Source organism: Pongo abelii, chromosome 8 (assembly GCF_028885655.2).
Source record: "Pongo abelii isolate AG06213 chromosome 8, NHGRI_mPonAbe1-v2.0_pri, whole genome shotgun sequence".
Lineage (NCBI taxonomy): Eukaryota > Metazoa > Chordata > Mammalia > Primates > Hominidae > Pongo > Pongo abelii.
This window is the reverse complement of record NC_071993.2, coordinates 38,023,769-38,095,857: the sequence shown is the minus strand read 5'-3', so window position 1 is coordinate 38,095,857 and position 72,089 is coordinate 38,023,769. Positions and strand designations below refer to the sequence as shown.

Sequence of the window (72,089 nt, the reverse complement as noted above, 5' to 3'; positions counted from 1 at the left end):
TGTGCTGGCTCGGGCTGGTGGCTGCGGCAGGGCAGATGCCACCGTTGCCTTCGCCCGGCTCCTGAAGGCGCTGTCTCATTTTTAAAAGGAAACAACCAGGTGCAAAGTTCTCCTACACGCCTCTCTCCACTGTGATGCTTCAAGACTCCCCCCACTGCCATGTGCCGCTGGGCTTTTGAAGTCCGCAATGTAGGGGTGCGTGATGTTTCCACAGAGGTGGTCAGTTGTCACCACTACCTGTGTTCAGAACATTTTCACTATCCCCAAAGAACCCAATACTCATGAGCAGTCACGCCGCATTCCTCTCTCTCCCCTGCCAGACAACCACTAATTTACCTTCCCTGTCTACCACAGTGCTCGGTCTGGACAGTTCTGGTAAATAGAGTCACATAGTAGGTGGCATTTTGTGACTGGCTTCTTTCACTTAGCATGTTTCCAAGGTTCATCAGTGTCGCAGCATGCACCAGTACCTAATTTACTTTTACGGTTGAATAATACTCCATGGTATGAATATACATACGGTAACATTTGTTTCTTCATTTGACGGACATTTGAGTTGTTTTCACTTTTGGCTATTATAAATAATGTTGCTATAAATATTCACATTCAAGTTTTTGTGGGCCCATCTTTTCGATTCTCTTGGGAGAATACAACTGGGAGTGGAATTGCTGAGTGGTATACCAGCTCTATGCTTCCCGTGTTGAGGAACTGCCAAACTGTTTTCCAAAATGGCTGCCCCGTTTGCAATCCCACTAAACTGCACCATTTTGAAGGGTCTCTGGTTTCCTTACAGAACCACTCAATCATAGTGTCAATACAGCCTTCAGTAAAAGTAAATCATACAACTGAGGGTCCTCTTCCTTTCACCCCATTGACTAAAGCGAAGTTATTCTAGCACAGCCTTTGTAAACCTAAGCCAAGTGTTCTCTAATTTTGCTTACAGTTTTCAAATCTAAACTTTCACTATTTCAATCTTCAGCATCACAACCTTGGCGCCACACTGACCTGCTTGGAGGTAGGGGCTGTTTTTGTTCCCAAATCCTTGTTACCCCAAAAGTGAAACATTTCTTCCTGAATCATTGTTGAGCATTCAACATTGAAGCTCTGGCCCCCTGCCCTGTCCCAGGTAGCTTGTGTATTGCCATCCATAAATATAGACACAAAGTAACTTATGGACCTTGCTTCAAATTCAAAGTGAAGAAAACAAAAGAGAAATGACGAAATCAATAATAACATTATCAGTCTCCTTTCCTTAAATTTAGTATGCTCTGTAGGTAATTACTTAATGTCAACTAAAGAGGAAGACTTACCTAACACTTTTAGGACATTTCTGCTCCTATTTTAAGAGGCTAATAATTTGGACACTTTTCATAGTCTTTGTAATCAGTTCTGTTTTTGTAACTGAAGTTCATGACATCATACGACATCCAGAATAACAGAGCTAATAATTCTTTGGCCTGCTTTCTCACACACATAGTCCTTATAACTTATTTGGTTTTCAATGACTCAAGTAATAGGATCCTGCCATTTCCTATTGGTAGCAATTTTGCAGTTTAGTGGTCCTAAGATTAGTTTTTCATGCCTAATACCTGCTGCATGAGCTACCGTAAGGCTTAGAAGTGAGTTTCACATTCTTAGAGCTGTTTTCTTTACTTTCCCTTTTTTTCTTTTTGAGTCAGAATTTTGCACTGTCGCCCAGGCTGCAAGTGCACTGGTGCAATCTGGGCTCACTGCAACCTCCACCTCCCAGGTTCAAGTGATTATCATGTCTCAGCCTCCTGAGTAGCTCGGATTACAGGCATGTGCCACCACCCCTGGCTAATTTTTGTATTTTTAGTAGAGACGGGGTTTCACCATGTTGGCCAGGATGGTCTCGATTTCTTGACCTTGTGATCTGCCCACCTCAGCCTCCCAAAGTGCTGGGATTACAGGCGTGAGCCAACGTGCCCGGTGTAGAGCTGTTTTCTTAGAGGTGCTTTAAGGGATTAGAAATGGAAGAAAATTTCCAAGCATAAGTTTGTAAAATACCCAAGGTAATAAAAAACTCAGAATTGTCCAAGTTGTATACCCTTCATGTATATTTTGCTCTTTTAGTCTTACTTTATTTGTCCCTATCTGTAGACTAGGTGCTATCCAGGAATTTATACACTTTGAGATGAAAGTGACTTTTTTTTTTTTTTTTTTTATGAGAGGGAGTCTTGCTCTGTCGCCCTGGCTGGAGTGCAGTGGCATGATCTTGGCTCACTGCAACCTCCACCTCCCAGGTTCAAACTGATTCCCCTGCCTCAGCCTCCCGAGTAGCTGGGACTACAGGCACACGCCACCTCGCCCTGCTAATTTTTTATATTTTTAGTAGAGACGAGGTTTCACCATGTTAGCCAGGATGGTCTCAATCTCCTGACCTCATGCTCTGCCTGCCTCGGCTTCCCAGAGTGCTGGGATTACAGGCATGAGCCACCACACCTGACGCAAAAGTGGCATTTTTTAAATTAAAAAATTATGTAAATGTTAACCTTTGAGGCCCTGCCACCTCTTTGTGGCGCTTCGGATTTGCACATTGAAATCCCCTGCAGTCAAACAGCATCAGATTCCACAGATCTCATAGGTCTGGTTTCCCTGTTTCCCAGGTCCTCATTGAGCTGTTTTATTGCCAAAGCTGTGATAATGAAAAATAAAAAAACAAAAGTAAAAATATTTGGTTAGAAAATATTATTTGGAAAGAACAAATAATATTACATTTTTGCCCCACAAATTGATGATGCGTTACATGAGACCACTGAAGTATTTTAGGAAACTGTAGTTTAGACTAGAGAAAGGTAATTTGAAAACTGTGCTTTGCTTATTTCTTTTTGTAACATTATATGAGAATAAATGTTGATGTTTTATTCCTAATGCATTATGGTGAGTACATTCAATACTGTAGGGTCTAAATTATAAGAAAATACAAATAGACTAACAAATCCATGAAATAATCATAATAATGCAGCAATGTTGCATTCACTAAGTAACCATTTATGAGATCAAGATTTTACTCTTTCATTATAGATATGGGAATGCAGCACTGTTAGTGGAGATGTATTCCTGTAAGAAATACAAGACATAGAATAAAATATATTTGTAGAAATTCTGATATATTTGATTTTAATTATAGTCACCGATAGTTTTAATCAAGATAAAACAGATGGCAGGAGATTATTTAGCTTTGTCAACACAAATATAAAACAAAAACTAATTCTCATAATTTTCCTATTTGCTCCGTTATATTCGAACATTGGACAATATTTGATATTCTGTGTCATACTCATTTTTTAAATTTTATTTAAAACCTTTAAAACTATTATTAAATTGGTTTATAAAATATCTCAACACCATAGCAATTTATTAAATGTATCTCATGTTTCAAAATCCTTCCTTTAGAAATACATCAAAATTATTTAAAATCTAACTTAATAATATGTTTCCCAAAATATGCCAACACAAAGTATTGAATGGTTGACTCTGTAATGAACCTAATAATGAATGATTAAGTTACAAAAATTTTATCCCTAACTAGTGTCTTCAAAAGGGGCAATTTCAGTAAAAATTGTAAGTTCAAAAAAAAATCTTTAAAAATACAATGAAGACATGAAACTTGAAACTTCTAAGTTAAAAAATTGTCGAGACAACTTTTTCAGACAAGAATATGTAATAGTTTTTATTTTTATTTTTATTCTCTCACAATCATAGAGAATCAGGCCAATGATAAAGTTAGAAATTATTCAAGAATGTCAGATCTGCTTGAAATTTTTATAAGATAGATATAAACAAATAAAATATTTGTTTTTGTAAAGGGAGTTACAAAGGTTTTCTTTAGACCAGGAACCATTTTCCTTTTTTTATTTTTTTGAGATGGAGTTTTGCTCTTGTTGCCCAGGCTGGAGTGCAGTGGCACAATCTAGGCTCATTGCAACTTCCACCTTCTGGTTTCAAGCTATTCTCCTGCCTCAGCCTCCTGAGTAGCTGGGATTACAGGTGCCTGCCACCACGCCCGGCTAATTTTTGTATTTTTAGTAGAGACGGGGTTTCACCACGTTGACCAGGCTGGTCTTGAACTCCTAACCTCGTGATCCGCTCACCTTGGCCTCCCAAAGTGCTGGGATTACAGGCGTGAGCCACTGCACCCAGCCATTTTCTACATATGTTCCAAATAATAAGTGATATTAAATGCTTAATCACTATTTCTTCAATAACAAGCCAGCACTAGTATCAAGTGTTGGACATAAAAACATTAAAATTATTTCAATTATTCATCTCGAAATAAAATTTAAAGAACTACCTTTTTTGTTGTGGTGATTCTTCGTCAGGTATGCATGGATGATGAGGCATAAATGACCAACGTAAAACATTCCAGACTAAAGACGGGGTCCTTGTCACATGGTCATGAAATATTAGGCTCACAGACACTTCGAAGGTTGAGAGAAATGGAATTTATTAAGCAAAAAGGATAAAGGGGAACCAGGGACCCTCAGCAGAGTGAGAGTCATGCTAGCATCAGCTTCCTGCCTCACAGATTGAATTCCAGGTTCCACCCAGGAAGGGAAGGAGCCAGGCTCCCCACTACAAACACAGCGAACTTCCCGAGGTTCCACCCCAGTGCACACTTCTCCCAGTGTGCAGGCCATTTGGAGGTTCTCTGATGACCCCTTTATACTCAGCTGCCTCATTCCTCCCTCTAAAGAAGCACATCTAACTGCCATTAGAATAAGGATACTGCTTCCAGCTGCCAGGGGCAGTTTTGGGAAAACAGCACTCAGAGTCCCCTCAGAGGCCTATCTAAGGGTCCCTGGCAGAAGTGGCCATTGTCCAAGGCTCCAGCTGCATGACCATTCAAAGTCTGATGGCTGAAGGTGAGAAGAGACACAGCAGGTTATTAGAAAACATGTATCAAAACAAAATGAGCCAGGCGCAGTGGCTCACACCTGTAATCCCAGCACTTTGGGAGGCTGCAACAGGCGGATCATGAGGTCAAGAGATTGAGACCATCCTGGCCAACATGGTGAAAACAAAAAAAAACAAAACAAAACAAGGGGAGGGGTAAGGACAGCTCAAAAGTCCCAAGGCTTTTTGCCAGTTTGCACAGGGAGAGGGAGGCCAAAAGCTCAACTGGTAAAAACTTGACCCTTTGGCCAGCATGTTGGGCTTCTGGGTTCCCTTCTCCTGAGCCCAATCCTAAGCCAACCAGTTTAAGGTTTGGGAAATTAACTTTTCTCAGTTTGGAGGATGCATCTGAGGAATATGTCCCATAGTATGGAGACACAATTACCTACCTGTGAAGAGGACAGAGGAGGAGAAAGGAAAAGAGGTTTTTTTCAAAAGAGTCCCAGGGGTTTACGATACATTCAAAAGGGGTACAGACTGAAGATTAATGGCTACCCATCTAGAAAGAGGGGAGCAGGCACACCTGGTTCCCTTCTCCTTCTTGCAGATATACCCAGGGTACATGAAGGAGAGAAGGAAGAGTGTCCTCTTTCCCTCTTCAATCCTTGCATCCCTGAGTCCCTGCAACCTTGGTGCCGCTCATACGTGCCAAAGCAGCTTGCACCCATGAAGCAGGGAGGGCCTAGAGAATAAGAATTATCCACTCTCATGCATGTCTCTATCCCACCTACTCTCAGTAGCCCTGGAGTTCCCTAGACTGCATTTATGCCATGGATACTACTCACCCATAAAAAGGAACAAAATAATGGCATTCATAGCAACATAGATGAAACTGGAGACGATTATCCTAAGTGAAGTAACTGAGGAATAGAAAACCAAACATCATATGCTCTCACTCATAAGTGGGAGCTAAGCTATGAGGATGCAAAGGCATAAGAATGATACAATGGATTTTGGGGACTTGGGAGAAAGGGTAGGAGGTGGGTGAGGGATAAAAGACTACATATTGGGTAGTGTACACTGCTCGGGTGATGGGTGCACAAAAATCTCAGAAATCACCACTAAAGAACATATCCATGTAACCAAACACCACCTGTTCCCCAAAAATCTATTTAAATAAAAAATGAAAATAAAAACAGAAAAAAATTTAAAAGTCCCAAATAGGAAAAAAAAGGTCTTATGAATCTATAAGACATACTTCTGTCAGCGTGCCTAATAGGTTTACATATTTATGTGTTGTGTACACAATGTTTCTCTAATATAAATAGATAACTCTGATTCATTGGCTTAAAGAAAAATAAAAGTACATAAATCAACCATTATATCAATAAAAAAGACTAGTCAAATGTTTTTTCAAGATCATGTGACTTAAGTAAAATCTTTTATAAATAAGGTGGCTTTCAAATTATTGGCAAAATAATATTAGAAATGTAAGAATTATTAGTTTTTTTTTTTTGAGACGGAGTTTCACTCTTATTGCCCAGGCTGGAGTGCAATGGTGCAATCTCGACTCACCACAACCTCCGCTTCCTGGGTTCAAGTGATTCTCCTGCCTCAGCCTCCCAAGTAGCTGGGATTAAAGGCATATGCCACCATGCCCAGCTAATTTTGTATTTTTATTAGAGACGGGGTTTCTCCATGTTGGTCAGGCTGGTCTCAAACTCCCGACCTCAGGTGATCTGCACATCTTCGCCTCCCAAAGTGCTGGGATTACAGGTGTGAACCACTGTGCCCAGCCTGTTTGCATGTGTTGATCTAGTGATTTCATGCTTATTCCTGCAGAATACTATAAGGTTTGTCATAAGGGTTATAAAACTATAAAACCCAGCCCAAGACAGAATGATCTTTGCTTGTGTAATTTTTGATAAATAAGACATGGAATATGTTGGTTTAATGAAAACAACTAAATTCTGAGTTATTAGTAAAAATATCCTTATATTTCAACCTTAAGAAAATTACTAAAATAAGCACCTGAAATTCACAGCTGTAAAAACGGTTAACAGGGAATTTACCTTAAATAACAACTATCACAGTTTTCATAAATAATCTAGGTAAAATATTAAATAATTTTGTAAATGTAATGGAATAAATACTTGTAAACAGACTTGTCATATGATTGGGAATCTAAGGTTATTAATAGATATTAAGTAGCTGAGTAATTTCCAACTTAAATAATACAGGAAAATATTTTTTAAATGTTATTAAAAGGTAAATAGTTTTGTCTAATTCGAAGCTTCTATAAAAGTTATATATAAAATGAAGTAAAAGGAACCAAGGAATAAGAGATGTAAAGAAAGATATAAACAGGTATTTTTGATAAAGAAGGTGAAAAAAAACAATTTTATGTAAGAAGGAATTTTGTGTGGTAAATTTTTTGTCCTAAAATAAAATGACGGGCTTGTCCAAGAAAGAGAAATATTTAGGCAAAACACAAAGTCTAAGCATGTTTGAATCAACTATGTAAATTGTAATAAGATTAGTTAATAGGAATTTTTTTTTTTTTTAGAAAACAGAGTTGTATGATTTAGTTGGGTATGATTAAGAAGAAAATTATAATAGTCTTTCTAGAGGTGGGTCTTTAATATTAACAAAATTAAACAAATACAAATAATTGGTTAAAACAAGATTTTATTTAAAATATGTAAAAGATTTTATTTAATATATTTATTTATTTATTTTTGAGTCAGAGTCTCACTCTGTCACCCTGGAGTGCAATGGCGTGATCTCAGCTCACTGCAACCTTTGCCTCCTGGGTTCTAGCGATTCCATCTATACTTCCGAGCTACTGTCCATAAATCATGGGCTTCCATAACCCCCTTGGCTCAAGTTTAATAATTCAATAAAACTACTCACAGAACTTAGCAGAGAAACTTTACCTGTGTTTACCAGGTTATTATATAGGATACAACTCAGGAAAACCAAATGGAAAAAAATGTATAGGACAAAGTAAAGTGGGGGAAAAGATGTGGCGGGTAGTAAATATTGGTAAACAGCCATGATGAAGAACTCTCCATCCTTTGTGTTCTGCAGGAACAGCTTACTGCAAATAAATACCCTTGTTATTATGACTTAGATGATGCTTCCTTTTTTAGATATCACGGATGCACAAACTCTCTAAATTCTCATTTTTCCCTCATAAACAAATAATTTTGTCTTCGGTGTTCAGAACAAAATACTTGTTAAACAAACTTTAAGTTTCTCTCCTTTCCTCAGGCTCCCGGACTCTGCTCCACTTTCAGTCTGAGCCAATATACAATCTGCCTTTATGCCCCTCCAAAGAATAGGCTGACTTTAGGGTGAAACATTCTCTAAGCTTGAATCTGATTTTGCCATTCTCCATTCTCCTCTCTTCCTACCACCTTCCTTCTAATCTTGTTTGCTCCTCCATATGAAACACAGCCCTTTTCTGCCTCTTTTGAGATGCTTGCAGATCTAATGCTTGGTGCTTTCCCCAGTCCAATACTCCTTTAGAATAAACTTAAAGTGTAATAATAATAAAATTAAATTAAAAAAAGAATAAAGTCACTTCTTACCTACATCTGAATTTATTTGACAGTATCTAGAAACAGCCTCAGGACAATAACAATTACACCCTCACAGAGAACATCACAACCTTCCTCCCATCTCAACTCTTACCATGTCTGCCTGTTCATTCCCAGCTTTCCATGGCTCTGTAGCTTCTCAGTATAAAGGCTCCTTCTATAGCTGCTGTGAAGAGGCTGCAGGCGCAGGGGAGGCTCCCTGGGAAGAAGTGACTGTGCTGTTCATGACCTCCTTTGACAGGTCAAGATTGGCCTTAGCCTGCAGTCAATGGACTCACGTCTCCAATTTCCAGTCAAGGTTATTCATTTAGTTTTAAATTTTAAAAAACTCAGTGTTTGGCCAGGCACAGTGGCTCATACCTGTAATCCCAGTACTTTGGGAGGCTGAGGCGGGCAGATCACCTGAGGTCAGGAATTTGAGGCCAGTTTGACCAACATGGAGAAACCCCGTCTCTACTAAAAATAGAAAATTAGCCCGGTGTAGTGGCACATGCTTGTAATCCCAGCTACCCGGGAGGCTGAGGCAGGAGAATCACTTGAACCCGGGAGGCGGAGATTGCGGTGAGCCAAGATTGTGCCATTGCATTCTTGCCTGGGCAACAACAGCAAAACTCTATCTCAAAAAAAAAAAAAAAAAAAAAACCTCAGTATTTGAAGAATCCAGAAAAATTTATCAAAATCAGTGCTTATGTTTACGGGAGTAAAGGAAATTGTAAGGTTCTTAAATTTTATACTTCAAGAAAAGCCAAAATATCTGTTTCAGACAATAAACATGTCATTTAGGTGTAATTTTCATGATGACAAATAACTTAATCATATATTAACACTTCCAGGAATATCAAGTTTTATCCCATAGAATTTAACATTAAACTCAGACATCCAGATAACAGGATACAGAATAGATTTATCCACTATCACAAATACTCCACCATACAGAAAAGGGGAACTGATTTTTTTTTTGTAAATCACTAATTTATCTGCCATAATTTCTTGTGGATATGAGTTCATTTCTCTGCAGCTATAAGGGAAAATAATTGTTCCTTCTCACCCAGTAATATTCCTAAAGCTAAGCCCTGAGATTCTGCTTGAAATCACCCACAAAAAGTACAGACCTCAGATACTTATTAGACATTCTCAGGAGAAGAACAAGTAAACATAATTTTTAACAAATTAAATATACCACTAGATTTCTTTCTGATAGTCAATTTTTATGTTTGTTTGAGAATGTTTTCCTATCTTTCAAGCTCTATCAATAAAATGCATTGTATACTTAATAAAAATGCAAGTTGAAATAAAACAAATCTTTTCAAAATGACACACCCAGGGAGTGGGAGTACTAGCTGGAATGATAACACACCTGACTGTTGTGTCAAGTCAGAACATCTTATCATGTGGATGCTCCCACCCCTATTCTGCTCACTGAAGTACTCAATGACCACCCTCTCAAGAGCCTCTTCACTGTGCCCCCAGGTGTGCCTGGAGTGTGTTTTTCTTTGCAGGTCCTTGCACCATCTTGCTAGAATGGATTTTCATTTTCTTTGGGGATAGTTTTCCTCCCTTCCCAAAACTGAAAAAATCCAGATGGTAGGAATTATTTCTCTCTTTCCCCTAAATATCACCATTCAATTGGCTGACCAGCAATGTGTCTCCAAGAAATGGAAACTGGGGTTGGAGAAAGAAAATCTTAATGCCACAAGGATTTAGCTTTTTAGATAAAGGGTAAAGCAGATTTATAATCACCTACCAGTAATAATTTAAAGATTCAAGTTAATTGTCTACAAATAAAATATCACAGGCTCTGATGTGTAAGTTCTGGATTTAACATGACAGTGAATACACTGCATGGGACAGGTACTATACATATCTGGACATCATAAAGAATATTGAATGCCTGCATTTAAACTACTGAATTAGTATGTACCTCACTTGGCCTCAGTAATCCACCTGCACCAAATTCATATCAAAAGTCACTAAATCTCTCATCTACATTATATATATTCTGTAGATACACATTCACAAAATGTACATACTATACATACAGTTTGAACCAACAAGAAGTCCCATGGTTTTTAACAATGTACCACAGATGGACATTATCATGGCTAAAATCTATATAATATAGATGAGATTATAAATCTGAAGTTTTAACACTAACGAAAGAAAACCCAGAGCATCTTGGTAAGTCTTGTTTTTATTTTCTTTCTGAGAGTGAGTAGAATGGCAGCTGTATGTTGTTATGTTACTCCCATATATTTCTATTAACTTTATTGTTTGCAAAAAAAGTTTTGCATGTATTGTATTTGTAGAAAGATAAAATAATGATTTAAGATTTTTGTTAAATATGGAGATTAGTTATTTATGATAAAAAGAAATGTGCTTTTGTTTCTTTGTTCCCAATTAATGTACATTAATTTTAAAATGCATTAAAGCAATAGCAAAGAAAATAAAGAGATGCCATAGAAGTCTTCTTCTCTTCATGTTTGCATGCACAGATACACTGCTTCTTAAGGATATGTAAGGAGAGATGTGGATTTTAATTTTAGAATCAGATTTTTCAATTGTATCTAAAATATAAGCAGCAAAAATTTTATTAATCTTAAACTCAAGCAAATTCCAGTCACAGAAGCAGAACTAATTAAAACATGTTTTAATTTAATATACTTCCTAGGTTTCTCCCAGCAATCCTGTTATTGTTTCCTGATCCACTTGAAGAAATGAAGATACGTGGAAAAACAGTCATTGCCCAAGATTGCCTTCCATTTTATAAATGCTCCATTTGTGCTGAAACAATCTGAATAGACACGGTACTTTTTTGTGCATCTGGTTGGAAGACAGAAACTCTCAAAACTTTTCTATTCAGCTGTTGGATCCACAACTTGCTGTTGAGCTGTAAATCCACATCAGGAAGCCAAGGTACAAACTGAGAGCTGGCTTCTCCCTGGTAATCTACACAGATGTTTATTGAGCCTGAGATGCTATTTTCACACCACCTTCTGCCGACTGCTGCTTTGGCAAAATAAAGATTGGCCACCAATCTACCAATGCCAGCTCACTTTAAGATCTGGTATGTCAGCATTCTCCATCATACTCTGAGACATAGTTTGTGGGAGACATGACCCTGCAAATTAGGAGCTTAAAGTGTTTGAGGGACACCACATAAATCTAGTGAGAAGTCAATTAGCAATATATGAGAGCATGTAATTTCATGTCAAGGCGGGTGCTGTGAACTTGATTACATTAGTATATAAGTTAAAGCAGCTAGGAGAGGCAGACTAGAAAATATAGTTGTTGAGCTGAGTCTTGAGAGAAAGGCAACTGCACCTTCCACTTTCCGCGTGCAGGATTCTCAACGGCACATCTTCCCCAAGCTTTCCCATTGCTCATTTTCCTCCAGTGGAAAAGAAGGGGGTCGGGCGCGGTGGCTCACGCCTGTAATCCCAGCACTTTGGGAGGCCGAGGCAGGCGGATCACGAGTTCAGGAGATCAAGACCATCCTGGCTAATATGGTGAAACCCCGTCTCTACTAAAAACACAAAAACAATTTTTGCCTTTGCCGGGTGTGGTGGCGGGCGCCTGTAATCCCAGCTCCTCGGGAGGCTGAGGCGGGAGAATGGCGAGAACCCGGGAGGCAGAGCTTGCAGTGAGCCCAGGTCGCGTCACGTCACTCCAGCCTGGGAGACAGAGCGAGACTCTGTCTCAAAAACAAAAACAAAAGCAAAAACAAAAACAAAACAAACAAAAAGGGAAAGGGCAAAGTCCACATGCTGAAGCAAGAGGGACTGCTGGACTTAGAAAGGTGGAGAAATAGGTGGGCCCAGGATAATATTGGTGAGAATGCTGCTTCTTGTTGATTTAGTTACAGAGCTCTTGAGCTCATCATGAATAGAATTAGGGTTGATGCAGAGCGGCTATAAGCATAGACTTGGGAGCCAGGCTGATTGGGAATATAAGTCCCAGCTTCACCTTTTATGAGCTCTATGACTCTGGACACTCCACCTCTTACTATTCAGTTTTCTCATCTGGGAAAAACAGATAACAGTAAGTACTTAAATCCTAGGATTCAGAAGAGTTCAAGGATTAACTCAGGTTAAGATCAGTGAAACAAGGGAGAAGCAACTGTTCAGACAAGAAATAAAAGGAAATTGACAAGACAAGGATTTCCATTTGAATCTAATAATCATTTAGGGTATCTGTTACAATTTTAGATTCCCAGGCCTCAGCCCCAGGAATTGAGATTCATTAGTTCTGGGGCCCAAAAGGCTGTTTTATAAAAAGAAACTTACAAAAAGTCACCAAAATAACTCAGTTTCTGTATGCCCTTAACAATTCCCCACTAATGTGAACATCTTGTATTGACATGGTGCATTTGTTAAAACTAAAAAGTCAATGTTGGCACATTACTACTAACTCCAGACTTCATCAGGTTTTCCACTCATGTTCTTTACCTGTCCCAGGATCAAATCCAGGATACCATACTGCATTTAGAGAAGCTGCATTTTTCACAAGCTCTTTCAGCTGATAAGAGGGAGGTGGGTGGGGATCACATCTTGAAAAACACTGGGACCTTTAGAGGAATGAACCAAAATTGCTGCATCCCCAAGTTGAGGAGGTGAAATGCAATTTTGAAGAGGTGAATTGGTGGAGGAGATGAATATAGAAGGCTGATTTTAGAGGTAGAGATGGAATCCTCTCCATTAGATGAGAAGGTGTTACCTTCAGAACAAGGCATCAATGCCAGAGAAAATAGGTTTTGGAAGGGAAAGGTACAACCTCATCTTCAGGCTAGATTGAGAATACATGAGTAGGGTTGTGAGTAGGTCAGAATCAGCAAGTGCAGCAAATTGGGAACAGGTATTTCAGAGAACACACACAGAGGGCTCACATAAAGGGACTTACAAGGGGTCAGTTAGCTTGCAAGCTACATACAACATGTATGTTCCAGAACCTGGTGCTGATGCTTTGGCAGTGGGTCACAATGACAAACATCAAGCATATTGGAAAGTAGCAGAAAAGGTAAGAGTGAGGCTGGGATAATCGATTTTGTTTAAGGAGGGTTCTAAGAGTCTTGGGTGAAACAGGGGCTGGAAGAAGAGGTGGATAAAACACTTGAAGCTCTGCTTGTGAGTCAGTTGTCACACTGAGGAGACACAGGAGTCACCAGCTTGAGGTGACAGATAAAGGTTTGTAGAATTGAGAAGGTGAAGATGAAGCAATATTTTTTTTAAGAAGCAAGCAGCCTATTTTGGGAATCCATGGAGGTCTTTTGAAGAAGATACCACTCATATTTTACTAAAGACCTTAGGTTCTGGGACTATCACTGAGTTTTCCTAATCACAGTCCAATTGTTCAGCTTCCTTACAGCAGTTATAAGAGTCACCTAACCTGTTCCTTTTTAAACAATGTTAACCATTTTCCAATGGACTCAAGATTCTTATAATGTCTATACCACTTTTCTTTCCCAGTTAGTTGTTCTTTCTGTGCCCTGGAAATCCTAAACCACAAGCAGATATTCCTTAAATTTCACATTAAGTACATGTTCCATCACTGGCCAAATGCATTTTTTGTGTTAATTCTTTTTTTATATACACATATTTTCCATTATACTTTAAGTTCTAGGGTACATGTTCACAATGTGCAGGTTTGTTACATATGTATATATGTGCCATGTTGGTGTGCTGCACCCATTAACTCATTATTTACATTAGGTATACCACCTAGTGCTATCCCTCCCCACTCCACCCACCCCACAACAGGCCCCAGAGTGTAATGTTCCCTTTCCTGTGTCCAAGTGTTCTCATTGTTCAATTCCCACCTATGAGAACATGCGGTGTTTGGTTTTTTATCCTTGCAATAGTTTGCTGAGAATGATGGTTTCCAGCTTCATCCATGTCCCTATAAAGGACATGAACTCATCATTTTTTATGGCTGCATAGTATTCCATGGTGTATATGTGCCACATTTTCTTAATCCAGTCTATCACTGTTGGACATTTGGGTTGGTTCCAAGTCTTTACTATTGTGAATAGTCCTGCAATAAACATACGTGTGCATGTGTCTTTATAGCAGCATGATTTATAATCCTTTGGGTATATACCTAGTAATGGGATGGCTGGGTCAAATGGTATTTCTAGCTCTTGATCCCCGAGGAATCGCCACAGTGTCTTCACAATGGTTGAACTAGTTTACAGTCCCACCAACAGTGTAAAAGTGTTCCTATTTCTCCACATCCTCTCCAGCACCTGTTGTTTCCTGACTTTTTAATGATTACCATTCTAATTGGTGTGAGATGATATCTCATTGTGGTTTTGATTTGCATTTCTCTGGTGGCCAGTGATGATGAGCATTTTTTCATGTGTCTGCTGGCTGCATAAATGTCTTCTTTTGAGAAGTGTCTGTTCATGTCCTTTGCCCAATTTTTGATGGGGTTGTTTGTTTTTTTCTCGTAAATTTGTTTGAGTTCATTGTAGATTCTGGATATGAGCCCTTTGTCAGATGAGTAGGTTGCAAAAATTTTCTCCCATTCTGTAGGTTGCCTGTTCACTCTGATGGTAGTTTCTTTTGCTGTGCAGAAGCTCTTTAGTTTAATTAGATCCCATTTGTCAATTTTGGCTTTTGTTGCCATTGCTTTTGGTGTTTTAGACATGAAGTCCTTGCCCATGCCTATGTCCTGAATGGTATTGCCTAGGTTTTCTTCTAGGGTTTTTATGGTTTTAGGTCTAACATTTAAGTCTTTAATCCATCTTGAATTAATTATTGTATACGATGTAAAGAAGGGATCCAGTTTCAGCTTTCTACATATGGCTAGCCAGTTTTCCCAGCCCCATTTATTAAATAGGGAATCCTTTCCCCATTGCTTGTTTTTCTCAGGTTTGTCAAAGATCAGATGGTTGTAGATGTGTGGTATTATTTCTGAGGGCTCTGTTCTGTTCCATTGGTCTATATCTCTGTTTTGGTACCAGTACCATGCTGTTTTGGTTACTGTAGCCTTGTAGTATAGTTTGAAGTCAGGTAGCATGATGCCTCTAGCTTTGTTCCTTTGGCTTAGGATTGTCTTGGCAATGAAGGCTCTTTTTTGGTTCCATAGGAACTTTAAAGTAGTTTTTTCCAATTCTGTGAAGAAAGTCATTGGTAGCTTGATGGTGATGGTGCTGAATCTATAAATTACCTTGGGCAGTATGGCCATTTTCATGATATTGATTCTTCCTATCTATGAGCATGGAATGTTCTTCCATTTGTTTGTGTCCTCTTTTATTTCATTGAGCAGTGGTTTGTAGTTCTCCTTGAAGAGGTCCTTCACATCCCTTGTAAGTTGGATTCCTAGGTATTTTAATCTCTTTGAAGCAATGGTGAATGGGAGTTCACTCATGATTTGGCTCTCCATTTGTCTGTTATTGGTGTATAAGAATGCTTGTGATTTTTGCACATTGATTTTGTGTCTTGAGACTTTGCTGAAGTTGCTTATCAGCTTAAGGAGATTTTCGGCTGAGATGATTGGGTTTTCTAGATATACAATCATGTCATCTGCAAACAGGGACAATTTGACTTCCTCTTTTCCTAATTGAATACCCTTTATTTCTTTCTCCCACCTGATTGCTCTGGCCAGAACTTCCAACACTATGTTGAATATCAGTGGTGAGAGAGGGCATCCCTGTCTTGTACCAGTTTTCAAAAGGAATGCTTCCGGTTTTTGCCATTCAGTATGATGTTGGCTATGGGTTTGTCATAAGTAGCTCTTATTATTTTGAGATATGTCCCATCAATACCTAATTTATTGAGAGTTTTTAGCATGAAGTGTTGTTGAATTTTGTCAAAGACCTTTTCTGCATCTATTGAGATAATCATGTGGTTTTTGTCTTTGGTCCTGTTTATACGCTAGATTACGTTTATTGATTTTCGTATGTTGAACAAGCCTTGCATCCCAGGGATGAAGCCCACTTAATCATGGTGGATAAGCTTTTTGATGTGCTGCTGGATTCGGTTTGCCGGTATTTTATTGAGGATTTTTGCATCGATGTTCATCAAGGATATTGGTCTAAAATTCTCTTTTTTGGTTGTGTCTCTGCCAGGCTTTGGTATCAGGATGATGCTGGCCTCATAAAATGAGTTAGGGAGGATTCCCTCTTTTTCTATTGATTGGAATAGTTTCAGAAGGAATCGTACCAGCTCCTCCTTGTACCTCTGGTAGAATTTGGCTGTGAATCTGTCTGGTCCTGGACTTTTTTTGGTTGGTAGGCTATTAATTATTGCCTCAATTTCGGAGCCTGCTTTTGGTCTATTCAGAGATTCAACTTCTTCCTGGTTTAGTCTTGGGAGGTTGTATGTGTCGAATTTATCCATTTCTCTTAGATTTTCAAGTTTATTTGCATAGAGATGTTTATAGTATTCTCTGATGGTAGTTTGTATTTCTGTGGGATCAGTGGTGATATCCTCTTTATCATTTTTTATTGCATCTATTTGATTCTTCTCTCTTTTCTTCTTTATTAGTCTTGCTAGCAGTCTATCAATTTTATTGATCTTTTCAAAAAACCAGCTCCTGGATTCATTGATTTTTTGAAGGGTTTTTTGTGTCTCTATCTCCTTCAGTTCTGCTCTGATCTTGTTATTTCTTGCCTTCTGCTGGCTTTTGAATGTGTTTGCTCTTGCTTCTCTAGTTCTTTTAATTATAATGTTAGGATGTCAATTTTAGATCTTTCCTGCTTTCTCTTGTGGGCATTTAGTGCTATAAATTTCCCTGTACACACTGCTTTAAATGTGTCCCAGAGATTCTAGTATGTTGTGTTTTTGTTCTTGTTGGTTTCAAAGAACATCTTCATTTCTGCCTTCATTTCGTTATGTACCTGGTAGTCATTCAGGAGCAGGTTGTTCAGTTTCCATGTAGTTGAGCAGTTTTGAGTGAGTTTCTTAAACCTGAGTTCTAGTTTGATTGCACTATGGTCTGAGAGACAGTTTGTTATAATTTCTGTTATTTTACATTTGCTGAGGAGTGCTTTACTTCCAACTATGTGGTCAATTTTGGAATAGGTGTGGTGTGGTGCTGAAAATAATGTATATTCTGTTGATTTGTGGTGGAGAGTTCTGTAGATGTCTATTAGGTCCACTTGGTGCAGAGCTGAATTCAATTCCTGGATATCGTTGTTAACTTTCTGTCTCATTGATCTGTCTAATGTTAACAGTGGGGTGTTAAAGTGTCCCATTATTATTGTGTGGGAGTCTAAGTCTCTTTGTAGGTCTCTAAGGACTTGCTTTATGAATCTGGCTGCTCCTGTATTGGGTGCATATATATTTAGGATAGTTATCTCATCTTGTTGAGTTGATCCCTTTACCATTATGTAATGGCCTTCTTTGTCTCTTTTGATCTTTGTTGATTTAAAGCCTGTTTTATCTGAGACTAGGATTGCAACCCCTTCCTTTTTTTTGTTTTCCATTTGCTTGGTAGATCTTCCTCCATCCCTTTATTTTGCACCTATGTGTGTCTCTGCATGTGAGATGGGTCTCCTGGATACAGCACACTAATGGGTCTTGACTCTTTATCCAATTTGCCAGTGTGTCTTTTAATTGGAGCATTTAGCCCATTTACATTTAAGGTTAATATTGTTATGTGTGAATTTGATTCTGTCATTATGATGTTAGCTGGTTATTTTATTCGTTAGTTGATGCAGTTTCTTCCTAGCCTTGATGGTCTTTACAATTTGGCATGTTTTTGCAGTGGCTGGTACCAGTTGTTCCTTTCCAGGTTTAGTGCTTCCTTCAGGAGCTCTTTTAGGGCAGGCCTGGTGGTGACAGAATCTCTCAGCATTTGCTTGTGTGTAAAGGATTTTATTTCTCCTTCACTTATGAAGCTTAGTTTGGCTGGATATGAAATTCTGGGTTGAAAATTCTTTTCTTTAAGAATGTTGAATATTGGCCCCCACTCTCTTCTGGCTTGTAGAGTTTCTGCTGAGAGATCTGCTGTTGGTCTGATGGGCTTCCCTTTCTGAGTAACCTGACCTTTCTCTCTGGCTGCCCTTTACATTTTTTCCTTCATTTCAACTTTGGTGAGTGTGAAAATTATGTGTCTTGGAGTTGCTCTTCTTGAGGAGTATCTTTGTTGCATTCTCTGTATTTCCTGAATTTGAATATGGCCTGCCTTGCTAGGTTGGGGAAGTTCTCATGGATAATATCCTGCAGAGTGTTTTCCAGCTTGGTTCCATTCTCCCCGTCACTTTCAGGTACACCAATCAGACGTAGATTTGGTCTTTTCACATAGTCCCATATTTCTTGGAGGCTTTATTCATTTCTTTTTACTCTTTTTTCTCTAAACTTCTTTTCTCGCTTCATATCATTCATTTGATCTTCACTCACTGATACCCTTTCTTCCAGGTGATCGAATCGGCTACTGAAGCTTGTGCATTCGTCATGTAGTTCTCATCCCATGGTTTTCAGCTCCAGCAGGTCCTTTAAGGACTTCTCTTCATTGTTTATTCTAGTTAGCCATTTGTTTAATCTTTTTTCAAGGTTTTTAACTTCTTTGCAATGGGTTCAAACTTCCTCCTTTAGCTTGGAGAAGTTTGATCATCTGAAGCCTTCTTCTCTCAACTCGTCAAAGTCATTCTCCATCCAGCTTTGTTCTGTTGCTGGTGAGGAGCTGCGTTCCTTTGGAGGAGGAGAAGCACTCTGATTTTAAGAATTTTTAGTTTTTCTGTTCTGTTTTTTCCCCATCTTTGTGGTTTTATCTACCTTTGGTCTTTGACGATAGTCACATACAGATGAGATTTTGGTGTGGATGTCCTTTCTGTTTGTTAGTTTTCCTTTTAACAGTCAGGACCCTCAGCTGCAGGTCTGTTGGGGTTTGCTTGATGTCCACTCCAGACCCTGTTTGCCTGGGTATCAGCAGCAGAGGCTGCAGAACACCGAATATTGCTGAACAGCAAATGTTGCTGTCTGATTGTTCCTCTGGAAGGTTTTTCTCAGAGGGGTACCTGGCTGTGTGAGGTGTTAGTCTGCCCCTACTGAGTGGTGCCTCCCAGAAAGGCTAGTTGGTTGTCAGGGATCCACTTAAGGAGGCAGTCTGTCCATTCTCAGATCTCAAACTCCGTGCTGGGAGAACCACTACTCTCTTCAAAGCTGTCAGACAGGGACATTTAAGTCTGCAGAGGTTTCTGCTGCCTTTTGTTCAGCTATGCCCTGCCCCTAGCAGTGGAGTCTACAGGGGCAGGCAGGCCTCCTTGAGCTGCAGTGGGTTCCACCCAGTTCAAGCTTCCCAGTCACTTTGTTTACCTACTCAAGCCTCAGCGATGGTGGGCCCCCCTCCCCCAGCCTCGCTGCTGCCTTGCAGTTCGATCTCAGACTGCTGTGCTAGCAATGAGTGAGGCTGTGTGGGTGTGGGACCCTCCGAGCCAGGCGTGGGATATAATCTCCTTGAGTGCTCTTTGCTAAGACCATTGGAAAAGCACAGTATTAGGGTGGGATTGACCCGATTTTCCAGGTGCCATCAGTCACAGCTTTGCTTGGCTATGAAAGGGAATCCCCTGAAGGCTTGTGCTTCCCAGGTGAGGCGATGTCTCGCCCTGCTTCGGCTCACGCTGGGTGCACTGCACCCACTGTCCTGTACCCACTGTCTGACAAGCCCCAGTTAGATGAACCTGGTACCTCAGTTGGAAATGCAGAAATCACCCCTCTTCTGCATTGCTCATGCTGGGAGCTGTAGACTGAATCTATTCCTATTCGGCCATCTTGGAACCACTCCCTCACCAAATGCATTTAAGAGTTCAATAGACGCAAGGTGCAGTGGCTCACACCTGTAATTCCAGCACTTTGGGAGGCTGAGGTGGGTGGATCACAAGGTCAGGATTTCGAGACCATCCTGGCCAATATGGTGAAACCCCATCTCTACTAAAAATACAAAAATTAGCTGGGCATGGTGGCAGGCACTTATAGTCCCAGCTACTCGGGAGGCTGAGGCAGGAGAATTGCTTGAACCTGTGAGGTGAAGGTTGCAGTGAGCTGCGATTTCACCACTGCACTCCAGCCTTGGTGACACAGCTAGACTCCATCTTAAAAAAAAAGAGTTCAGTAGAAATTGCCTTAGAAACCTGTGTCCTAGGGGGCAGGCTTCAATGAAAGGCTCCTAGATCTTTTGCATTACTTGCTGGCAGAATGTTGGGCCCAACTGGGCAAATAAATGTCTGGCCATTAGACTTAAGGTCATCTAATCCTTAACTTGATAGATTCTGTGTGTTCTCTGCAAATTTGCTTAGAAACTGGCACTTACATGGGAGATTTCTCTGCCAGCTGTCAAAGATATAGTTCCATATTCAAGGATGCTGTGTGAGGAAAAAATGAAGCCACAGAAATCTTAAATGTGGTTAGGGAAAGGGCTGGGTGATAAAAGATTCTAGCTAACCAGCACACTGCAGCAAAATTAGTTTCCAGAAACACTGCATAACCTGAATACAGAATCAAGAGTAATTTGGTTTTGGGTTAAGATTGGCTTTGGCATGTTTTTTTTAAACCAAGGAATAGTGTATTTGGAAATGTGGGAAAATGACACACAAAAAAACTGAACCTTGAGTTGTAGTAAAATCAGGATTTAGTGTTGTTTGATTTCAGTAACGTATGGGCATCTAGGTTACATAAAAAGAAAATGTGAATAAAAGACCAGGAAAATTTCTCTACAAACATTGAGCCCTAAGATTAGATAGTTCATCTCAGATTAAACTATATAAAACTGCCAATAGGCAACTGCTTTTGTGCTACAAAAATGGCCGTTTCACTTCGTTCAAATGCATATTTCAGATCTTTGTCTTTTCCTTGTATTGAAGATGTTAAAGTGTTAGTTCACGCTCTACCAGAGTAAAATTTCACTGGTGTCTGTATTACAGATGTTAAAATAACCCAAAAAGTCAAAGTAAATTTGAGCTTTGGTACTCAGATAATCCTTTTCATAGTCATATGTTAAAGAACTAATCTTTCCCAGGTATCAAACTCTAAGAAAACTGCCAGTTACCACCTACTATCAACTTAGTTTCCATGCCCCATAACATGTGCTGGAGAACCTGCCCACTTTCAGTGACATTTATATTCTTATTCTAAGCTGACCCAATTTTTCATTTATCTAAATGACTGTATTCCCTTCTAGAATTCAAGCCAAAGGAGAGAACAATGTTAGTGTTCCTTATTCTATTGATTTTCTCACTATGCCACTAAGTATTGTGGCCAGAGGGTTATTTTAAGTGTAATAAATTATCTTAAAATTGAGGGCCAGACATGGTGGCTCCTGCCTGTAATCCTAGCACTTTGGGAGGCCAAGGCGGGTGGATTGCCTGAGGTCAGGAGTTTGAGACCAGCCTGGGCAACACGGTGAAACCCGGTCTCTACTAAAATACAAAAAATCAGCCGAGCGTGGCAGCGTGCACCTGTAGTCCCAACCTGGGCAACAGAGCTAGACTCCATTTCAAAAAAAAAAAAAAAAGAGAAAACAAGTATTACATCTTAAATACAGACATGGATTAAACCAATTTGTATATGTTCAAGGCAACTTACAAAAATGCTTTAAGCCATATCAGTACTGATTTAAACCATTTAAGTTAGGCAGAGATGCAACACTATGTGAATAGAAGTGTTATAAACACACTCACCACATTTTAATTAAATAGTTTACTAGGTTTTATTTTAATATAAACATGAGAAACGAAAACCACATCAATTGTAGCATTTATCTTTTGAAAATAAAACTGTAATCAATACTTCAATCTCTAAGCTCTGCATTCCATAAATGATACTTTTTCAGGAGGTAGGGTTCCTAAGGTTTATGGAAGTTCTTTTTAAATAGCAGGACATGAAATATGATACCTGCACTCAGGTTAACATGTAGGATAATAAAATGTATTACATCACCTACTACTATTAGGGTCCAATTCCTCCTAATTTGTTACATGTGAATTAACACAGATCCTCCTCTTTATCACATCTAGGGAAAATAATTTGAGGTGATCATTGCAGATAAAAGCCTTGCAAAGAGCTACTTTACAAGAGAAAAGGGCACTTTATAAAAACACAAGAATTCCAAAAGTCTTAGTGTAATTTTAAGCTTTGATCCTTGTAGAAGTAACAATGCTAGAAATATTCACAAAACATAATTAAAAAGCTTGTTGTATTTCTTTTATGTTTATTTAGTTTTGCCATTTTTTAAGGTGACAGGGTCTCATTAAGTTGTCAAGGCTGGAGTGCAATGGCTATTTACAGGCACAATCACAATGCACTGCAGCCTCCAAGGCTAGGCCTCAAGTGATCCTCCCATTTAAGCCTCATGAGTAGCTGGGACTACAAGCATGCCTAGCTCCTGAATATTAAGATTTTAATTTTTTGTTTCATTCCTTCTTGAAGATAGCAGATATTGACTGAAACAAAAAGTTGAAAGCTTAACTTTCAAATTCTGCAAAATAAAGCCAGAGGTGGTGGTACACACCTACAGTCCCAGTTACTTGGTAGGCTGACATGGGAAGATTGCTTGAGGCCAGGATTTTCAGGCTGTGGTGCGTTACGATTGTGTCTCTGATTAATCATTACACTGTAGCTTGGGCAATATAGTGAGGCACCATCTATTAAAAATAAAAAGAAGAAATACAATTACACTTTCAAATGATATTTTGTAAAGATTTACAGCATGTATACATATGCTGCAGTCCTCTGGAAGGCCCAGGCACACTACATTAAAGCTAAAAACTGCCCTGAAACTTTCAGGGCACTTCATATTTTATTATTTTTATATAACCACTGGATCACCATGCTGCTTGGCACTATGAAAACATCTTTGAACACATTTACTTAACAATAAGAAACTGTATCAGCAAATGAGAACCAATATAGTTCACAAGAAATATACCATAGACCTTCATAAAAGTAGATAATCAATAACCAATACTTTCTCTTTTTATAACACTAAACATGCTAAACTGCTAATAAGAAGGGCTTACAAAGGATATGAATGGCAAATGTTATCTGGCAGCTTTTGCTTGATGATCGCCAGTAACTAGTAGCTTCCATGGTAAATGTAGGAAGGAAGAGCCCTTCCATACCTGACAATGTTGGGTCTGCTCCTAGTGGCTTTAGGAGTTCTTAGACTCCCATGTTTTAACAGTGATACTGCACTGATTCCAAATGCATATGCAGCAATATTGGGGAAAAGAGAAAACATAAAAGAAACAGAAAAGTTATCTTTAAAATCTAAAAAGTTAAACTATTGTTTTAAAAGCCTTAGATAGTTCACAGCTATCAGCCCACATACTAAGCAAATATCTGTGTGTGGGCAGAAGGAGTCTTCACTTTGGAATGGTTTTTATAACTCTGTTTACATTAAACGGGACAGAAGAATGTAAGAGTGTGTTGTTGCCCTGACAAGGTCCCATTCTTTGCTATGAAGTGCCATCTTAGTTGTCCTTGAGTTAACTTGAATTGAGGTGTTTCTTCTTTTGAAAATACCAACTTTTCTAGTTCTTTAGCAGGAGAGGTAATATTTTCCTCTCTTTTTTGATGAGAGGTTCAGATCTCATCAAAATGAGGGGTTACACTACCCCTCATTTCTTCCTTCAGAAGAGGATGGCCTTAGCACGCTGAAAATGAATTAAATCATCAGCACTCAAAGACCTGTTCTTGGCAGCACTACAGAAAATTTTGTCTTGTTCCATCCTTGAAAAAGCCTAAGAATGTCAAATAGAAAAGAGGTACAATTTTAAAAAGGGTTCCAACCTTTTAACAATCAGTCACCACTGATAACAAGCCACACATGCAAACTCCTTCAGATAGCTCAGTTACAGCTACTTTTTTTTTTTTTTTTTTTTTGAGAAGGACTCTTGCTCTGTCACCCAGGCTGAAGTGCAATGGCACAATCTTGGCTCACCGCAACCTCCGCCTCCCAGGTTCAAGCATTTCTCTGCCTCCGCCTCCCGAGTAGCTGGGATTATAGGTGCCAGCTAATTTTCATATTTTTAGTAGCAACAGGGTTTCACCACCTTGGCCAGGCTGGTCTTGAACTCCTCACATCGTGGTCCACCCGCCTCGGCCTCCCAAAGTGCTGGAATTACAGGCATGAGTCACAGTGCCCGGCCCAGTTATAGCTACTTGGCTGAGGTTTACACCGCCAAGTTCTGTCAACTCGCTAAGGTAATCTCCTTTCAGGGCTAGAATTAGATTGCTGGAGCAAAGGGGAACTTGTTTTATTAAGTTACTTAAAAATTGGGCACCCAAAGATGTCACAGTATTGTGACAGGCTTCTAAGAGCAGTATCATCTGTTACCTGTGTACTTGTTCCTTAAACATAATGAATGTACACTTTTGCAAAAAGTTAGTTTATTAATCTATTCAAACTCTACCCAATCTATAGTAGTTATTATATACTCAAAGCAAATTTTAATGATGCAGGCATGTGCTGGATTGTATTGGAACATCAAAGAAGTCTAATGACTAAAGCATCAAAAGGCACTACTTCACTTGCACATTAATTATGATAGAAAATGTATTATTTTAAAATACTTCCAAGGCACCACAGAACATGCCTATTTTAAATGTTCATCCTTGTCAGCTGTAACTTTGCTGTGTACTTACCAAAAGTCACAAGCCATAAATATTACTTTGTCCCATAAACGTTATTTCCAGTAAAATCCCATGTACTTTCTGCATCCAGTAGTTGAGACACACACACCTTATACAGTCTAAGTGCAGGTCTCTTGGCTTAGGCACTAATGCTTTGTCTAACAAACCCATGGGACTGACTGCACTGTGGTATATACAGTAGAAAATGACATAAATTTGCAAACTGAATAATAAAAAATAGTCAAGAGTGGTAAGTGCATTATGTATGTAGACATTGCTTGGAATACAATAACAAGAAATCATTTACGTATGATTATTTGAAAGGGTAAAGGTTCAAAAGGGAAAGATTACAAATGAATTAAATTTGATTAAAATATTCTGAATTATGGTCATAAAAGGGAAGATAATAGCTATAATTTTCAAATAATGTGGATCCTTGTAAAAACCATAAAAGATACAGGAAATAGAATGCCAAAAAGTAATAAGCTCTTCAGTATGTTAGTTAATTTTGAAGCTTTCCATTTTTCTAATCACTGCTTAATATGACCTAGTCACAGATGTTGGCATTGGTGTTTGACTGAAAACCCACTTAGTAACTTCATAGCCTTACCTCCAGCTTCCATGCTCTTTCTCTGTCAAGAAGATAAACTAGCGAATACAGGCTGTCGTCATGTGCCAAGGTGCGAAGATTGAAGTAGAATCTGCTATAAACACTACCAGTAATGCTGATATGATAATTAATTAGCTTCAAGAATTCCCTTTCCAACTCATTCCTGAGGAAGGAGAAACACAACAAAACCAACACAGGACAATGTTAGTTCAAAAACACTATTCTCATGTAAGAAATGTGGTAAAGGCATCATGTGCTCTACTTTATTAGAACACATGAAAGAACTCACACTGTACAGAACCCTATCGATCTAAGAAATACAAGAAAGCATGCAACTTTCCCAGTTCTCTTTGAAAACTTAGAAAAACAAAAACAACATGAATGTAAAAACTGTGTTAATGAACTTGATTTTCCCACGTGCTTTCAAAGACATATTAGAATTTAATATGGAGAAAATCGACATAATCTTAAGAAACACAGTAAAGCCTTCAGCTTTTTCATTTCTTTGAAAACATGAAAGGATTCAATGGAGAAAACCCTTATAAATACAAACATCCGTGGTAAGGTCTTCAGTTGTTCCAGTTCCACATGAAGATAAGAACTCATTTCTGAAATAAAACCTATGAATGTATAGAATGTGGAAATGCCTTCATTTACATGATATTTGCTCCAAGACCCATGATAACACACTGTAGAGAGACCTTCTAAATATAAGAAAGCACACTGGATTGGAACTCCAGTAGATTACCAAATACAGAAAAGTTTTCAGTTTTAACAATTTCTTCAACATTTATATGAAAATTTCCCCTACAGGGAAATCCTCTCAGTGTTCCAAAATTGGAGAGCCTGATGCAAACTGATTATGACATAATCTTTAACAATGTGCATAAGCAAATGTTATACTACTTATAAATATTTTGTTTCTCAGTGATTCTTCATTTGAAAGGGTCTCTGTCCTTACTTCCACTTCTTTTGTAAGAAAACATTGAAGTCAGAATTTTGTAGATACTCCTTAAACAATATTAGATGAATTTAATAGGTAGTGTTTTTTGTTAAGTCAGTTAATAAAATTTTTTTCTGTTTATTTAAAAATATCACACTGATCTACTAGAATAGCTCCAAATTCTTTTTTGAAACAAGTACAGGCTATGTGGGTGGATTCCTACACTAATGTCCAAAGAGGGCATAGCTGCTTGCAGTCCATTCTGCATCTAGCACCCCAAGTTTGGGCTGAGGAGAAAGGGGACACCCTTCTCTGCACTCGTGAAGCTGACTCAGGGCTCATTCTTGAGGGTTCTATTGCACAACTCAGACTCCATGCTCACTCCCAAGGCATCACAATAGTGATCAGATGACAGAAATGATGGATGCCATTTATTAGCTGTCACTATTACAGGGCAGGAATACTCTTTACACTTCAGATGGTAGAAAGATCGAAGAGAAACACCTTGGCTAGACTAAACCCCTTTTATGACATGCCTTTTGCTAGGGCTCTGGCCTTACACAGTGTTTCTCCTGAGTTGGAAATGAAACCTCAAGGTGCTCAGCATCTGTCACCCCTGGCCAGAACAGAATGTGGGGATGAGTTGAATGTACTGAGAGGGGAACAAGCTGGGAGCAGCCCTCTGCCACGTGATTATCCAGCTGTCCTGGCCAAAGACTTTGTTTGTTTGTTTGTTTGTTTGTTTGTTTTGAGATAGGATCTTTCTCTGTCACTCAGGCTGAAGTGCAGTGGCATGATCCTAGCCTTTCAAGTAACTGGGACTACAGGTTCATGCTGGGCTATTTTTTTAAAATTCTTTTTGTAGAGACAGGGTCTCACCTGTTGCCCAGGCTGGTGTTAAACTCCTGTGATCAAGTAATACTCCCACCTCGGCCTCCCAAAGTGCTGGGATTACAGACATGAGCCACTGTGTCCAGCACTTTGTCAAATGTTTAAATAAATATAAAACTAGAGTAATTTTACCACTTTCATAGTAATCCCTGTAAAGACTTAACTGTATAAAAACAATTAATACCTCAACAACATATTTGGTTTCTTGGTTTTAAAGTTTTATCCATTAGCTAAGTCAACAAATGCTTGATGTTCTCTGGTATGAAAAGCAGTTAGGATATAAACAGATATGTGGTTTTCTCATTTGTTTAACTGAAAACCCTACTGAAACTACTTCTAATATTAGTTTCCTATTCATATAACCACAAGACTATAGGAATGTAAATCATATAATGCTTTAATAATCAGCTAATCAGGACTTAATTTACTATAGGAATATATGTACTTCATAATCTCATGTTTTTCCATAAACATATTTTAAATGTGTAAAATACAGTATTTTATATAATTAACATGTTTATTAATAGAGGCTTAGTTATTGAATAAAACCATTATGCCTACAGTATATGTATCTTCTTAGTTTTTTGTTGTTTTTTAAATGGCTGAATAGCATACCCTTTACAGGCACAGCAAATTTTCTGAATAGGAGCTGCTCAGTTTAACTTATATGTATATGTGTGTGTGTGTGTGTGTGTGTGTGTGTGTGCGTGTGTATAAATACATATAAAATCCTCCTAGCTTAGCTCCCACCCATAAGTGAAAACACATGATATTTGATTTTCCATTCCTGAGTTACTTCACTTAGAATAATGGCATCCAGCTCCATCCAGGTTGCTGCAAAGGCCATCATTTCATTCTGTTTTATGGCTCAGCAGTATTCCATGGTGTATATATTCCACACTTTATCTACCCATTCATTGATAGGCATTCCATATTTTTGCAATTGCAAATTGTGCTGCTACCAACACGCATGTGCATGTGTCTTTTTCATATGACTTCTTTTGCTTTGGGTAGATACCCAGTGTGAGATTGCTGGATTGAATGGCAGTACTGTTTTCCATAGTGGTTGTACTAGTTTACATTCCTATCAGCAGTGTCAGTGTTCCCTTTTCACCAAATCCATACCAACATGTATGATTTTTCAATTTTTAAATTATGGACATTCTTGCAGGAGTAAGGTGGTATCACATTGTGGTATTTATTTTCATTTCCCTGATAATTAGTGATGTTTCTGAAGGAAAATGTATTCTAACAAGACAAACAGATGTTGAAAGTTTTAAGAAAAATCTGATAAACACTAATTTTCAAATGGTTCAATTTACAGTCCAAAAGAGATCATTACAATCAACAGCAGAGGGACAAGATAAATGTACATTACACACTTTGTTGCAACGTTTTACAGTTTCTAAAAATCGTGAACATAGCTCTGTTCAGAGCATAGATGTGGGTGCTTCTGCGTTCACAAACAGCATTGTGTAGAACTGCAGCTGGCTTCTGCCACCACTGCTTCTGGAGCTCACATCTGTGGAAACCTGCACATTTCTCTGGATATTCTCTGACCTTGTAACTAGAACTAGAGCCCCACTGGATTAGCTGCAGGTTTTGAAAACAATTTAGCTGCCTTATAGCAGAGCTAAGTGTTCATAATTACAAATTTTGCTCCCTTCAAGAAACCAGTTTACAGACTGATTACAGTAGTGATTAAGAGCACTTTAGCTTCTGCAACTTTCAAAGTACTTCTGTTTGTTTCAAATTCATTTTCTGTTACATCCTTTGCTAAAATGGCTACTAGCAATATCACCGTGACAACTCAGTTTCTACTATTAGCAAAGCAGTAATTTAGCAGCCATTTCAAAACCAACTGACCATCACTAGTAGTGAGTCTCTTCTTAGTCAAAAGAATCCTCAATTCACTTGTAAATATACAATGTAGTAATTCTGAATGAAAGTCTTTAAAAATGTTTTTGGAGTATATTATAGGTGTATATATTTATGTGGTATATAAAATATTTTGATGACTACAATGTGTAATAATCACATCAGGGTAAATGAAGTATCCATCATGCCTCAAGCATATCTTTGTTTTATGAATAATTCAATTACACTCTTTTAGTTACTATAAAATGTATGATTAAATAATTCTTGAGTGTTGTCACCCTGTTGTGCTATCAAATACTAGATCTTATTTTTTCTTTCTAACTACATGTGTGTACCTATTAACCATTACCACTTACTCCTTATCCCCCATACTACTTTTACCAGCCTCTGCTAACAATTCTCCTACTCTATATCTTCATGAGTTAAATTGTTTGAGGCCAGGTACAGTGGCTCACGCCTGTAATCCCAGCATTTTGGGAGGCCGAGGCAGATGGGTCACAATGTCAGGAGTTCGAGACCAGACTGGCCAGCATGGTGAAACCTCATCACTACTAAAAATACAAAAATTAGCTGGGCATAGTGGCACATGCCTGTAATCCCAGCTACTTGGGAGGCAGAGGTAGGAGAATTGCTTGACCCCAGGAGGCGGAGGTTGCAGTGAGCTGACATAGTGCCACTGCACTCCAGCCTGGGTGACAGAGCAAGACTCCACCTCAAAAAACAAACAAACAAACAAAAAACTGTCTTAATTTTTAGCTCCCACAAATAAGTGAGAACATGTGAAATTTGTTTTTCCGTGTGTGTCTGGCTTATTTCACTCAACATTTCCACCCATGTTCTTGCAAATAACAGGATCTCATTCTCTTTTATTGTTGAATGGTACTCCATTGTGTATATGTACCACATTTTCTTTAGCCACTCATCTGTTGATGGAACCTCAGAATGCTTCCAAATCTTGGCTGTTGTGAATAGTGCTGCAATATACATGAGAATGCAGGTATCTCTCTGTTATACTGATTTCCTTTCTTTTGCGTATATACCCAGCAGTAGGATTGCTGGATCATATGGTAGCTCTATTTTTAGTTTTGAGGACCTCCAAACATTTCTCCATAGTGGTTGTACTTAAATTACATTCCCACTAACAGTGTATGAGGGTTATCTTTTCTCTATATTCTCACCAGATTTGTTATTGGCTATCTTTAGAATAAAAGCCATTTTAAGTGGGGTGAGATGATCTCTCATTGTAATTTTGATTTGCATTTCTCTGATCAATGATATTGATGTTGAGTATCTTTTCATATACCTATCTGCTACTTGTATGCCTTTCTTAGTTTTGAAACAGGATCTCATTTTGTCAGTCAGGTTGGAGTGCAGTGGTACAATCACAGCACACTGCAGCCTCAACCTCCCAGGCCCAGGTAATTTTTGCACCTAAGCCTCCCAAACAGCTGAAACCACAGGCATGTGTCATCATGCCTGGCTAATGTGTCCTCTTTTGAGAAATGCCTATTCAGATATTTTGCCCATTTTAAAAATCAGATTATTAGATTTTTTTTCTATGGAGTTCTTTGAGCTTCTTATTCTGGTAATTAATCCCTTGTCAGATAGTTTTCAAATAGCTTCCCCCATTCTGTGTGTTGTCTCTTCACTTAGTTGATTGTTTCCTTTGCTGTGCAGAAGCTTTTTAACTTGATGTGACTTAATTTTCCCATTTTTGCTTTGGCTGTCTGTGCTTATGAAATATTCAAGAAATATTTGCTGAGTCCAGTATCCCAGAGAGTTTTCCCAATGTTTTATTTGTTTCATATTTCAGGTCTTAGATTTAAAAATTTTTTTAATTTTTAATGTTTTAAAAAATAGAGACAGAATCTCACTGGTTTGCCTGGGCTGGTATTGAACTACCAGGCTCAAGTGATTCTTTTATCTCAGCCTACCAAAGTGCTGGGATTACAGGCATGAGCCACTGCACCCAGCTGAGATTTAAATCTTTAATCCATTTTGATTTGATTTTTGTATAAGGTGAGAAATAGAGGTCTAGTTTCATTCCTCTGCATAAGAATATCCAGTTTTCCCACCACCACTTATTGATGAGACTGTCATTTTCCCATTGTATGTGCTTTGGCACCTTTGCTGAAAATGAGTTCACTGCAGATGTATAAACTGGTTTTTGGGTTTTCTATTCTGTTCCATTGGTTTATGTGTCTGTTTTTATGCCAGTGCCATGCTGTTCTGGTTACTATAGCTATAGAGTATAGTTTGAAATCAGATAATGTGATTCCTCCAGTTTTGTTTGTTTTTTGCTCAGGATAACTTTGGATATTCTAAGTCTTTTGTAGTTACATATAAATTTTAGAATTCATTTTTTATTTCTATTTCTGTGAAGAATGTCATTGTTTTTTGCAGACTTGTGGAGGTACCACATCGGTGGTCTGAGATCAGACCTGAAGGAATTCTTCTGGATTAGCAGACAGGGACTCACTTCCCTTACTTTCCCACAAATGAAGTCTCTCTCTCTGTGCTAGGTTGCCTGGAGCTCAGAGAGGAGCAATACAAGCAACCCTGTGGCCACCACCACTGGAACAGCACTAGGTCTAAAGCTGGCACAGCACTGTGGCAGGCCAAGGCCCACTGTAACAACTACCCACTGCCTATTTCACTCAAGGCCCTGGGGCTCTACAATTAGCAGGTAGTGAAGCCAGCCAGGCTTCTGTCCTTCCCTTAAGTGCAGTAAGTTCCTCTGGTCCCTGGATGGGTCCAGAGGTGCTGTCTGGGAGCCAGGGCTGGAGTCATAAACCTTAGACATCTACCTGGTGTTCTGCTCTACCATGGCTGAGCTGGCACTGAATCCACCAGGCAAATCCATTCCCACTCTTCCCTCCCCTTTCCCTAGGCAGAGTAGTTTGTCCCCACATACACCAACAACACAGTCCCATGGGGATTACTGTCAGGTCACCACTGATGCTCACTCAATGCCCAAGCACTTCAGTCAGCTTATGGTGAATGCTGCCTGGCCTGGAACGCAAACTTCAGGGCAGTGGGCTCTCCTCTGGGCCAGGATAGGTCCAGAGATGCCATCCAAGAGCCAAGGCCTGAATCAGGGACTCCAACAGCCCACTTGGTGCTCTTCTCCACTGTAGCTGAGCTGGTATCTAAGCTCAAGAAAAATCCTCTTAACTCTTCCCTCGGCTTTTCTGAAGCAGAGGGAGTCTCTCCTCACAGCCACCACAGCTGAGAATGTCCTGGGTCACACCTGCAGCCAGAACATCTCTGAGTCTCACTCGAGGCCCATGGCATGTACTACCTGGTCACCACTGATGATTCTTCAGGGACCAAGGGCTCTTTCATTGGAAAGTGATGAATCCTGGCATTACTGAGTCCCTTTAAGGCAGCAAGTTCCCTTCTGGCCCAATGTTTGCCTAGAGATGTTATCCTGAAGCTGGGACCTGAAATGGGGGTCTCAAGACTCTGACAAGTGCCCTCTCCTACTGTGGCTGAGCTAGTATCCAAGTTGCAAGGCAAAGTCCTCTTTCCTCCCCTCAAGAGGAAGAAAGAGGTCTCTGTCAGAGCTGTGAGCTGCACTGTCTAGGATTGGAGGAAGGGTGGGCAAGCACTCCCTAGCTGCCCCAGCTGCTGTCTCTGTAGGTCACATGCCCCTAAATACACTGTCTCCAAGCACAGCACAGCAGTCCTTGTGGCCTAGATAGACTTTCAGATTTATTAAGGACCCCAGAGTATTTTATCCCACAGTAGCCAGTAGCCTTTCACAACTCAAGTTCCAACCACTGGCATGAACAATTCCTCTCTGGCTAGGGCTAGTCTAAATGTTTCCTCCGTGGGTGGGCATTGGATGAGTGCAGCCTTGCTTTGCTTTCTGCTATGACAAGGCAGCACTGAATTTAGTGCAAAGTCCCACAGTTGCTGTGCTCTCCCTCCGCCAAGCATGTAGCCCCTCTCCTCACCACAGGTCCACTGCTGGGACATGGGGAAAGGGTGGCATCAGCAATTCAAGACTGTCTTTTCTACACTATTCAGTCCTTCTTTCAGTGATGTGAAGTTAAAACCAGGTACTATGATTGCTTACCTGAGTTTTAGTTCCTATGCAGGTGGTTTTTTTATTTAGATAGTTGCTAAATTTGCTATTCCTGTGGGGAGCACAATTGGCAGAGACTGCTATTCAGCCATCAGGCTCCACCTCTGTGCATACATTCTGAAAGACAGTCTTAAGTGGAGTAACAGGCAAATGTAAAAAAAAAAAAAAAGAAAAACAAAAACCCAAAACCTCTTGCCACTGCCTGTCATGATCTTGATCTTCATATGGTGCTCAATGTCATCAAGAGTTGTTCCTTCAGGTTTCCCTAAGTGTCACCCACAAAGCCATTCTCACTGCCTAGTGGACACTGTGAGAGCCTCTGCTTGAAATGCCTCCCTGGCTCTCTCTACCTACCAGCTCCAAGGCCCTTCCCTTTAAAGCAGTCATGAGGCTAGACTGGAAGAAAGACCCCATGAAGCTTCTGTTTCAGCATCATGTTGGTGCCATCTGTGAGCAACCCCATGACTCAGCAAGATTTCTTGCACTCTCACAGGTAACTCGGGGCCCCCAAAGTGCTACTGTGGTTGTATGAGTGCCCCGGGAAACTCTTGAGTGTGGTGAGCACTGGGTGATGCTCCAGCAATGTTTCTCAGACTGCCTGAGGGGAACACTGGAACTTCTAACTCATCAGCCCAATTTCTAAACACATGCAACACTCCTACTGGGGATGGGACAGGGGCACAGGGATCTGTGGCTATTCTGTATCTCAAGGTTTCTATAAAACAGAACTTCAGATAAAAGCAGGGGGAACACCAGCAAAGGCAAATTCACAATGTGTAACTCAGGGTGAAACTACACATTTTTTACAGTCCAGAGGCCCTAGACCTGTCACTGGCCAAATAATTATTTCAAAGGCCACACATGTGCTCCTTACAAAGAGACTGGAACTTGCACACAGCTTTGAAAAAGCCATAAAGATATTTACTGTATCATTATGTTCTGGTAGTACACTGGTAAGATAATGCCAAAAATATTCACCAGAAAAATACTTTTCAATTTATGAGCAGATTATTAAAACATCAATTTACCAAGACCTACCAGCAAACAATGAAAAATATGAACTGTTGTTCTAAAGCTGGATGGAAAAAGTATGTGTGGTGTTTATGCCCATTTTCATTATCTGCACAATGTAACCTTTAACAATATTTCTTAAAGTGTTTAAGTTTACGGGAGCAGATAAAGTACTGACAAATGGTTAGTTCACAAAAACTGTACAAACTCACATTTCTTCAACTGTAATGTTCTCAAAGAGCTTGCAGTAGTCCTCATTCCACACACCCATATCACTCCAAATCTTGGAGGCAAGAAGAATGGCTCCCAAGACAATCCTCTTCCAGTTAGTTGAACAAATGTTGATATCAGCATAACTTACAAGTCTTTCTATGTATATCTGCAAAACAGAGAACTGGCCTTTGACTTAGCTCAATTTAAGTGCTGTGATAAGAATCTTTATGAATGACAGATTTCTTCTGGTTTTGACCAGAAAGTAAGTGTTTATGTTCTACAGAGATTTGCTTGATCAGGCCAAACAAGGGGCCATATCACAATCATAGGTCAGATACTTCTGCTACCTACTCTGCCCATGGAAATTCACAGCCAATTTTGGTCACAAGAATGACCGTACATCTCAGCCAAGGGTATCATGAAGACAGGAAGTGTTGTCACCTTCACACTCATAAAAGACAGCACACATACAGGCCCAGTGTGGATTAAAGTCATTCAATAAATCCTTAAGTGCCTACCACATGTAATGTCTCATATGGATCTGGTAGGTAGATGGGAATTTCACAAGTACATCAAGCTTGAATATGTAAAACCCGTGTAATAGTGAGCAAATGTTAATCTCCTTTTCACAAAAACTCACCCTTCTGTGGCACTAGCTTAAAAAACTGCTGGTCAAGAGAGCCTCCCAGCAGCTGCTGTGCAGAGCAGCATGGCAGGCCCAAGTCTGTGGGGTTGTAAAACATTCCCCATATTCAGTTGCTCAGTTGATAAGAAACCCATGTGTATAAAGGATGGTCCTTCTCACAGCCCCTATTTTGCACATCTTCATGATCACTTCATAAAAATTTATTCTGTCTTACATCATCTGCAACTTAGACAATTCTGTTGGTTTTAAGGTGGAAACAACTTCCAGTCTCTGTATCCCTGGGATTCCTCTACACCTGCCAGGCAGTTGGTGAGACAATCCCATGAATTACTTTACATCTATCAAACATCTGTCCTATGAAGAATTGGGCAAAGTGAACTGCTGAGTAAAGATTAAAGGTGAGCTGTGAGGTGTTGTTACCTCAGAGGGTGCTCTGCAGAACAGTATGTCTGTGAGCTACTTGAACTCTTTACATTGAAACAAAAGGACAAAACGTTATATAAATAAGTGAGTTTATTTCTTGTCTGAAGGGTATCAGATTGCAGAACACTGCCAGATCTGATACTGATCTGAACACTACCAAACTCAGGTATGTTTTCAAAAACAAATGGCGATTGAACAGGATGTTTTACAGATTCTGCTCCCTTTCTCCCAAACTCTGCGCTCTCAAGTATTTCAAGAGTGAACCTCCCTCCCAGGGTTCAACTGCATAGGAATCAGAGACCTCTGAAACAACATGGCAAGCCCTCTACTTCCTGTCCCCTTTCCTGCTAAGCTGCTGACCTGCTGACACTCAACCATGCCACATGCCCTTCTGGGTGAGTTTGAGAGTTTATTCCCACTGATGCCAACTCTTCCCTCAGTGCAGTTGATCCCATCTCACTTTTGCAGCACACTGTTCCCACAATCACCTCTTTCTGAAGATTTTCTTCCTCTCTACCAGAGATTTCCTCCAAATTGTGTTTCCTTTGTCCCCAATTCCACTCCCCACTCCTCTCCAACTGTGTCCTCTCACTGGTGCTCACAGCACCATCCCCTCATGCCAGCTCCTCATCTTCCATCTCTCCTTCAGCTACACTGCCTGCCCCTGCTGACATGATTCTCCCAAGGCTCCTCTTGCCAACAGGCATTTGTCTCTTGTGCCTTCACGCTGACAAACTAAAGCTCTGCATACATTGCCATTTGCCTAGGTGCTGAGACAAATACCTGCATTTCAGTTCCCCTGCTCCAATCTGTGTGCAATGCCTCTTACGTCTACCTTCACTGGTAGTCTGCATGGTTTGATGGTGACCCACGGTCTGTCACTGGTCACCTGTATTACCCTAGTTGCTTCTTAACCCTCTTCGCTGCCTTCACTCTGCCTCCCAATTATGGCTTAGTGTCCCCAAAGCAGCCAGCATAACCTCTTCATTTAGAGCATGGCACTCCCCTGCTCAAGATCTACCATGAGCTTCCCATCAAACTGGAGTAAAACCTTAACTTCTTCCTACGGCCTACAAGCCAAAAGGCCCTGTGAGCTATGGTACTGCCTGAGGGGCCTCATCTCCACTGTTTTTCCCTCATTCTCCACTCTGACCATTCTGGTTACCTTGCCATTTGTTCCTCAAACACATAAGAAATGCATTTCTGTCTGTCTTGGCAGTCATCCTGCTGCCTGTAATGTCAGCACTCTTGTCCGTTGTTCCTTCAGTCAGGTCACTGTTCAAATATCAGCTCTCTAGAGAGGCTCTTCCTTATCATTCTACCTAAAATAGCCCCCAATCACTCTGTATCCCTTTATCCTGCTTCCTCTTCCTGCTGTTTCATACTACCTGAGAAAATACTTAAGTTCCATCTTCCTAGAACATAAGCTCATAAAAGCAAGAACTGTGTTCCACCTGTCCTCTCCTCTACCCCAGCACTTAGAAGAGCGGCACAGGGTCAGCATCCAGTGAGTGTTCACGAATCAAGTCACTGCTTGGAAGCATTCAGCACTGTGACCACAGCTTCTCCTATCTTGAACTCTTTCTCTTTTTATTATCCTCTTCTGCTTTTCCTCTTCCCACTCTAGTGGCTACTCCACTGGGGGCTTGTCTCTCAAATGATAATAGTCCTTACAGAACTATTTTCTGTCCACTTTAACTGTTTTTGAGACAGGGCCTCACTCATTTGCCCAGGCTGGAGTGCAGCCTCCACCTCCTGGGCTCAAGTGATCTTCCTGCCTCAGCCTGCCATGTTGCTGGTGCCACAGGCATGTGTCATCATGTCCAGCTAATTTCTTATTTATTTATTTATTTTTTTTTCATAGAAATGGGTCTCACTTTATTGCCCAGTCTGGTCTTGAACTCCTACACTTGAGCAATCCTTTCAACTTGGCCTCCCAAAGTGCTGGCATTACAGGCATGAGATAATGTACCCAGCCTTACTTTTTGTTTTCTTAAGATACAGGGTCTCGGGTGGGCACGGTGGCTCATGCCTGTAACCCCAGCACTTCTGGAGGCTGAGGTGGGCAGATCACGAAGTTAGGAGATTGAAACCATCCTGGCTAACACAGTGAAACTCCATCTCTACTAAAAATACAAAAAATTAGCCGGGTGTTGTGGCGGGCGCCTGTAGTCCCAGCTACTCGGGAGGCTGAGGCAGGAGAATGGAATGAACCTGGGAGGCGGAGCTTGCAGTGCGCCGAGATCGTGCCACTGCACTCCAGCCTGGGTGACACAGTGAGACTCTGTCTCAAAATAAATAAATAAATAAATAAATACAGAGTCTTATCATCTGGCCCAGACTGGACTTAAACTGCTGGGCTCAAGTAATTCCCCCACCTCAGCCTCCCAAGTAGCTAGGACTAAAGGCATGAAACCACCATGCCCGGCTTGTCCAATTTCATTCTACACACTTTCTTGGTATTTAAAGAGCTGCTGTTGCTCTTCATTCTGTAGCTGTATGTCAGATTCATGCTCTAGTCCTGTATATCCAAATGATGACTAGACTCTGCTACTCTGCTCTCTCAAAGGCACATCAAGCTTAGCCCATGTACAAAACTCTCCCTTTTCCAATCCAGCTTTCCCTCCTGCATCACCTATCTCTCTACATCTGGAAGCACCACTCCTGCTTCCCTCTAGCACGTGCTAAGAGTTCCAAATGACTTGCAGCTCCTCGAGAAGGCCTGTATCTGGTCCAGCGCCCTTTCAGGGCTTTCATTCAAGTGCACAGCAGGAGCCTTCTCCTCTAGACTTTAACTGGTTGCTAAAGAAGTATTGACATAAGTATTTTTTCATTCCTGGCCATGAAGTTGACTTTCCTCTATAGGTTTGTTGTAGGGAGGAGTAAGACTATTTTTAACAATTTGAACAGAATATATTATTTAAAATTATAGTTTTAGAAAAGGAATTCTGTAGGGATAATGTAAATGTAATGACACAGCTATGGTTTGGTAGACCAAATGGAACCACATTGCCGGGCAACGTCAAGAGCAGGCACAGGTGATCAGCAGGGATATATTAACCCACATCATCCAAGGAACAAAGAATTGAGGGCAGCAGCTGTCAATGACAACATGCATCAGAATTGCCTGGGGATACAGCCTGGGACTCAGCTTAGACCTACACCAGCATCCCTTCCTGCCCTTCGGCCAGATGGTTTTGTTACTGCTCCCCATTCCAAACCCTCCACAAGCCCTGGATGTGTGTGCACTGTGTGTGCATGTGTTTACTGAAGTGTCGGGGGAGAAATCAGAAATCCCTCCTGCTGCCTTTAATAGCAATTGCTCTGTGATGAGAAAAGCAATTGTGAGATTTTAAGCCATAATGATGATTCAACTAAAATGTGTTTATTTGCTTTTGTAAGTTTATCTTAAAATTCTGAGATAATTTCAGAAACCTACTGTTATTTAAAAACAGGACCACACCACCCTGTTTACAAGAAGAATTTCTAAAGCTGCTTTATAAATAGAAAATATCTTACCAATCTTACAATTGCAAATTCAGCTGTTAGCCTTATGGCTTTAAACAGAATATGAACAAATCTGAAAACCAATTTGTGTTAAGGATCATACTTAAAATATTCCTCCAAAACCTCTTCTTACTGAAAGAAGAAAGGATGCAATGTAAGTATCCATTGAAGAAAAAACCTGAGGTGCTCTTAAGACAGAAGTGTTCACATTTGTGCCCATGTGTCACTTAACGATAATTTTGATTGGTGAGATGTCTTTTAGTTTTTACAATATGAACAGTAGGATCCTGAAATACCATAATGATTTAATACTCATCAACATTCACTTAAAAATAATTGAGCTTAAGCTCAGAAAATGTTTGTGTTTTTTTTACCCTTTCCCCCACATAATTCCATCCAAATGTAAGCTATTACTAGGCTTTAATGTCTTACTGACCATATGTCTTCTTCTCTGCAATAAACTTTGAAAAAATAGTTTCCTGTAACCATGAGCTCTAAGCCTGTGCTGATAAATACAACAGTCACCAGTCACATGTGGCTATTATGCACCTGAGGAAATACATTTTTAAGTTTTTACACCATGTAAGTTAATTTAAACTTAAATTCTTCTTTTTTTTTTTTTTTTTGAGATGGATTTTCACTCTTGTTGCCCAGGCTGGAGTGCAATGGTGTGATCTCAGCTCACTGCAACCTCTGCCTCCTGGGTTCAAGCGATTCTTCTATGTCAGCCTCCTGAGTAGCTGGGATTACAGGCGCATGCCACCATGCCTGGATAATTTTTGTATTTTTAGTAGAGACAGGGTTTCATCACATTGGTCAGGCTGGTCTCAAACTCCTGACCTCCAGTGATCCCCCTGCCTGAGCCTCTCAAAGTGCTGCGATTACAAAGGTATGAGCCACCGCACCCGGAGAACTTAAATTATTTTTAACCCTCTTCATAAAAATCATGCTTCTGTGTTAAAAGTATTTATATATACTTATATAACTTGATACTACTGACAATTATCTTTTAAAAAGATATGTTTTCTGTTATTTGGATAGTATATTTGCTCATATTATCTCACTAATATACCTGTAGATCAGTTCTTATTCCAGCATGTACTTTTTACAACACTTTTAAAATAAGATGACTAGATGCCACATGAAATGAGGAACAAGACTTAAAGAAAGATGCCTTTGACTGCAGGCATGAAACAGATACAAATCTATGATGAAAATATAAACTCAGGCAGGGCGTGGTGGCTCACACCTGTAATCCCAGCATTTTGGGAGGCTGAGGTGGGCAGATCCCAAGGTCAGGAAATCGAGACTATCCTGGCTAACAGGGTGAAACTCCGTCTCTACTAAAAATACAAAAAATTAGCCTGGTGTGGTGACGGGCACCTGTAGTCCCAGCTACTTGGGAGGCTGAGGCAGAAGAATGGTGTGAACCCAGGAGGCAGAGCTTGCAGTGAGCTGAGATCGTGCCCCTGCACTCCAGCCTGGGCAACAGAGCAAGACTCCGTCTCAAAAAAAAAAGAAAAGAAAATACAAACTCAATAAAAGTGACACTTACTGGGCCAGGTGCGGTGGCTCATGCCTGTAATCCCAGCACTTTGGGAGGCCGAGGTCAGGAATTCAAAACCAGCCTGGCTAACATGGTGAAACCTCTCTACCAAAGATACAAAATTAGCCAGGTGTGGTGGTGGGCACCTGTAACCCCAGCTACTTGGGAGGCTGAGGCAGGAGAATTGCTTGAAACTGGGAGGCAGAGGTTCCAGTGAGCCAAGATGACACCATTGCACTCCAGCCTGGGCAACAAGAGCGAAACTCCATCTCAAAAAAAATAAAATAAAATAAATAAATAAAAAAGTGACACTTAACTGTAAGTGGGTGTAACCGTTCATCAAATATGCCCAAAGATCTATCTGCATCTCTATAAAATAAGAATGTGTATTACTTCAAAAACTGTTAATATCTTAGTATAATATCCATTTAGTAAAATAATGCCTCCTGTGTGCCTATGTGCTTTGGTGTTTACTTCACCAAAGCAAACAGTTTTTACAAATTCTCCTTGATACTGACTTGCAGAGGGTTTCCTGACCTCTTCTTCCTCAGCATAGCATGTCCTGTACTGTGAAGTCTTTTATACCATAACCAGTCAGAACTGCCTGTGAGTATTGACCCTCCCTAACAGGCAATGGCAATAAACCAAACACATTTTCACTCCTCTAACCACACACTGAAACACAGAAATGTTTTACAAAGTAGTAGTGGTGGGCAATACTCTCTTTAGAACTTTAATAAATGTAAATGTGATTCAGATTTGCTAGCTTCCCTTAATTTAAACTACTGAAAATAATAAATATATCATGAGAATATACTGCAGATAACTAAAGAGAAACATCAATTTCATTTAAAAATACAACCGGCCAGCGCAGTGGCTCACTCCTGTAAAATCCAAGCCCTTTAGGAGGCCAAAACAGGCAGATCACTTGAGCTCCTTTAGGAGTTCGAGACCAGCCTGGGCAACATGATGAAACCCTGTCTCTACCAAAAATACAAAAAAAATGATCCAGGCATGCTGACACACATCTGTGGTCCCAGCTACTCAGGAACCTGAGGTGAGATGACTGCTTGAGCTGAGATCATGCCAATGGACTCTAGCCAAGTGACAGAGTGAAACTTGGTCTTAAAAAAAGGTGCAACTATCATTCTCAAAAATAAATGAAGCTGTCACTCATTCACAAGGAAATGTGTCACAAAATGTGTCACAAGGAAAATAAGTATATGTTTCCAAAGACAAAATTTAAGCTTTCCTGAGGACTTTGAAAAACTTGTTCCTTTTACTGTAAGCTTGACAGCTTCTCAATACTTAAAGATGTTTTAAAATAAGATTGGTGGTTACATTTAAAAAAGTGATTTCTGATACAATAAAACATAAACCAATATTTTCTAAATAACTAATGCAGAATATTATAAATGCAAGTATGTGGGGAAAGAACAATTTATTGTGCAAGAAAGATCGGTGAGTACTGATGGAATACATTTGCTAATATGTAAAATGCCACTATAACTAATTTAAGAAACTAGCACTTGTGAAGTTTTGATTTAGTATTAAAGAATACCCAAACTGTCTTAAAGCTTTAAAAATACACCTTTTACCAACTATATATTTGTGTGAGGCTAGATCATCTTATTGCTTCTTTAAAGCAAATTGCAAAGAAAGAGAGAATCCAGCTGCCTTCTATTAAGCTCAACACTACAGATTTTCAATAATATAAATACATGACACACTTTTTACTCAACGTTTTATCATAGAAAAGTTATATTTTCATCTAAAACTTTATGTTAACAGTATCGTTCTCAAGGAATATTTTCTATTGCCACAACCTGGGTCATGGGTTACTACTGACATCTAGTTGGTAGAGGCCATCAATGTTGCTAAACTTTCTGTAATGAACAGGACAGTCCTCACAAAGCATTATCTAGCTCATGATAGCAATAGTGTTAAGTCTGTGAAATCTAAACTAAAAATATTTTGAAAAAAATATCAATTTTATATTTCTATCACAGTAAATATAAATATAATCAATATAAAATCATACTCATTGGGATACTCAATCATTTAAGAATTAAAAAAGTCTCAAGGACCAAAGGAAACACAAATAGTTTGCTGCGATATTTTAGTAGGCACAATACAGCTTATGATGTCTAGAGCTGTGACCTAACGCTGAGCTTGATATCATGCAAAGTAATTAGCCAGAATAACAAGACAGGTTTTAGAAAAGCTCGCCTTTGCTTGATATGATAATATATCGCCAAGGTCACACTGTGGAAGGAAAAAATATTCATAACAATAAATGTTATCATTTGTTAGGCTTGAAGACATTTTTTAAAAGGGGGGCAGAGGAAACACTCTTAGCAGCTCTGAAATTCATATCTTATAGTTCAGAACAGTACCATAAGGGCACTTTCTTGTTTTTGTTTCTTAGCTTTTAGCAAAAATATGAGAACCAAAATGCAAGGCAGTATGCCTTTAGAAGACATGTTTCGGTTGATGATTATAATATATAAATAACAACATATTTCCCTGTTATATGCTCTTCTACCCACAAAAGCTTTCATCCCATGCAATTTATTTTATGCATTTATTTATTTTTTGACCCAGAGTCTCACTCTGTCACCCAGACTAGAGTGCAGTGGCGCAATCTTGGCTCACCAAAATTTCCACCTCCCAGGTACAAGCAATTCTCATGCCTCAGCCTCCCAAGAAGCTGGAACTACAGGTTTGCACCACTATGCCCAGCTAATTTTTGTATTTTTAGTAGGGACAGGGTCTCACCATGATGGCCAGGTTTGTCTCAAACTCCTAGCCTCAAGTGATCCGCCTGCCTCAGAACTCCCAAAGTGCTGGGATTACAGGCATGAGCCACCACACACAGCTTCATGCACTTTACATCTATGTGTCCATATGTTTAAGACATACAGTAGTGTTTTATTTTCTAAGATGTTAGGTCCTGCATTTTAGTTTAGTTCACTATCTCCTCCCACCCATTTTAAATTATTTCCCTAAAAATACATAATGAAAGTGCTTTATAACAAAATTATTTGAAATCACTTTTGCATAATTATTAAAAAATATATTAGTAAACATAAGCACACAGGAAATCAATGATAGGTGCAGTGATCCTAAAATAAGCTGTGCTAACAAGGCAGTGTAACACAACACAGTATAATGTGAATGGCAGGTACCTTCAACTAGTTTAACTGAAATATATATGAACAGATACACCTCTTCAGATATATGTAACTGTATTCCTAAGTTACGCACAGATGCTGCATATCACAAAACAAGAAGTTCTCTTGCATAAGTTATGTGCTTCCATTTGCCCTCAGCATCTAGAATGAGGCTCAGAATAACTGAGGGAAGGCAAATCTGAATTTTAATAATGGGTCTATACAATATTAACACTTTTTAAAAAGCCTGTAACATTAGCATTTAAGATGGATATGTCTACAGTGCTTCAAGTAGTTTTCATCTCTAAAATCATTTTAAAATCACAGAATTTGAAGTTACATGCTGGAAAGGACCAATGACCTTATATGACATTTAATCCAACACTCATTTTACAGATCAGGGAAAGAAACCTTAAAACTGACTTGCCCAAGTTCCCACCAAATAGGAGCAGTTTCTCATCCAAAATTCAAATTAAGCAGAGTCTCTCAAACTTTGCTGCACATTAAAATCAACTGAGGAGCTTTAATAACTGCCTTATTTTCAACATGAGACTTTTTGATTTAATTAATTAGCATTGGGTAGGACTTTGGGCATTAGGGTTGTTGTTAACAATTTCCCTGGTGATTTCAAAGTGCAGCAAAGTTTGGAATGATTGAGTTGGTGTGAAAATCAGAATCTTCTGGGATGCTTTTCTTCACATGACGATGCCTCACATCCATTTCTATTTTCCTAAAGGGCTTCTCAGTACCTAGAGATAGAGGGAAGGTTGAGGTGGGAAGATACAAATGTTTGCAGACATGTATTTTGAAAACAAACGTTGCAAAAGTGATCCCAATGAGTTCCATCTACCCCATTGACAACAGTGCACTACTAACTCATAATAAACATTTTTCAAAATATTTTCTTGAGGCCAATGTGCCCTATTAATTTGCTCAATAAACCTTTATTTCACTAATAGTGAATATACCAAATGATAATTTCTCAAACTTGTTCATGGGAAATTAAAACTTACTTTACTTTCAGAAGTAGACTTCTAAAAATTAGAATAATGAGGAAGAAAGCATGAAATTTGTTTGAGCAAGATTAATGGAGTAATGTTTAAAACTCCTTTTAAATTGTATACTATCACATCAAAACTTTTGAATTCAGAAGCAGCCAGGGACATGAGCCAGATTGACCTGTTGTTGTTGTTGTTGTTGTTGCTTAAGGATTTAGAGGCTTAGCTGAATACAGACATTTACTGATTATTCAATAGGTCCCAAAGCTCAGGACTTGAGACAGGGTTTAAATCCAGTTTTTACTGAAACACAATTTCATCTCTACTACTATGATAAGGGAGAGAGGGAAGTGACATTATCATGAGTGTAAAGTTGCCTCTTTGTTGTTGTTGTTGTTGTTGTTATTGGTTTTAGAAATGGAGTTTCACTCTTGTTGCCCAGGGTGGAGTGCAATGGCGTGATCTTGGCTCACTGCAACTTCTGCCTCCTGGGTTCAAGTGATTCTCCTGCCTCAGCCTCCCAAGTAGCTGGAATTACAGGCACCCACCATCACGCTCAGCTAATTTTTGTATTTTTAGTAGAGACAGGGTTTTGCCATGTTAGCCAGGCTGGTCTCGAACTCCTGATCTCAGGTGATTGGCCTGCCTTGGCCTCCTGAAGTGCTGGGATTAGAGTCGTGAGCCACCATGCCTGGCCACCATGTTTTTTCAAATTATACTTTAAGTTCTGGGATACATGTGCAGAACGTGCAGGTTTGTTACATACGTATACATGTGCCATGGTGGTTTGTTGCACCCATCAACCCATCATCTAGGTTTTAAGCCCCGCATGTGTTAGGTATTTTTCCTAATGCTATCCCTCCTCTTGCCTCTGACCCCCTGACAGGCCCTGGTGTTTGATATTCCTCTCCCTGTGTCCACGTGCTCTCATTGTTCAACACCCACTTATGAGCGAGAACATGCAGTGTTTGGTTTTCTGTTCCTGTCTTAGTTTGCTGAGAATGATGGTTTCCAGCTTCATCCATGTCCCTGCAAAGGACATGAACTCATTATTTCTTATGGCTGCAAATTATTCCATTGTGTATATGTGGCACATTTTCTTTACCCAGTCTATCATTGATGGGCATTTGGGTTGGTTCCAAGTCTTTGCTATTGTAAATAGTGCAGCATTAAACATACATGTGCATGTGTCTTTATAGTAGAATGATTTATAATCCTTTGGGTATATACCCAGTAATAGGATTGCTGGGTCAAATGCTATTTCTGGTTCTAGATCCTTGAGGAATCACCACACTGTCTCCACAATGGTTGAACTAATGTACACTCCCACCAGGAGTGCAAATCACTTCTATTTCTCCACATCCTTTCCAGCATCTTGTTTCCTGACTTTTTAATGCTCACCATTCTAACTGGCATGAGATGGTATTTCATTGTGGTTTTGATTTGCATTGCTCTAATGACCAGTGATGATGAGCTTTTTTTCATGTTTTTTGGCCGCACAAACATCTTCTTTTGAGAAGTGTCTGTTCATATGATTCACCCACTTTTTGATGGGCTTGTTTTTTTCTTGTAAATTTGTTTAAGTTCCTTGTAGACACTGGATACCAGGCCTTTGTCAGATGGATAGATTGCAAAAATTTTCTCCCATTCTGTAGGTTGCCTGTTCACTCTGATGGTAGTTTCTTTTGCTGTGCAGAAGCTCTTTAGTTTAATTAGATTCCATTTGTCAATTTTGGCTTTTGTTGCCATTGCTTTTGGTGTTTTAGTCATGAAGTCTTTGCCCACACCTATGTCCTGAATGGTATTGCCTAGGTTTTCTTCTAGGGATTTTATGGTTTTAGGTCTTAGGTTTAAGTTTTTAATCTATCTTGAGTTAATTTTTGTATAAGATGTAAGGAAGGGGTCCAGTTTCAGTTTTCTGCATATGGCTAGCCAGTTTTTCTAACACCATTTATTAAACAGGGGGTCCTTTCCCCATTGCTTGTGTTTGTCAGGTTTGTCAAAGATCAGATGGTTGTAGATGTGTGGCATTATTTCTGAGGCCTCTGTTCTGTTCCATTGGTCTATACATCTGTTTTGGTACCAGTACCAAGCTGTTTTGGCCACTGTAGCCTTGTGGTATAGTTTGAAGTTAGGTAGCGTGATGCCTCCCGCTTCGTTCTTTTTGATTAGAATTTTCTTAGCTAATACAAGCTCTTTTTTGGTTCCATATGAAATTTAAAGTAGTATTTCTAATTCTGTGAAGAAAGTCAATGGTAGCTTGATGGAAATAGCATTGAATCTATACATTACTTTGGCCAGTGTGGCCATTTTCACAATACTGATTCTTCCTATACATAAGCATGGAATATTTTTCTATTTGTTTATGTCCTCTCTTACTTCCTTGAGCATGTTTTGTAGTTCTCCTTGAAGAGGTCCTTCACATCCCTTTTAAATTGTATTCCTAGGTATTTTATTCTCTTTGTAGCAACTGTGAATGGGAGTTCACTCATGAGTTGGCTCTCTGTTTGTCTATTATTGGTGTATAGGAATGGCTGTGATTTTTGCACATTGATTTTGTATCCTGAGACTTTACTGAAGTTGCTTATCAGCTTAAGGAGTTTTTGAGCTGAGACAATGGGGTTTTTTAAATATATAATCATATCATCTGCAGAGACAATTTGACTTCCTCTCTTCCTATTCAAATATGCTTTATTTCTTTCTTTTGCCTGATTGCCCTGGCCAGAATTTCCAAAATTTCCAATACTATGTTGAATAGGAGTGGTGAGAAAGGGCATCCTTGTCTTGCACTGGTTTTCAAAGGGAATACTTCCAGCTTTTGCCAATTCAGTATGATATTGGCTGTGGGTTTGCCATAAATAGCTCTTATTATCCATCAATACCTAGTTTAGTAGGTGTTTTTAGCATGAAGTGGTGTTGAATTTTATTGAAGGCCTTTTCTGCATCTATTGAGATAATCATATGGTTTTTCTCATGGGTTCTGTTTATGTGATGGATTACATATATTGATCTGCATATGTTGAACCAGACTTGCATCCCAAGGATGAAGCTGACTTGATCATGGTGGATAAGCTTTTGATGTACTGCTGGATTCAGTTTGCCAGTATTTTAATGATAATTTTCATGTTCAATGTTCATCAGGGATATTGGTCTGATATTTTCTTTTCCTGTTGTGTCTCTGCCAGGTTTTGGTATCAGGATGATGCTGGCCTGATAAAATGAGTTAGGCAGGAGTCCTTCTTTTTCTATTGTTTGGAATAGTTTCAGAATGGTACCAGCTCCTCTTTGTACCTCTGGTAGAATTTGACTGGGAATACATCTGGTCCTGGACTTTTCTTAGTTGTTAGGGTATTAATTACTGCTTCAATTTCAGAACTTGTCATTGGTCTATTCATGGATTCAACTTCTTTCTGGTTTAATCTTGGGAGGATGCAGGAGTCTATCCATTTCTTCTAGATTTTCTAGTTTATTTGCATAGAGGTGTTTATAGTATTCTCTGATGGTAGTCTGTATTTCTGTGAGATTGGTGGTGATATCCCCTTTATCATTTTTTATTGCATCGATTTGATTCTTCTCTCTTTTCTTCTTTATTCATCTGGTTAGAAGTCTGTCTATTTTGTTAACCTTCTCAGAAAACCGGCTCTTGGATTCATTGATTTTTTGAGGGGATTTTTGAGTCTCTATCTCCTTCAGTTCTGCTCTGATCTTAGATATTTCTTTTCTTCTGCTAGCTTTTTGAATTTGTTTGTTCTTGCTTCTCTAGCTCTTTTAATGGTGATGTTAGGGTGTTGATTTTAGATCTTTCCCACTTTCTGATCTGGAATTTAGTGCTACAAATTTCCCTCTAAACACTGCTTTAGCTGTGTCCCAGAGATTCTGGTATGTTGTGTCTTTGTTCTCATTGGTTTCAAACAACTTCTTTATTTCTGCCTTAATTTCACTATTTACTCAGTAGTCATTCAGGAGCAAGTTGTTCTTAATAGTCATTCAGGAGCAGGTTGTTCAGATTCCATATAGTTGTGCAGTTTCGAGTGAGTTTCTAAATCTTGAGTTCTAATTTGATTGCACTATGGTCTGAGAGACTATGATTTCCATTCTTTTGCATTGGCTCAGGAGTGTTTTACTTCCATTTAAGTGGTCCATTTTAGAATAAGTGCTGACAATAATGTATATTCTGTTGATTTGGAGTGGAGAGTTCTGTAGATGTCTTTTAGATCTGCTTGGTCCAGAGTTGAGTTCAAGTCCTGAATATCCTTGTTAATTTTCTGTCTCACTGATCTGTCTGATATTGACAGTGGGGTGTTAAAGTCTCCCACTATTATTGTGTGGATGTCTAAGTCTCTTTGTAGGTCTGTAAGAACTTGCTTTATGAATCTGGGTGCTCTTGTATTGGGTACATATATATTTAGGGTAGTTAGATCTTCTTATTGCATTGATCCCTTTACCATTATGTAATACCTTCTTTGTCTTTTTTGATCTTTGTTGGTTTAAAGTCTGTTTTATCAGAGAGGAGAATTGCAACCTCTGCTTTTTTTTGCTTTCCATTTGCTTGGTAAATATTCCTCCATCCCTTTATTTTGAGCCCATGTGTGTCACCACACATGAGATGGGTCTCTTGAATACAGCACACCAATGGGTCTCGACTCTATCCAATTTGCCAGTCTGTGTCTTTTAATTGGGGCATTTAGCCTGTTTACATTTAAGGTTAATATTATTATGTGTGGATTTGATCCTGTCATCATGATACTAGCTGGTTATTTAGCATATTAGTTGATGCAGTTTCTTCATAATGTCGTTGGTCTTTATATTTTGCTGTGTTTTTGCAGCAGCTGGTACCAGTTTTTCAATATTTAGTGCTTCCTTCAGGAGCTCTTGTAAGGCAGGCCTGGTGGTGACAAAATCCCTTTGCATTTGCTTGTCTGTAAAGGATTTTATTTCTCCTTCACTTGTGATGCTAAGTTTGGCTGGATATGAAATTCTGGGTTGAAAATTCTTCAAGAACATTGAATATTGGCCCCCACTCTCTTCTGGCTTGTAGGGTTGATGCAGAGAGATCTGCTGTTGGTCTGATGGGCTTCCCTTTGTAGGTAACCCGACCTTTCTCTCTGGCTGCCCTTAAAATTTTTTCCTTCTTTCAACCTTGCTGAATCAGACAATTATATGTCTTGGGATTGCTCTTCTCAAGGAGTATCTTAGTGGTGTTCTCTGTATTTCTTTAATTTAAATGTTGGCCTGTCTTGCTAGGTTGGGGACCTTCTCCTGGATAACATCCTAAAGAGTATGTTCCAACTTGGTTCCATTCTTCCCATCACTTTCATGTGCACCAATCAATCATAGGTTTGGTCTTTTCATATAGTCCCATATTTCTTGGAGGCTTTGTTTTGTCCTTTTCATTCTTTTTTTCTCTAATCTTGTCTTCACACTTTATTTCATTAAGGCGATCTTTAATCTCTGATATCCTTTATTCTGCTATTGATACTTGTGTATGCTTCACGAAGTTCTCGTGCTGTGTTTTTCAGCTCCATCAGGTCGTTTATGTTCTTCTATAAACTCTTTATTCTACTTAGCAGTTCCTGTAGCCTTTTGTGAAGGTTCTTAGCATTCTTGCATTGGGTTGGAACATGCTCCTTTAGCTTGGAGGAGCTAGTTATTACACACCTTCTGAAGCTTACTTCTGTCAATTTGTCAAATTCATTCTCCAGCCAGTTTTGTTCCCTTTCTGGTGAGGAGTTGTGATCCTTTGGAGGAGAAGGGGCATTCTGGTTTTGGGAATTTTCAGCATTCTTATGCTAGTTTTTTCACATCTTCATGGATTTATCTACCTTTGATCTTTGTTGCTGATGACCTTTTGATGTTGATGGGGTTTTTGCATTGTTGTCCTTTTTGTTGATGTTGATGTTGATGTTATTGCTTTCTGTTTGCTAGTCTTCCTTCTAACACTCAGAGGCCTCTTCTGCAGGTCTTCTGGAGTTTGCTGGAGGTCCACTCCAGACCGTTTGCCTGGGTATCACCAGCAGAGGCTGCAGAACAGCAAAGATTGCTGCCTGCTCCTTCCTCTGGAAGCTTCGTCCCAGAGGGGCACCCGCCAAATGCCAGCTTTCCTGTATGAGGTGTCTATCAACCCCTGCTGGGAGGTGTCTCCAAGTCAGGAGCCAGCTGCCATTTTTAATTAAAGTAAAAGTGACTGACAATTGAATTAGTGAAAAATGCTAGAGCATTTGAAATAAAATTGTTTATAAGCTAGTTATGTTTATAGAATGAAAAGTAAAGTTAAAGATAAAGACATTAATATTCTAAATTAGCACTTTCCAAATTGTGTTCTAAAAATAAATACTCATAACCCAAAGAGGTGATAATGATGTACACCAGACAAACCCAATGGAGCTGGTGGTGGTGTTGGTTGTTGTTCCTTTTAAAATAAACTTCATCTCAGGATGCTCTCAAAGTACATCTTTGTGGCCCATGAGGTGCTCATGCACAATGGAACAAAATCAAATGCAGATATACTGTGGTGCCAGAAGAGAAAAAGCTATTCCTTCTTTCAGGACTAACGTCCAAAGTAGTACACATTGACTTAGGCCTACAACGCACTGAAAAACTAATATTTCACAAAAATCATTCAATAAAGGGAACCTATCCTTCTCATTGCATTCAACATTGCCTTAAGGCATAAAGGCATCAAATAAATAGCTACACTTTTTCTGGGATTGCTTATTTGCTGATTTTTCCTTCCACCATGACATCTAAGATTAAAAGAGAAATTGACACTTAATATTTAGAATCTGGATATCAATATATAGTTGATTCCAATTTCTCAAACTGATTGCTGAAGAGTACAACCAAATGACTGAAATAATTTTTGAATAAAGGAGTCTGTCCCTTGGCATTATAGTTGTACTCATGATTTTAGTGTCATTGTAAGATGAGGCTGGCTGGCAGTGCTGTCATCAAGGAATATTGTCAAACATGAACTGTATTGTTGAGTAAAATGCTCAGTAGGTACCTGAAGGGGAAGGGAAGTATAAGTTAAACTTATCAAAGTGTACTTTTTCATCAATTAAAATGTCAAATTTTTCAAAGCACTAGGATATTTCTTATACTCCATGAACTGCCTGATTGTGGTATCATGTGCACTCTACAGAAAACCCACTGGAGGCTCTTAACTTCCACAGATGATGTTTGAGATATGGTTTATAAAATGCTTCCCTTAATATGGTACCTATCATCAAACCTAACAAGGATTTTATTAATTTCCTTTACAAATAATGAGAAAAGTTTAAAACAAGATTTCATTGTTTTTTTCTATAGTGACATAAAACAGCTGAGAATTTCTATTTCTGTTATTTATTTACTACAGTAAAATGTAATGTATTAAATAATATTGGTACAAGACCATTTTACTGCAATGAATACAAGACTAATACATTTACTAAGTTACTAATCCTAAATGTATTATTTCAGGCAATATTGTGACAAAACAAGTGTTTCAGATTCAGAGGCTCTGTGTACCAGGTCTGCTAGTCCACCAACAAGTGAGGAAGACATAGGTTTCTCTAGTCCTGTTTTCTTATGTGGAAGATAAAAAGAGTGTCACTTAAATATTCTCTCACACCCTGAAAAGAGATGACAACTTAAAAAATTTAACTTTCACTTCATGTTTAAATAAGACTGCCATGACATGACTCAAATAAGACTCTCAGAGCATACTTTCCATTCATTTCAAAACTTGATTAATTTTATTCTATAAATCATCTAACCTGCACCTAGGCATTTTCCTGCTCTACCACTGTTCTCTGCCTGGAATAATGCTTTTCACCTTCCTTGTTTCATCAAGCTTGACTCCATCTACCCTCTTGGATCTCTTTGCCAGTAGCCTCACCAAAACATGTTTTTTGTACACTAACTGGTTACAAGATACTAATTCTAGCAGAGTATTCCCTTCATGAGAAAGTATGCCTCTCCATAAGAGTAAGGGAGGGCCCTAACTGTTCCTACCTCCAGCTGCTCAGCATAAAATTTTGAATAAATCAACAAGGGTTTGACAAATTAATTCAGTTATAATTTGGAAGGTAAGTCTTACTACATTTAATTACAGCAAAAACACTACTAACAGTTTACTATTTATAGGTATTATTTAAGATGGTCAAAAATAGAAACAAATCTAACTTCAGTCAGCATAAATCACAGAGTATGAAATTGTACAGTCTTTAATGAGAAATGGAAGGGTTTACTTAGTAGTTTTAAGGTTTAATGACAAAAACTAGAGAATAATCACACCTCATATTTTAGTAAGTCAAAACCAAAGCCTTACCATCAAAGGTCCAGTACCCATTGGATGCCAATGCCCAACCACTGACTTCTTCCACTGTACCTGCTGCCCATCATTTTAACACATTAAAAACACTAAAGCTATTTTCCTTGTAGAGGTCTTTCACCTCCTTGCTTAGGTATATTCCTAAGGTTTTTTTTTTTTTCTTGCAGCTGTTGTAAGGGGGTTGAGTTATTGGTTTGATTCTCAGCTTGGTCGCTGTTGGGTATAACAGAGCTACTGATTTCTGTACATTAATTTTGTATCCTGAAACTTTTCTGAATTCAATTATCAGTTCTAGGAGTTTTTTGGAGGAGTCTTTAGGGTTTTCTAGGTATACGATCATATCATCAGCAAACAGTGACAGTTTGACTTCCTGTTTACTGATCTGCATGCCCTTTATTTCTTTCTCTTGTGTGATTGCTCTGGCTAGGTCTTCCAGTACTATATTGAATAGGAGTGGTGAGAGTAGGCATCCTTGTCTTGTTCCAGTTCTCAGGAGGAATGCTTTCAAATTTTTGCCACTAAATATTATGTTGGCTGTGGGTTTGTAATGGATAGCTTTTATCACATTGAGGTACATCCCTTGTATGTCAATTTTGCTGAGGGTTTTAATCATAAAAGGATGCTGGATTTTGTTAAATGTTTTTTCTGCATCTATTGAGATGATCATGTGATTTTTGTTTTTAATTCTGTTTATGTGGTGTATCACATTTATTGACTTCCATATGTTAAGCCATCCCTGCATCCCTGGTATGAAACCCACTTGATCATGGCAGATTATCTGTTTGATACGCCATTGGAAACTACAAAACATTGCTGAATGAAATCATGGATGACAAACAAATGGAAAGACATCACATGCTCATGAATGGGTAGAATCAATATTGTGAAAATGACCATACTGCAAAAAACAACCTACAAATTCAATGCAATTCCTATCAAAATACCATCATCATTTTTCACAGAACTAGAAAAAACAATCCTAAAATATGGTACCAAACAAGAACCCACATGGCCAAAACAAAACTAAGCAAAAACAACAAATCTGGAGCCATCGCATTATCTGACTTTGAACTATACAATAAGGCCATTGTCACCAAAACAGCATGGTACTGGTATAAAAATAGGCACATACACCAATGGAACAGAATGGAAACCCCAGAAATAAACCCAAATACCTACAGCCAACTTATCTTCAACAAAGCCAACTAAAACATAAATTGAAGAACATAAACCCTATTCAACAAATGGTGCTGGGATAATTGGCAAAGCCACGTGCATGAGAATGAAACTGGATCCTCAACTTTAACCTTATACAAAAATCAACTCAAGATGGATCAAGGACATAAATCTACAACCTGAAACCTTAAAAATTGTCAAAGATAACATCAGAAAAACCTTCTAGACATTGGTTTAGGCAAAGACTTCATAACCAAGAACCCAAAAGCAAATGCAACAAAAACAAAGATAAACAGATGAGACTTAACTAAAGAGCTTCTGCACAGGAAAAGGAACAATCAGCAGAGTAAACAGACAATCCACAGAATGGGAGAAAATCTTCACAATCTATATACCTGACAAAGGGCTAATATACAGAATCTACAAGGAACTCAAACAAATGGGCAAGAGAAAAACAAACAATCCCATCAAAAAGTGGGCTAAGGACATAAATACACAATTCTTAAAAGAAGATACACCACTAAAATGCTCAACATCACTAATGATCAGGAAAATGAAAATCAAAACCACAATGCCATACCACCTTACTCCTGCAAGAATGGCCATGATCAAAAAATCAGAAAATTATAGATGTTGGTGTGGATGCGGTGAAAAGAAAACACTTCTCTACAATGCTGGTAAAAATGGAAACTAGTACAACCACTATGGAAAGCAGTGTGGAGATTCCTTAAAAAACTAAAAGTAGAATCACCATTCAATCCAGCAATCCCACTACTGGGTATCTACCCAGAGGAAAAGAAGTCATTATACAAAAAAGATACTTGCACATGTATGTTTGCAGCAGCACAATTTTCAATTATAAAAATAAGGAACCAGCCCAAATGCCCATTAATCAACAAGTGGATTAAGAAATACCACTCAGTCATAATAAGGAATAAATTAATGGCATTCCCAGCAACCTGGATGGAATTGGAGACTATTATTCTAAGTGAAGTAACTCAGGAATGGAAAACTAAAGATCACGTGTTCTCATTCATATGTAGGAGCTAAGCTATGAGGATGCAAAGGCATAAGAATGAAACAATGGACTTTGGGGATGCAGGGAAAAGGGTGGGAAGGGGGTGAGGGATAAAAGACTACAAATTGGGTTCAGTGGATACTCCTCAAGTGACAGGTACACCAAAATCTCACAAATCACCACTAAAGAATTTACTCATGTAACCAAATACCACCTGTTTCCCCCAAACCCTATGGAAATAAAAATATGTAAATATATATATAAAGTCTTCCCAGCAACTATAAAATAAAATGAAAACTCAAGTTTACGTTTTCCTCTCTCCTTTTGGGCAGGACAAATTTTAGATATGTTTTTAAATAATAACTTTTTTCTTTTTCTGAGACAGGGTCTCCCTTTGTTGCCCAGGCTGGAGTGCAGTGGTGCAGTTATAGTTAACTACAGCCTCAAACCCCTGAGCTCAAGCGATCCTCTGCCTCAGCCTCCTGAGTAGGTAAAACTAAAGGCACATGCCACCATGCCTCGGGCTAATTTGTTATTTAACCTTTCTGTAGAGATGAGCTCTTGCTATGTTGACCAGGCTAAAAATAAACAAATTTTAATTAACTTAAATATTTCTAACACTTTGGGCATTCATGAAAACAGCTCCATCTGTGTTGTGAGGTAATTGGATAATATGGCAGTGTAAGTTTGAATAAAAATATTAAACAAGGCCTTAGGAGAAAAGTATAATATGCTTATTATAGATACATCAATAAAAAAATTGTCTGGGTTAATACCATTAATTATATTGAAATTAAACTTTGATTCACATAAATATAGGTCCTAAATTTTGATTAAATATAATAGATTGACCACAAATTTATTTCCTCTGCCTCTGGAAATCTCATTACTCATACATAAAATACAGGTTACACACAGGATCAGGAGAGAAGGTTGACAGAGATTATTTTTAATAAGTGCTGGCACATAAAAAGTACATAAATTAGTGGTAAATAACACAGAAGCACAACTTTGGTCCCTACAGAAAGTGACTGGAAGAGAAGCAAGCCAGCTTGTCTTGTAGAACTAAAGGCAGGCTGTGAACTTACAGGCAAATGGAACTTTGGAAAGTAGGGTAAAATGTAAAACAAAAGCCAGCAAGGTCAGAAAATCTGTGGTTAGAGCCCCAAGTCCACCTGTCTTCCCATCTGATAAGAAACTTAGATGTGTGTTCTCTGGATATACCAAACCTGAGAATTTCTAGGTTCAGAAATACCACAGCTTAAACCTGAGATATAAAGAAAACTGTACACCAAAAATATAACTCCAACTTGCTTCCCTAACTCTGCTTTTGGAAAGCAAGTAGACATTCTTTTACTTCCCAGGCAGAAAATTGGGAGATCCTTTCTCAGAAGAAACTGAACTGACTTGAGTAAAAATCCCCAGATAATACACTGAAGTCCCACAAATGAAAAGCTAGTTTGGCTTCCAAAACCTCACACTGAGTGCCACCAGTTAACAGAAGTCCTGCTTCCAAATAAAGCCAGGGACCACCACACATTGGAAGGAAGCCTCCAACAAGAGAGATCAAAACAACAGAAAAAAAGGGATTCATGGACCATCAAAATCAGGAGCAAAACTTTTTTAAAAACCTAAAACTTAAAGTATAATAATAATAAAATTAAAAAAAAACTAAAAACACACTGAAAAAGATATGAAATTCAATAGAAATATTATAGTAAGAAGTCACAGAAACTGAAAAACCAGAGGAAAAATTAAACACCAATGCAAGTATACTGGTCTAAGCAGCTGAGTGTCTGAATAACAAGACTATCAGAAAAAAAGGAACAGAGAAAATAAAAAAATTCTCAAGAAGAGATAGCCTTCAGACTTAGTAGCCTCAATAAAATGAAAAGATTCCCACCAAGCTGTTATTAAGAAATTTCAGACTCTCAGTGAGCAAGAAGCTTCTAAAAAGCTTCCACAGATACATAAAACTTGGTCATAAATAATGTATCTCACAATGGCAATAGAGTCAAGAACAACACTGTAATGAGAGCACAATTGCGAAATATCTTCAGAACCATAAAGTTTAGATTCAACCTAGAAGTTTACTCTCTATCAAAAAGGAGGGATTTTAAGACTGGCCAGATCCCTAAACATCTCTGCCCAGCAAAATGTGCTCAAGTACAACTAGAGAGGATAACAGGACAGCAGGAAACAGAATCTAGGACTCAGGTGATCCCACACAAGATGGCAGTTATGTGAGATCCCAAAAGACTTTACTGCGCTAGCACAGAAAAGCAGACATCGAGCATATCTAGGGAAAGCCACTCTATATTGAACTAGAATGACAAAATGCCAAAGAAAGTTGCCCCCCTACCGACGGCAAAAAAAAAAAAAAAAAATGGAACAGATGTGTTTTAGCAGATGGAAAGTATCTTTGAGAGGCATGTGGTAAATGCTGCAACACTTGAGGGGAAAACAGCTGTTAGAAAACAGGCAAACAAATATAGTCAGAAAATTAGTTTCATGCTAAAAAATAACGGATGTGAAAGCAAACAGACCAGCCAGTGGCTACTTACTGCATTTGGCTGGGTAAAGTAACATAGGCTAGGGAAAAAGAGATGACCCAGAAAAAGTGCAGAAATGCTCAGATTTCAGAACTGTTTCAGAGAAAGAATGAAGGACATATAATGCAGAGGCACAGTGAAAACACCATATGACTTAGCAGTGAATAGAATTTGCATAGTTATAATCATGTAAATATTACTGATTTAATTAAAAAGTGTGCTACAATTGGAAGAAACAGAGGGAGAAAAATAAGGTCATGGTGTAGTGAGGAAGGTATGCTTTCATCTGCTATGACAAAGTCAATAGACAGTGCTGATAGCTATTCTATTTTTCATATTTATTATTCTGTATTTGTTATTCTGTTATTTGTTATTTCTTAGCTATTCTATTTTTGTTATTTGATTAAAAATATGATTAAATATTTAAGGCAGATATTTATGCCACAACCAGACTATTGAAATTTAACTTAAATGTCAGAAATTCTTAAAAGGTGGATGCACTAAGCTGAAGACTTCTCTGGATAAATTTGATACTTAGGAAAATACAAAAAGAGGTCCATGCTATCACCACTGGGTCCCCATTATAATTTAAAGGAATCAAGAGAGACATATTTTTATATCAAACTATCAATTTCTTAACTTTTTGACTGTTTACATACATGCTTTGTATAGTTGCTTTTTCTTTTTTCTTGTACTAAGAATAAAAAAAATAGTCACTTCTGATACAAATACTATAAAATAAGAGTAGTAGTTAATGTCTTACTAAATACTACTAAATGAGGAAAAATTCCATTTAAAAAATTACTTTCAACAATTTATATTTAAATTATCTGGCATGATAAATCTCATAAAGTAAAATCTAAAAACTTAGTTTTACTTTTTGAACCTAGTTTGCTTTTTGTTTCCATTACATACACATGAAAGAATCCTTCTGTACAAAAGAAAAGGGAAAAAAATGAGGCCAGATGAAAAAGTTAGCTAATAAAAAAGTTTAACTCTTGCATATATGAGCCATGAGTATTTTCTCATTTACCAGAATCTCAACAGCTCTATGAACTACTTTCTGGCCAGGCCCCTATCTCTAGATGCACCAGAATCCCTGTAAGCATCTCGAACCACACTTAGTGATCATCTACTAATATGTCACTAAAAACAAAACAACTGAAAAGTAACCTATCTTAAATTTAAATTTTAAAATGACTATACCAACCTAATTGGACATGGTGTCTGCTGCACAAAAAAAATTTTTTTTTTCAAAAAAAAAAAAAAAGGCCAGCATAATAAAAGCTCTAAGAGGTCATGCTTTGTTTCCTACACCACCTCCACCTTTGATGCTCGAAGGGCCTTGCAGGCAAACATTCCTACCACTGAAGAGTGAGGGACATGGAATAGCTATTCTTTTACCTCTTCCATGTTCTCTATGTGTGAGAAGCCCATAACTCTGGAAGGAACTGGGAAAAACAACTCTGATATGTTTTGGATATTTTCCCCTGTCCAAATCTCATGTTAAAATGTGACCCTTAATGTTGGAGATAGGGCCTAGTGGGAGGTGTTTGGTAATGGTGGTGGATTCCTTATGAATGGCTTGGTGCCATCCCCATGGTAAGAAGCAAATTCTCATTCTGGTAGTTTAAAAGAGTGTGACACCTTCCCTCTACCTGCCTCTCCCTCCCTCTCTCACCATGTGGAACCACCTGCTTCCCATTGCCTTCCATCATGATTGTAAGCTTGCTGAGACTCTCACCAGAAGCAGATGTTGAAGCCATGCTTGTACAGCCTGAAGATTCATGAGCCAATTAAATTTCTTTTTGTTGTAAATTACCCAGTCTTAAGTACCTCTTTATAGTACTGCAAAAATGAACACAAATTCTAACCAGAAATATCTGACTCAAGACAGGCAAAGTCTACTCAAACTACAAAAAGAAAGGTTACATACTTCCATGTTTTACTGTGATGCATTACTTTCCATATTATTATAGATCCTCACTTGTATTCTTGCTGCTTAAATCAACTGGAAAACTTGGCTGTGTATGGCTTTTTAGCAAACAAGTGAGGATTTAACATAACATTAAGGAAAATAAGCAGGAGTAGGGCATGTTTAAATTTATATTACATTAGATGAAAAGGTTAATAACTTAAAAGTTTTGAGAAGCATAAACTTGGATGTGATAAACACATGTAATCAGGGGACTGTGCAAGAGGAGTCCAAAATCACAGATTCAATCTCTGTTGATGAACAACTATGTTTTCTTTTATTTGTTTAAATGGAAAACAAGCTGAAGCCTAAGTTCTATCTTTAAAATATACTCTTTGGGGCAAGGGAAAAGGGGCAAATAATTATAAATAAAGATAAATCTATGACTCCTCCATCACATGACAAATTGCATTGATAAAAAGATGGCAAAATGTATAAACAAAAAGTTTACATGATTTCACTAACACAGTAACAACTTAAAAAAAGTATATCACGATATTAATTCTTCCTACCCATGAGCATGGAATGTTCTTCCATTTCTTTGTATCCTCTTTTATTTCATTGAGCAGTGGTTTGTAGTTCTCCTTGAAGAGGTCCTTCACGTCCCTTGTAAGTTGGATTCCCAAGTATTTTATTCTCTTTGAAGCAATTGTGAATGGGAGTTCACTCATGATTTGGCTCTCTGTTTGTCTGTTGTTGGTGTATAAGAATGCTTGTGATTTTTGTACATTGATTTTGTATCCTGAGACTTTGCTGAAGTTGCTTATCAGCTTAAGGAGATTTTGGGCTGAGACAATGGGGTTTTCTACATATACAATCATGTCATCTGCAAACAGGGACAGTTTGACTTCCTCCTTTCCTAATTGAATACAGTTTATTTCCTTCTCCTGCCTAATTGCCCTGGCCAGAACTTCCAACACTATGTTGAATAGGAGTGGTGAGAGAGGGCATCCCTGTCTTGTGCCAGTTTTCAAAGGGAATGCTTCCAGTTTTTGCCCATTCAGTATGATATTGGCTGTGAGTTTGTCATAGATAGCTCTTATTATTTAGAGATACATCCCATCAATACCTAATTTATTGAGAGTTTTTAGCATGAAGCGTTGTTGAATTTTGTCAAAGGCCTTTTCTGCATCTGTTGAGATAATCATGTGGTTTTTGTATTTGATTCTGTTTATATGCTGGATTACATTTATTGATTTGCATATATTGAACCAGCCTTGCATCCCAGGGATGAAGCCCACTTGATCATGGTGGATAAGCTTTTTGATGTGCTGCTGGATTCGGTTTGCCAGTATTTTATTGAGGATTTTTGCATCGATGTTCATCAGGGATATTGGTCTAAAATTCCCTTTTTTGGTTGTGTCTCTGCCAGGCTTTGGTATCAGGATGATGCTGGCCTCATAAAATGAGTTAGGGAGGATTCCCTCTTTTTCTATTGATTGGAATAGTTTCAGAAGGAATGGTACCAGTTCCTCCTTGTACCTCTGGTAGAATTTGGCTGTGAATCCATCTGGTCCTGGACTCTTTTTGGTTGGTAAGCTATTGATTATTGCCACAATTTCAGAGCCTGTTATTAGTCTATTCAGAGATTCAACTTCTTCCTGGTTTAGTCTTGGGAGAGTGTATGTGTTGAGGAATTTATCCATTTCTTCTAGATTTTCTAGTTTATTTGTGTAGAGGTGTTTGTAGTATTCTCTGATGGTAGTTTGTATTTCTGTGGGATCAGTGGTGATATCCCCTTTATCATTTTTTATTGTGTCTGTTTGATTCTTCTCTTTTTCTTTATTAGTCTTGCTAGTGGTCTATCAATTTTGTTGATCCTTTCAAAAAAACCAGCTCCTGGATTCATTAATTTTTTGAAGGGTTTTTTGTGTCTCTATTTCCTTCAGTTCTGCTTTGATTTTAGTTATTTCTTGCCTTCTGCTAGCTTTTGAATGTGTTTGCTCTTGCTTTTCTAGTTCTTTTAATTGCGATGTTAGGGTGTCAATTTTGGATCTTTCCTGCTTTCTCTTGTGGGCTTTAAGAGCTATAAATTTCCCTCTACATACTGCTTTGAATGTGTCCCAGAGATTCTGGTATGTTGTGTCAGTGTTCTTGTTGGTTTCAAAGAACATCTTTACCTCTGCCTTCATTTCATTATGTACCCAGTAGTCACTCAGGAGCAGGTTGTTCAGTTTCCATGTAGTTGAGCAGTTTTGAGTGAGTTTCTTAATCCTGAGTTCTAGTTTGATTGCACTGTGGTCTGAGAGACAGTTTGTTATAATTTCTGTTCTTTTACATTTGCTGAGGAGTGCTTTACTTCCAACTATGTGGTCAATTTTGGAATATGTGTGGTGTGGTGCTGAAAAAAAATGTATATTCTGTTGATTTGGGGTGGAGAGTTCTGTAGATGTCCATTAGGTCCGCTTGGTGCAGAGCTGAGTTCAATTCCTGGGTATCCTTGTTGACTTTCTGTCTCATTAATCTGTCTAATGTTGACAGTGGGTTGTTAAAGTCTCCCATTATTATTGTGTGGGAGTCTAAGTCTCTTTGTAGGTCACTGAGGACTTGCTTTATGAATCTGGGTGCTCCTGTATTGGGTGCATATATATTTAGGATAGTTAGCTCTTCTTGTTGAATTGATCCCTTTACCATTAAGTAATGGCCTTCTTTGTCTCTTTTGATCTTTGTTCATTTAAAGTCTGTTTTATCAGAGACTAGGATTGCAATCTCTGCCTTTTTTTGTTTTCCATTTGCTTGGTAGATCTTCCTCCATCCTTTTATTTTGAGCCTATGTGTGTCTCTGCACGTGAGATAGGTTTCCTGAATACAGCACACTGATGGCTCTTGACTCTTTATCCAATTTGCCAGTCTGTGTCTTTTAATTGGAGCATTTAGTCCATTTACTTTTAAAGTTAATATTGTTATGTGTGATATTTGATTCCTGTCATTATGATGTTAGCTGGTTATTTTCCTCATTAGTTGATGCAGTTTCTTCCTAGTCTCGATGGTCTTTACATTTTGGCATGATTTTGCAGCGGTTGGTTCTGGTTGTTCCTTTCCATGTTTAGTGCTTCCTTCAGGAGCTCTTTTAGGGCAGGCCTGGAGGTGACAAATTCGCTCAGCATTTGCTTGTCTGTAATGGATTTTATTCCTCCTTCACTTATGAAGCTTAGTTTGGCTGGATATGAAATTCTGGGTTGAAAATTCTTTTCTTTAAGAATGTTGAATATTGGCCCCCACTCTCTTCATGCAAATGGCCATACTGCCCAAGGTAATTTATAGATTCAATGCCATCCCCATCAAGCTACCAATGACTTTCTTCACAGAATTGGAAAAAACTACTTTAAAGTTCATATAGAACCAAAAAAGAGCCTGCATCGCCAAGTCAATCCTAAGTCAAAAGAACAAAGCTGGAGGCATCATGCTACCTGACTTCAAACTATACTACAAGGCTACAGTAACCAAAACAGCATGGTACTGGCATCAAAACAGAGATATAGATCAATGGAACAGAACAGAGCCCTCAGAAATAAAGCTGCATATCTACAATTACCTGATCTTTGACAAACCTGAGAAAAACAAGCCATGGGGAAAGGATTCCCTATTTAATAAATGGTGCTGAGAAAACTGGCTAGCCATATGTAGAAAGCTGAAACTGGATCCCTTCCTTACACCTTATACAAAAATTAATTCAAGATGGATTAAAGACTTAAACGTTAGACCTAAAACCATAAAAACCCTAGAAGAAAACCTAGGCATTACCATTCAGGACATAGGCATGGGCAAGGACTTCATGTCTAAAACACCAAAAGCAATGCCAACAAAAGCCAGAATTGACAAATGGGACCTAATTAAACCAAAGAGCTTCTGCACAGCAAAAGAAACTACCATCAGAGTGAACAGGCAACCTACAGAATGGGAGAAAATTTTTGCAACCTACTCATCTGACAAAGGGCTAATATCCAGAATCTACAATGAACTCAAATAAATTTACAAGAGAAAAACAACCCCATCAAAAAGTGGGCAAAGGATATGAACAGACACTTCTCAAAAGAAGACATTTATATGCAGCCAAAAGACACATGAAAAAATGCTCATCATCACTGGCCATCACAGAAATGCAAATCAAAACCACAATGAGATATCATCTCACACCAGTTAGAATGGCGATCATTAAGAAGTCAGGAAACAACAGGTGCTGGAGAGGATGTGGAGAAATAGGAACACTTTTACACTGTTGGTGGGACTGTAAACTAGTTCAACCATTGTGGAGGTCAGTGTGGCGATTCCTCAGGGATCTACAACTAGAAATACCATTTGACCCAGCCATCCCATTACTGGGTAGATACCCAAAGGACTATAAATCATGCTGCTATAAAGACACATGCACACGTATGTTTATTGCGGCACTATTCAAAATAGCAAAGACTTGGAACCAACCCAAATGTCCAACGATAGACTGGATTAAGAAAATGTGGCAGATATACACCATGCAATACTATGCAGCCGTAAAAAATGATGAGTTCATGTCCTTTGTAGGGACATGGATGAAATTGGAAATCATCATTCTCAGTAAACTATCACAAGGACAAAAAACCAAGCACCACATGTTCTCACTCATAGATGGGAATTGAACAATGAGAACACATGGACACAGGAAGGGGAACATCACACTCTGGGGACTGTTGTGGGGTCGGGGGAGGGGGGAGGGATAGCATTAGGAGATATACCTAATACTAAATGACGAGTTAATGGGTGCAGCACACCAGCATGGCACATGTATACATATGTAACTAACCTGCACATTGTGCACATGTACCCTGAAACTTAAAGCATAATAATAAAAAAAGTATATCACATATTAAAGTAAGACAAGTGAATACGTGAAAAGTTGAAAAAATTAAACCAATATGAGTTTCTAAATACTTTCTATAATACATCTGATCAAAGAACAAGACTTTTATTCTTTTTCTTGGCAGAAAAAACAATGTTTTCTCACCATCTGTTTGAGATTTTCTCAGGAATATTGTGCTTGTCTCTGGATGGTCAGAAGGGTTGGACTCCAAAGGTATATCTATAGAGGGAGAGAAGAATAAAAGATGTGATCATTTATAAAAATTTATCATCTCATTTATTTGACTGCTGCATTTAGGCTATTTCACTACCTCTACTTTTATTCTTATTTATCCATTGAAATGAATGTATAGACATAAGACGAAGCCAGGCAAGATGGTGCATGCCTGTATTCCCAGCTACTCAGGAGGCTGAGATGGGAAAATCCCTTGAGCCCAGGTCGGGAATTTGAGGCCAGCATGAGTAACATAGTGAGATCCTCCTTTATTTAAAAAAAAAAAAAAGGTAAATTTGCCTTTAAGTTGTGTAAAATCAACTTCATAGAATGAAACAAGAAAGCAGTATGTTTTAAAAGACAGGTCTATTTTATAGGCAAAATATAAGATGTATTCTGGAGTGCTTAAAAATTTTAAAAAGTAAATTCAGCATATCTGTCTCTTCCATGTCATTCTGAGTACATAGAACCTCAGTTCTGTTGAGTAGCTGTCTTCCATAGTCACGTGAGATCTCTAAGTCTTCATTTCTTCATTAGCAAAACATAGGGAGAACATATATATAGGCCTTATTTGTATTGCAAAGGGCCAAATGAGACATACATAAACTGTGCTGTAATCCTAAAGAATGACAATAAAGAGCCTTTTTTGGGCTCTCATCCAACACTACCCATCTATTAACTGGTGTGTAAAATCACTCAGAGGCTTTCCTTACACCACCAAGTGGAGTATGTTTACACAAATAGTTACATGCTTTGTGTATAAAGGTATAATGAATTAATTCACATATTTGTTTATTCTAAATTCTTAAATATCTTGAAAAAGTCACACTCATCATGAGTCTTAATTATTCTACCTCTGAAAAAACAAGAGCCCAACCAAAGTTGTTTTTTTTTTTTTTTCACTTTAAGTTCTGAGATACATGTGCAGAACGTGTAGGTTTGTTACGTAAGTATACAAGTCCCATGGTGGTTTGCTGCACATCTCCACATCTCAACCCATCATTGAGGTTTTAAGCCTCACATGCATGAGGTATTTGTCCTAATGCTCTCCCTCCCTCTGCCCCCCTACCCCTCGATGGGCCCCAGTGTGTGATGTTCCTTTCCCTGTGTCCATGTGTTCTCATTCTTTTTGCTTAGGATTGTCTTGGCTATACAGAGCCCAATCAAAGTTTAAATAGAAGAGCTATAAGACATTTCCTCTACAGTAATAATATCTCTGGCGTTTAAATGAAACCAAAGAGCCAATGGATTTAATATCTTTATGATACAATGTTTTCTATTTTGAAAAACTTAGTTTTTATTCAAGAACCGTATTGTTACCCAGAATTCTTTTTACTTAGATTCATCTCTTTGCAAAATTTAGAGGCAAACCAACTAATTGTTTTCTCTTTCATCCCACCTCCCATCCCTCTGCCTCTCGCAGCAGTGTAGAGGCTGAAAAACTCCAACTTTCTTATCTTTGAATAGGACGCTATTGTCAGGAGGGGGAAGGACAAAGGGGGAGCCATGGCAACAAACACTCTTACACAGGCAAGGTCTGACATTTTAACCTTCAGTCTTTATATTACACATTCAAAGTGCATATTTACATTTTATGTCTTTTAAAAGCTTTGACCACAAACCATCCCAACCTCTCTTTTAGAACAAGGAAGTAAATAATGTCTGTTAAGTCACCAGAATAAATCTGCAGACACATTTTTGTTAAAGTAAGAATTTTAAAGTAATCAGAGCCTCATAGGTAAACTCCTTTGGGGTAACCCCACACACACACCCATTTTTCTACAGCCCTGGTCGTGATATTTCACACCTTTCCCAATTATTTTAAGCAACCTCCATTTTCTTTCCTTCTGTGTTCAAATTAGTTAGAAGAAACTAAGCAGCTTCTATCAAGGTGACTTAAAGCAACCAATATAGTCCCTCCCATGGCAAACTGCATTCTGATTTTAAATAAGAAATCCCCAAATATTTCAGTATGAATTGTCCTGAGATTTAGCTACTTTAACAAAGGAAACAATTAGGCACTTACCTGGTTCCTTCACCTAGGTACCATCTGGATAGGTACAAAGAAAGAATGGGATGGGTACTGGAAAGTTGGGATATTTGAGTTTTTATTGAGAAAAGGAAGAGAATATTCCAAAGAAGCCTCAACAAAGTCCCACAGGTACTAAATAGAGCTACAGACAAGAACAGCCATAAATAAATGGTCCCATGCCAGCCTGGGAGAATGAGATGAGGGAGATAGAACTGGGAGTTTGAGAGGGAAGGAGAAAAGAAACTGACTGGATTCTTTGGGGAAAGATTAAGGGGTGGGAACATAAGGCAAAGCCAGTTGTTGTTCCTGGCCGGCCCTGGGAGAGCTGGCTACAGGCAGAAAGGAGCCTGAGGTTGGGGATGCCTCCCAGAGGACCCTGGAGACAACAGCAGCCCAAAGTGTGCCAAGGGCAGACGGCACCCATCACCTCCTTACCTTCAGGCATCTCCCATTCACAGATGTAGTGCACACGGAGGCCCTCACCAGCTTCACAAGTCACCTCACCAGGCTTTACAGCAGCAGCCACAGGCACTCCTGCTATCATGTCCCCAGCTGCTTCCTCATAGATCTCAGACTCACAGGGACACAGTGACCCCTGGTTCTGGTCCAACTCAGGGCTGGCCCTGGGGCACACACAACAGGTCAGTATGTTCCCCATGGGGCACTTCTACTCCTGTCTGCCACCACCTGTGCCTCTGCTCACAGCTTTGGCCGCACACTCCCATTGCCCTAGGCTGAGGCTGTGCTGCACTTGCAGAGATGGTCTTGTCTGCTGCTTGCCTGCCGACACCACAGCCTGGCCCCAGCCATGGCTTGGGCCAACGCCTGTACCCTGCTGCCTCCCATGAGTTGACTTCTCTTGGAGGGTGAAGACCAGCCAGCTTATTTAATAGGTGTGAACCCAACAAGCACTGAGAGACACAACTGCCTGAAGAGAGTACAGATGGAGCTCCTCCTCCTTCTGCAGTCACCTACAGACTGAAGCACACTGGCCCAGGTGGAAGCCCAGGCTTGTGGCTCACAATGCCCCACTCCACACTTCACAATGCCCTCCCTGACAGCTCACAATGCCCCACCCTGGCTGCCCCACCTCCCCCACAGCTCAGAATGCCCCTGCCTGGGCTGCCTTGCCCTGAGGCTTATGATGCTGCTGCTCTCCTGGACCCTTGTACAGTGCCAGTGGGACTAAGATTTTCATTCATCACTGGCTTCCTGAGCTTGTTAGTCCCAAGAAAAGCACAAGGTGGTTCCTTACTTGAAGCCATCTTCCTCTATGAGTTCTATACAAATCCTCAGTTAGTAGAGTGGGTCCCATTAGCAACCAAGTTGAGCAACTTTTATTTTCTGACTGAATGTAGATACACCTGAATTGTTGACTGCTTTTGTAACTAAATATTCCTCTCCTGTCTTCCAATGAGTGGTAGTTTTTGTCTGCAACTTGACCATAGCGGTCCCTGAGGCTCTAGCTCTACTCTCAATAAAGAGTTATGGCTGTGTGCCTTGAATGACACCTTAGGACCCATCCTGCCTCCACCTCTTTCTCCATAAAATAGAAACCCTACTTGTCCCTCCAAGCTCTGAAATGCTGAAACTTACCAACTCCCTTTTCTCCCCTCTGTTTCTTCCTTCCACAGCAAAAACTTTCAGATTTTTCTTTTACTAACAAAGCACTAAGCATGATTTTGTCATACAAAATAGAGAGCCATAAAGTGGGGTACCACAGTCCTAATTCAATAAAGATGAATACTCAACATCTGGCAATCAGTATGTGCCTGACAGTGTTCTAACTGTACTATGCTCATTTAACCCTCAGAAACAATCTCATTTTACAGGTTTTACAGAAGACATTGAAATGGAGAAAGTAAGTTATCTCCCCAAGGTCACACGACTGCTCAGGCTGGGGCCACAATTTGATCCCAGGTAGTATGAATTCCCCAATTTCTCAAGCAGGATTATCAGAATGTGTATTGGTCCATTTTCACACTGCTATAAAGAAATACCTGAGGTTGACAGGTAATTTATAAAGGTTGAGTAATTTATAAAGGAAAGAGGTTTAATTGACTAATGTTCCACATGACTGGGGAGGCCTTAGGAAACTTACAATCATAGTGGAAAAGGAAGCAGGCACTTCTTACATGGCAGCAGGCCAGAGAGTGTGAGCATGTGAAGGAGCAACTGTCAAACACGTATAAAACCATCAGTTCTCATGAGAACTCACTCACTATCATGAGAAGAGCGTGGGCGAAACTGTCCCCATAATCCAGTTATCTCCCACTGGGCCCCTCCCTCAACACGTGGGGATTATGGGATTACAATTCAAGATGAGACTTGGGTGGGGACATGCCCAAACCATATCAGAAAGTAAAGGTAGAAGTCAAGCTTGGAGGGAAAGTGACATTGTAGATTAGTACATTTTTAAAAGAAAAACATTTTTTTGATGTGGATTTTAAAATGCCTCCCCTTCATTCAACATTAAGTCCCTTCTACATACCAGGCACTGTATGTGTGAAACAGTCCTAACTCTCAATGAGTGTAGGCAGATACACAAACAAAGGCTTAAGGAGTTCTGAGACTACACTGCTGGACAGGGTATGAACCTAGGATACAGACGTACCTCTATTTGACCCCAAATGTGTTGCTGGGATGGTTTTAATTTTATTCTGCAAATTTGAGTCATTGAATCATACAAAGGTGAGACATCTCTGTCAGATGTGTGTATAGTGGTCTGTATAATAATGAAGGACTGAAGGAAGCAACAAGACCAATTAAGAGACTTTATCTAAAAGAAAAGTAATGATAAAGGCAGTGGCAGTGACAAAAGTCGAGGAAAAAGTTTTCTGATCATTTGGGAGATGGAATAGGAAGTGCTTGGTCATGAGATGTGAAAGAAGAGGGGAAGTAGAGGGAAAACAGAGTGCTCAGGCTCTGCTGGGGAAGACTGAGTATGTAGAGGTGCCTTCCTCCTGGCAGAGAATGTAGGAAGAGAAATAAGTAAGGAGGAAAAGATAGTTTTTTACTCTCAGTGTCACATAAAATGGATTCTATGGTCAAAAGTTGAATATAAATCTCTGTAGCCTAAGTCCATTTGTGACATCCCAACATATGTTTTCAAAAATAACACACATACTAAATCAAACCATTAAGAGTAACTGGGGAAATTTCCTAAAATTTGCATGCTAATAATATCAACATTTTTCATTTATTACTTTCATGGAGCAACTCTGAATCTATGGTTATAGCAAATGAGGCATCTTGTATAAAATAAAACTAATACATGAAACAAAACATTTAAAATTATATTGCCCTCAGAGAATAGAGAATGCAACTGAAGCCATGGACATGGAAGTGATTGCCTTGAGAAGCTGCGTATAGTAAGAAGAATTGGGAAGAAAAAAATATGGAGAATAGGGTGATTTCCATGGCATTAAGTGAAGCTTGCAAAAGTGAGCACCGGGAGTCAAGAGACCTGCATGTAAATCAGGAATGGCTGCCTCTGTAAATCATTAGAAAGGAGATGATGTCTGCTTTTCATTTCTATAACAGTAGCACCTAACACAGTGCCCGGTCAATAGGTACTCAACATGTATTATCTCAATGCACAGAGTCAAATGTTGCCAGGAGGGCAGGAAAGCTACAAATCAGCTATGATAACTTAGTGATTGGGCTTGTGTGTGTGTGTGAGTGAGCTGGATGTCAGGCAGTGGGTAAAGTATTGAACTGGAAGTGAGAAAACAATGACACAAACTGAGGGCTTCTCTTCCCAAGTATTTGGCTTAGAAGAGAGATGTAGTAGTAGTTAAAGGGAGACATATGGTAAAGAAAGCCTTTTATTCCAAGATTCAACAAAAAGGGTGAGTATACTTCTATGTTAAAGGGAAAGAGCTAACAGAGAAAATACATTTTTGAGTTTAGAAGGGAAGGAAGAACGAATGCACAAGGGCCCCCAAAAGGCACAAGTGCATGCAATCCAGATTGGGGCAGATTAGCTTTGGACTTCTACAAAAGCAAGAAGGGATTTATTTAAGATTGTGCTTTGAATAAAAACTGACTTTAGATATATACGCTTATGAATATACTTAACAGTATTGCTTCCAAAATTAATGTTAATTCTATATTAAATAAAGTTTGTATTTAAAAAAAAAGGGAGAAAGGACCATGTCATTCCAGAGGTATTTCTGGTAGAGGAACAGTTTAGGAAGAGATCTTTTGATGACCTTTATTTTACTAGAATTTTCAAAAAAACTACTGTGGGAAAAAGGATACTATGTATAGAAAAGTCTACACTTCTTGATACATCTAACAAAAAAAAAAAAAGCTTGATACACTAAACAAAACCCAAATAATGTCTTCCCTAAAAGTGGGTAACTTGAAAAGCAATTTGAGCATAAATCAAGGAGTTCAATGACAAGTATATCAAAAAGTGAAACATGGGTTTAATTTTCCCTACAAAGAGTTAAAAGAAATAACAACAACTTTGGGGGAAGAGGAAAAAATAATTAAGAAGAAAATTATATGCAATTCCAAAATGTGTGAATGTTTACAAACTCTAACATCAGTTAACTACAAAAAGGACCAGAAGAATCATTATCATAGGGAGCAATGGGTAATTTCAAAAATCAGGGAAGAAGCGATGATTCATATGCAATTTAATTTTGTTGAAAATATTTCGGTAAAGTTTGAGGACAAAAATAGGTGATACGTTGGAATGTGGGAAACCACAGTGGAAAAAAAAGAATTCAAGAAAGTTCAGTTTCAGTAACCAATATCTAGTAAAATCCTCAAGACCTAGTGGCTACAATCTTCATTAATAGTGTCTGAAGACCTAGAAATATCATTAGATACCATTTTGGATAATTCTTGTAGACTTGAGATGATGTCTATTTAAAGTTACAAAATAGTGCCTGCACTTAACAACAGACACACTTGAAAACAGATATCCCTGACTTTTATTTTTTATTTTTTTGAGATGGAGTCTCACTCTGTCCCGTAGGCTGCAGTGCAGTGGTGCAATCTCAG

The 72,089-nt window shown here is 38.9% G+C and overlaps 1 long non-coding RNA gene and 1 pseudogene across 1 annotated transcript in view; both read right to left on the bottom strand.

Annotated features, from left to right (window-relative positions):
- LOC129048210 (uncharacterized) overlaps window positions 1–6,162 on the bottom strand; it is a 14,621-nt gene extending 8,459 nt beyond the window's left edge. Inside the window, exons 1-2 of the long non-coding RNA XR_008510382.2 lie at window positions 4,316–6,162; window positions 2,514–2,656 (exon numbers count right to left, since the gene is read on the bottom strand). This is a non-coding gene — a long non-coding RNA (uncharacterized LOC129048210). The remainder of the gene's footprint in view (window positions 1–2,513; window positions 2,657–4,315) is intronic.
- A 15,927-nt stretch (window positions 6,163–22,089) lies between these two features.
- LOC129048209 (cyclin-Y-like protein 2) lies at window positions 22,090–68,063 on the bottom strand (annotated as a pseudogene).
- Window positions 68,064–72,089: the final 4,026 nt, after the last annotated feature.